General features: G+C 45.1%; 1 protein-coding gene and 2 long non-coding RNA genes across 4 annotated transcripts in view; 2 read left to right on the top strand and 1 right to left on the bottom strand.

Moving 5' to 3' along the window:
- LOC140850009 (uncharacterized) overlaps positions 1 to 587 on the top strand; it is a 4,252-nt gene extending 3,665 nt beyond the window's left edge. The window contains exon 3 of the long non-coding RNA XR_012132626.1: positions 1 to 587. This exon is cut by the window's left edge and continues 454 nt beyond it. This is a non-coding gene — a long non-coding RNA (uncharacterized lncRNA).
- Positions 588 to 18,709: 18,122 nt separating this feature from the next.
- Positions 18,710 to 20,794, top strand: LOC140850209 (lysine-specific demethylase 4D-like). Its single transcript, XM_073239964.1, has one exon. It carries the CDS (start codon positions 18,915 to 18,917, stop codon positions 20,472 to 20,474), a length of 1,560 nt encoding a protein of 519 aa, XP_073096065.1. The 5' UTR covers positions 18,710 to 18,914; the 3' UTR covers positions 20,475 to 20,794.
- A 5,151-nt stretch (positions 20,795 to 25,945) lies between these two features.
- LOC140850007 (uncharacterized) lies at positions 25,946 to 62,469 on the bottom strand. 2 transcript variants are annotated; one of them, XR_012132618.1, is made up of 3 exons: positions 62,451 to 62,469; positions 29,341 to 36,017; positions 25,946 to 29,088 (listed from the first exon to the last, which is right to left on the bottom strand). It is a non-coding gene; the product is annotated as an uncharacterized lncRNA (long non-coding RNA). The 2 variants fall into 2 exon arrangements; XR_012132617.1 differs by having other exon boundaries at positions 25,947 to 29,071.
- Positions 62,470 to 72,089: the final 9,620 nt, after the last annotated feature.

Below are 72,089 nucleotides of genomic sequence, written 5' to 3'. Positions count from 1 at the left end.
AGTTACCAGCCCACAAAATGTGACAATTTTGCTTGAGGCTTTTAGTAAGAAAATGGAGGAAAAAACTCAATGCTCACAAGTTAGAAATTACATTTAAAGTAGTATAAATGATAGCATCTGTTCTATTTTTAACCTAAAAATGATTAATTTTCTAATATAAAAAGCTGGTGCTTTAATCTGTTTTGATAAGTGAAAAGGATAGAAAAAGAAAGTAGCTTGCCTTCTCCCAACAAATCCTGATTTTAATTGAAGATACTTTGGGACCCAGAGAGGAGATTTCCTGGGAACACCCTCAAAATGAAATTTGCTGATGGTCCAGGCTACATTACTAGATAATATTATAATTTAACCACCTCTTATCCGATCCAAGCACATAGCTACCTATCACTTTCTGGCCACTCCATTATTACTAAGACAATTAAAAGCAAGCATATTAAAAAAAAACAGTTAAAATGAGAGAACTAAAATATAGAAAATAAAGGGATAGAAAAGGACGTACCAGGCAAATATTAAAAAACAACAAAAAACTGTGTAGCAAATTAATTATCAAAAGTATTCTTTGAGTAGCATTAACAAGGACATTTGTGGGGCATCTTTTACATTCCAAAGAAAAAGAAAACATTAAGTCATGAACATGTATGTAACTAATTGCATGGTCTGGAAATGTTGAGACAATAATAAAGAATTAAAAGATAAAACTGACAAATCTGTAATGATGGAAATTTTTTTAATGGCAATCTCTGCCAGATTAAACAAATTAGCAACATTGATGCATTGTGTGCACAGATACATATGCTTACTGTATTTATATTTGCATATATATTTATATGTCTCATTTATATATGTATATAAAATCCTTCAACTAAAACAAAAGAAATATATATTCTTTTCAAAAAATGTTGGACATTCATACAATTAACTGTAAAGCCCCCAAATAAATTCAATTAATGTCTATGTACTCATTTCTAAATGATATGTAGTCTTTCTAATTTTTGAACTTTATATAAATGTGAAAAATGTTTATATAAATGAATCATGTAAAATGTTCAAAATGTTTATGGAAATGAATTGTATGCTTTTATGTTTTGCTTTCATATAGCTGTTGTATACTTTATAGAATTTAATTGGGTAAAAGTACACAGTATACTGGGCTGTTTATACTCTGCACCCTGATTCCCAACCCCAAGCTACCCCCATGAGGACATCTGGGCCCAACAGCTTGGGAGGAAGAATGATTATTTATTAATTTAAAAAATTATTTCCAGTTTATTCCATAGTTGTTACTTTTTTCAATGATGTCAATTAAAATATTTTAAAATTATTTAGCTTCCTTTTAATATCATGTATTTACCTAAAGTATTATGTTACTGTACCTTTTTTCTTACTCCTACTTTTTCACTTATTCCTACCACATATGCTCTTTTTCCCTCTTGACTAGCTTTGCTTTTGCAGGCGTCTACCTTTTTGGATGTACTTACCATTCAGCTTTTACAAATACTAACCAATTCATTAATTTCTAATATTAATGTCACTTAGTCCTTCCACCAGGTTTTCTTAGATTTATAATATTTGTTCTTTCTAATTCTATAGTAAAGTGCTCAATTAAAAAAATACACAAGATAATTTATTCTAATAATTATGTTTCCAGTATGGTGATATTAGAAATAATGCCACGATGTACATTTTTGTAAATGTGTAGAGGTGCGTGGGTATACATTTCATTTATATACCCCATCAGCAGGTTGAGTTTTCCTTGTCTTATAATCTCACCACACTTGATATTGTCCAACTTTTCAATTCTAGGTAATCTGGTGGGTTTATAGTGATATCTTATGGAGCTCTTAATTTGCTTTTCCTTCATTGCTAATCACTTCATTTATGTTTATTGTTCACTTGAGTTTCTTCTTTTGTGGGATATCTGTTTAAGTCTACTGAATTATCTTCTTTTTATATTGATTTCTGTGAGTTCTTAATACATTGGGCACCAGTTCTCTGTCACTTATTTGAGCTACATATATGTTTTCCACTTCTTGGCTTTTCTTTTTGGTATATTTTGATGTACAAAACCATTGATATTAGGGTAATACAGTTTATCAGTCTTTTCCTTTTTGCTTAGTGCATGGTATTTCTAAAGAAATTCTTCCCTACTTTGAGGTTACATTGGTATTGTCAGATACTATCTTCTGAAGGGTTTATAGTCATGCCTTTCACAGACGCATCAGAAATCTGTCTATGGGTAGTGTGATAGAGGTTCTTGGAATAATCCTGTGAAGCAAGCCTGGCCTTGTCCATCTCTTCTGCGTGCTGGGCTCTTCTTGGCCCTTAGCACTTAAATATAAAATCTTAAATGTAATGTTTTACAAAATTACTTTTGGGATAACTGAATCTCAAGATGAGATTGACAGTTCTACAATATTGAGTCTAAATCTATTAACAGGTTATGTCTTTCCATTTATTTAGGTCTTCTTTAATTGCTTCTAAGTAAATTTATATTATTGTTTCCATAGAAATCTTGTAAATTTCTGTTAGCTTTAGCCTTAGGTGCTGCTCAATTTTTAATACTTTAATAAGTTGTCTCTTTCTTAATTTGATTGTCCAATTGTTTGTTTCTTGTATATGTAAGTATAATTGTTTTTTATATATTGTACTTTAAATGCAGAGACCTTGCTAAACCCTCTTAGTGAACTCATAACTCTTTGGGATTTTTTATGTAGACAGTCATATCTGTGAATAAGGATAGCTTCTCTCTCCTTCCCAGTCTTTTTCCCACTTCTTTTTTCCCCTTCCTGCCTTATGTCAGGTCGGACATCCAGTGAGATCATAGGCTTCCTTGTCTTCTCCCTGATCTTAACGGGAAAGCTTTCAAATTTTCATTGTTAAGTATGATTTTTACTGAAGGTTTTGGGTCAGTGCATTTTATTCAATTAAAATTTCCCCCCACAATTTTTAGTTTGCTAAATGGATACGGAATTTTATCAAACACTTGTTGGCATCTAATGAGATTGTCTTTTAGTCTGTGTGTGTTATTATATTAATTTATTTAACTGTCAACTAACCTTTCATTCCTGAAATAAACCCATCTTGATCATGATGAGTATATGGCAGGAATCTGTTTACTCAGATTCTATTTAGGACTTTTGCACCTATGTTCCTAAGAGAGATTGGCCCATTATTTTCCTTTTTCATAGTGTAATTATTTAAGACTTCTTTAATAAAGTTTATATTATAGAACATGTTGGAAAATACTTGATCTTCTATGGGAAAATTTGTCTAAGCTTGGAACTACCTCTTCCTTGAATGTTTGGTAAAATTTTCTGGGCCTAGATTTTCTTTGTTTAAAGTTTTGACTAGCACTTCAGTTTCCTTGATGGTTATAGTCAGTGTTCTATTTTTTCTTTTGTCAATTTTGCTGTTTTTTTTTCTAAGAATTTACTTATTTCACCTGAATTTTAAAATATAGTGGCTTAAACTTGTCACACTGTACTTACTAAATTTTTGTCTCCATGTGCAGCATCTGTAGTGATGATGCTTTATCTTTTCCGGTATGAGTGTGACTTTGATCTCTGGTCTTTCCCATTTTCACCAGAAATTTGTTAATTTTGACTTTTCAACAAGCCAACTTTTACTTTTGTTCCTCTCTATTTCATCAATCCTGGTATTCTTTTTATTATTTTCTTTCTTCTACTTTATTTGCTGTGTTCTTTTTCTAACTTCCAGACAAGTTAGATGCTTAGCTCTCTTTATCTTTTCTTAGATATTTATTTAAGCTTATAAATCTCCCTTTTACTATTGCTTACCAACATCTCACAGGTTTCAGCACATAATATTTGCTCTCATTTAAAGTATTTCTTAATTCCCATTTTTACTGCTTTGTAGTTAAAGTTTTAATTAGAACGCATTTTTAATTTTATAAAATTGGGGATTTTTCTAGTTATCTTTTTAAAAGTAATTCATAACTTTATTTTATGGTCAGAGAACCTGCTTTCTATCCTCTTACATTTGTTAAAACTTGTTTTATGGCCACAGCTTTATAATCAATTTTGTGAAATTTAAGAAGTACTTGAAAAAATTTTGATACTACAGTTTAGGACTACAGAAGTTCAATATATGCCCATCAGGTCAATTTTTAGATTGCCTTGCTCAAGTATTCTTTGTTGTTTTTCAACTACTTGATGAGTTAGTAGAGTCCTGATTGATGTCTGATTTCCCTTGGTCCCTGGTAGTCTTAAAAGTGTGTCTTAAGGTGATAAATGATAGGATGTAACTTAATGTTAAAGGTGAGAGCCACACTTGTTAAAGTCTGAAATGAGGGTATAATTTCTACTAAGTCAACATTCAACATTTTACTGGAGATTGTATCTAATTATATAAGACTGCCATTCCCACCCAGCTACAGAAAGAAAGAAAGAAAGAAAAAGAATAAGAGCTATGACTATTGGAAAAGAAGAGGTAATAATTTTTGCCTTTTTTCCAGAAAATATCATCTATATGAAAAACTTTAGAATCATGTCCAAGCTTACAAACTAATAGGAAATAAGTATAAGGTTTGAAAAGAGATATAAGATCAATAAATAATAAAAATTAATAGAAAAAGTATCCATTTACAAAGCACTCAAAAATTATAAAATCCCTAAGGATATATCTAAAGAAACATACATTATCATTATGGGTAAAATTCTGAAACTTTATAAACACATATAAGATCTGAATAAATGGAGGAATATACCAATTAATTGATGGGAATGCCCAATATGGGAGCTATGTCCACCACCAAATTTATTTTAACTGCATGCAATTTCAGTTCAGATCAGTAGGATTTTTATGGAACTTGACAAATTTATTCTAAAATAAATACTGACGTTTAGCTCTACTAATTTTAAAGATGAATAAAGACATGGGGACTTGCCTTACCGAGTATCAATACCAAGTGTAAAGCTACTTAATTAAATTAAAACTATAGTTTTGGCACAGAAATGGGCAAATAATGGACTTAAATGAAGAGTCTAGAAAGAGATCCATGCTCATATTTGAACTTGGCATACAAGAGTGGAGTATTCCAACTCGGTGGGGAAAATGGTGGTAGACAATTAGATTTATACCAAAAATCCTAACAATAACCACACAGATACCTACCTCCCAACAATAACACAATTCTAAATGGGTAAAACAAAGATGAAAAACAAAGAAAACAATGAAAATGAATCTTTGTGACTTCATGGAAGAATGGATTACTTAAACAGGAAGGGAACAAATCACAATGGAAAAGATGAATAAATGATTATGCTTAATTTTTCAAAATAATTAAGATCCATAAATCCAAGTGAAGTTGGTGGCATGGGATGATATATTTGCTACAATACAATAGATAGAGAATTAGTATCCCAAATATTTAGAAAATTTTATAAATCAGAAAAAAACAATTTAACTGAAAAAATGAACTATATAACCAGTAATTTACAAAACTAAAACCCAGAAAAGGCCATTAAATCTATGAAAATGCACATCACCAGGAAACAGGCAACATATTCATATAAAAGGTGATAAATTATTTTGCCAATCAAATCACCAACAACCAGAAATTTGACATCAAGTACATCTGGCGGTGTGGAGAAAGAAACTCCTTCTCTGCTAGTGAGTGTGTTAATTAGGAAAATCAGTAGGTAAAGCAACTTGACATTGCATAACAATATACAAAATGTAATTTGTATTATTTCTACACTACCTAAAAATATGGTGATATAATTTCTATACCACATAAAAATAACACTTAGGAAGATCTACCTTAGGTAAATTATCACATATAATTACAAGGACACATATAAAAGGTTTTGAATGCAGCATTGTTTATAGTAAAACACTGGAAACTAATCCAAATACTCCCCAATAGAGAAATACATCAATAAAATATATTCTTATGACAGACTATATATGTAGGTATGTATATATAGGTATATATAAATATATCTTGAATCTGTTAGTGTTGAATTTAAAAATTGCAGAAGTGTTAACATATTTAGTATGAAATCATTTATATAAAATAAAAATAGATGCACAATACAATACTCTGGATTAGTATATAATGCACATGCACACACAAAAACATCCACAGAAAGTGCACCTCATCCACGATGCTAAGGAGGAGAAAAAAATTAGGATTTGTGTTTGAATCTGAAAGGAACTTCTTCACTGGAAGTATTTATTTCTTCTATTTAAAAGTACTTGCTGCAGGGACAAGACCCTTCAGGATGTCTGTTCTCACTAGTTCTATTAAGCATTACACTGGTCTTCTAGTCAGGGCTGTTAGGCAACAAAAAGAAATAAAAGACATCCAAATTAGGAAGGATAAAACTATATTGATACATGAAATCATTTTATGTAGAGAAAATCTTAAGGAACCATGAACAAACTGCTAGACCTAATAAACAAGTTCAGTAAGATTGCAGGATACAAGATCATTATTCAAAAATCAATTGCTTTCTATACACAATGAAAATTCTGCAAAGTTAATTCCATTCACAATAGCATCAAAAACATAAATGTTTAGGAATAAACAAAAAAGTACATCACTTCTACTGTAGAAATTATGAAACACTCTTAAAGAAGAGCTAAATAAATGGAAAAGCATTCCATATTCATGGATCAGGTGATTTAATATTGTTAAGATGGCAATACTCACCAAATTGATCTATGGATTCAGTGTAATCTCTATTTTTCCTCTGACTCCCCACCCCTAACCTCCAGAAATTAAAAGCTGATCTTAAATTGATATGTAAACATAAAGGACCCAGAATAACCATAACAGTCTTGAAAAGGAATTTTAAAATGTGGATGACTCACACGTCTCCACTTCAAAACTTTAATATACAAAACTATACAAAACTATAATAAGACACTGGTATAAGGATAGCTATGTAGTTGAATGAAATAGAATTGAGAGTCTGAAATGAACCCTTATATTTGTGGTCAATTGATTTTAACAAATGTTTCAAGACAAAAGTGAAATAATAGTCTTCTCAATGAATGTTGCTGAATCAATGGATATCTACCTACAGAAGAATGAACACGGATCCCTACCTCATGCCATTCACAAAAATGAAGCCAAAATTGGCTATAGACCCAAATGTAAGCTAAAACCAGAAACTCTTAGAAGAAAACACAGGCATATATCTCCATGACCTTGAGCTAGGCAATAATTTATTACATAAAACACCAAAAGCACAAGCAATAAAGAAAATTGATAAATTGGACTTCATCAAAATTTAAAACTTGTGCACTTCAAAAGATATAAGAAAGTGAAAAGATTACCCACAGACTGAGAGAAAATATTTGCAAATCATACATTCAACAAAGGACTTGTAACCAGGACATATAAACACTTCTTGCAACTCAAAAAGACAAATAACTCAAAAAGATGAGCAAAGTATTGGAATAGAAATTTCTTCAAAAAATATATATGGCCAATAAACATAGGGAAAAATGCTCAGCATCGTTAGTCATTGAGGAAATGCAAATCAAAACCATGAGATAAGACTTCATGCTGACTAGAAATGGAATAAAAAAAAGACAAAAAGACAAGTGTTCATTAGGACATTGAGAAATTAGAACCCTCATATGTATTTGCTGGTGGAAATTTAAAATGTTGAAGGCACTTTGGGAAAATGCCTAACAGTTTCTCAAAACATTAAACATAGGGCTGCTATATAACACAATTCCATTCCTAGGTATTTACACAGGAAAAATTAATGTCCACTTAGAGATTTGTACATGAATTTCATAACAGCATTATTCATAATAGCCAAAAGATTAAAACAACCCAAATGTTATCAGCTGATGAGTGCATAAATAAAATGTGATCTATTCATAAAAGTGAAAAATTATTCAACCACAGAAAGAGACAAAATGCTCATATATGCTACAATATGGATGAACTCCAAAACATGCTGAGTGAAATAAATGGACACAAAAGACTGTATATCATATGACCCTTTTTATATGAACTGTCCAGAATAGGCAAATCAAGACAAAGTAGATTAATGGTTGTCTGGAGCTGAGGATGGAAATGGGCTGTGACTGCAAATGGCATGAGGCTTCTTTTTGGAATGATGAAAATGTTCTAAAATCAGGTAATGGTGATGGCTGCACAACTCTGTAAATATACCAAAAATTACTGAATTGTACACTTAGAGTGGGTGATATTTTTGTTATGTAAGTTACATTTCGATAAAGCTATTTTTAAAAACCATTTGAAGCAAACATGGCAATATAAAGATGTTAATTCTGGGCTGGTTGGAATGCAGGTTTTTGCTATATATTCTTTTTTCACTATTTTTAATGTGTCTGAAGAACAAAATATTAAGACAGAATAAATTCCTGGGCTCTATTTTCAAATGAGACAGATGCATACAATTAAAGTCTTTTTATTATACTCTTACCTCTAGATACTGACAGTTGCCCCCAGCTGCAAAAAATGACTGGCTCCTTGTCAGAGCACTCTCCGTGAAGCCGACCAGGTTTACATAGGAAACCAACTCTATAATGCTTGAGTCTTAAACATACACAAAGGATAACTAGACATATGAGGAAAACATTTAACATAAAAGAACCCAAAATATCCTGGAAGGGTGGATTCAGAGGAAATAGACAGATATAACATAGAGCACAAATGAATCTTTAAAAAAAAATCCCTAAAATTTACACTTCTAGAGAGAGAAAAGAAAAGCTGCAGCCATAGAAAAACATCAGAAATCTATAATAAAAGGAATATCCAGACAACAAAAGAATTTCTGGAAATGAACTGCTAGAAAGCTTGGAAAATAAAATATAATGAACAAAAAGATGGAAAATAGAGCAAAGATAACAAAATTAGATGATCAGTCTAAGAGGTTTAATATCCAAATGTATTTCCACAGAGCAAGAACTAAAAATAGTGGAAAGGAATATACAAAGAAATTATTTAAGAAAATTTCTCAGCCATGAAGGACATGAGTTTCTACATCAGAAGTTCTAGAACAATTGTTGAAAAATAAGACCAATCATCTTGATCGAATCTGAGAAAATTAAGAGCAAAAGAATATCCTAAAGCTATGCAGAGAGTAAAAGTGGGTTGCACAAAAAGGATCAGAAAACAAATTGGTTTTGGATTTCTAGAAGCTAGAATTCAGTGAAACAGTGTCATCAGAATCCCAAAAGAAAAGTATAAAATTAGAACAAAGACACTTCAGACATAGAAACTTTGCCAGACAGTGGTTATATTTGTGACCAGCCAATAACTCTGAATTCCCTTTTTATATTGGGAAATTCCCACATTATGACCCTTCCCTTTACAAGGTTGAAGCCAGAACTCAATTGTCCAGCATCTATTGCAGCAAATATGTAGGCACATGACCTGGGCTCCTCCAGTCAGACACTTCCATGGAGACCTCAATTTGAGGAAATGCGAGGAAATCGATTTTGTACAGGAACTGTTCCTGGAGAGGGTGGTGAGAGATTGGGCTTTCAGAGGCAATAGTGGCATAAGTTCTAGTCAGTAGTGTCTCTTGCTCAAGGTCTTTGGTGTCTTTGACCACAGGAGGTATAGGAATACCTTAATATAGATTGTTGGATAATTTGGATACTGTTTCTGGATGCAGACTCCAAACCCTATTCCCCCGTCCTCTTGGAGATTCTGTGAGCTCCTTCATAATCTCTGATGAAGCTTCCAAAGATGCTTCTGGTGGTGGATGTGCTCACTGACACAAGGGCATACACTAGGGAAGAAGAGAGATGGGTGGAATCAAGGGGTCTAACATAATATTGAGGGAAAGGGAATCCCCAGGATTATGGTTAACAAACCCCAGGATGCAGGCTCTGCAACAGTCCAAAGACTAGCCAATCCAGGTTTAAGAAAGCATATGAAAGCTCCAGGCAAAATATTTTAAAAAGAGAAATCTGATTTAGTACCTGATGTGGTTTATGTAGTTAGAAGAGGTGTACACTAGTGGAAATGAATTTGGGAATGAGTTAATGTGTATTAACCCAAGCAAATGAGATAATAAGAAAATTATTTACTATAGGATAGATACAATTTTGTACATGCAAGGCAGTGTAATCATAGCACACTACATGACTCAGCTGAGACTAATTTTACATGGTAAAAATTCAGACTTGATTTAACCAAAAAGTTTTTGTATCTACATGACAGGCTGAGGCAGGGGAAGTCTCTGTGTTAGGATGAAACAGAACTTAACCCATGCCTTTTGTGGTATGAGTGCCCACAATCTCTAAAACTGAAAAGTCTGCAAATACTAGGAAAACAAAAGAAACAGCTAAAATATGTAAGAGCAATTTAGGAATGGGAATGAGGGAGACAGTGTATTGGTCAGGATTCTTTAGTTGCATACCATAGAATTCACTACATTAAGGCGAAGAAGTGTTTTTTTTAAGCATTAAAGTAATTTACAGAATCTCTTGGAGAATTCAAGAATGAGGCTTATGTACTACTCAAGCAATGTCTTCAAAATGTATTGACAATTCAAAGAAGCATATATTAGATGTTTCCTCCAAAGTCAACAGCGTGGCTGTGTCTTGGCGATAAGGGGCTCAAGAAGGCTTCTGGCTCCTGCTGCTCTCTGCTCCGGGTACCACTGTGACTGCTAAGTGCCCCTGTAAGAGAGGAAAGCAAATAGAGAAGACTAATGAGGTTCATACTACCATGCTCAACTTACTTCATGTCACAATGAAGTCATAATGTGATATTTAAGTTGCTAATATGAAGGACATGTCTTCCCGGCAAGTAAAAATAAAGGTCAAGCTCCAATATTTGTCATGATTTCATCTGCACTCTTCCAACTATGTCACAATTACTCTATGGTGTTCATACCTCACACTTCCTGCCAGAAGTCTTTATATCTATATTCGTGGATGTTGCTAAGTAGGAAATCTACACCAAATATTGGACTTTGGAGCACAAAGTATACAGAAAAAGTCACCTTTTTATCTTAACTTTTCCATGTAGCTTATCAAGAAGGGAATGTTGAAGCTTGTGAGGCAGAAACATGAAAATATCTTGGAGAGAGAGAAGCAAGCACATCTCATGGAAGGAATTTATTACTTTAGATAAGTGCCCATTAGAGGTGAAAGGAATATGCTGGAGAGCTCCCACCTCAGCAATTTGTATCAAGCACCAAATAAATGGTCCAAGCAAATAGTACTCATGGAATGTGGAAGACAGAGTCCTCACTAAGGTCTAGGATTGCTAGGGAAGGGTCCCGCAAGTAGGACCTATATCAGGAAGGCAGGGGTTATAACTAAGAAAAGAGAAGTGAGGGGGAGATAACATGGAGTCAGAGACAATGGCTAGGAGCATTTGCAGCCAAGGGTTTGTGGAAGCAGCCATTGAAAGATACATCTGGGAAAACAAAGAGAAAAAGATGGTGACACAATCTTTTACTTTGCTCAATCCAAACTCCACTGAAGTGACAGTACTAGAATTTTTGTTTTAAGAAATGTTACAAAGAGAGCATACAGTAAAGGAAAGAAGATAGTAGTAAAATTTGAAAACAGATGGACACATAGAAACCAATTTCTCAAACCCGAGAAAGTTGAATCTTAAACTGACAGAAAAGCTAAGCAGGAACACAACTGTCCACAGACTCCAGAAGGCTTGGGATTTCACGGCACTGGCTTCCTCTGGATGCGGACGGAGGCTAAGGAAGATTTGCTGAAAGTCTATGAAGTAGCTGGAGCCTCAGACTCCCTCGCATTCTCTGGTAGCAGGATAAACTCCTCTCTCATCTTGATGGAAAACCAAGTTTCATTTTCCAGAGCAAGTGGAAAAGGTAGTCTCTGAACAGAGAACTTACAGAAACCATCGGCAGTATGCTTGTCATCGGGAAAACAAATTGATTTGGTGAGCTTCACAAGTTGGGTATTGGAAATTTCAGGATATTTTTCCATGTGGTGGGGAAGCAGGCCTGTCCCTCCCAGGAGGAAGATTGGAAGACCCTTCACTGTTGCATATGAGCAGCTCTTAGAGATGCGGGTGTCAGAGCTTCACCCAGACCCAACCCCGCCAGATCACCATTCAGGGAAGCACAATCACCAAACCTATCCATACACCCAGTTTTTCATCAGCTTTTTTTGGGCTATACTCATATATGAGCCAACTACTAAGGATCATCAGACATTTGAGGAAAGCCTTAACCTGAAAGATAGAGACAAAAATGAAAAAAAAAATGTAAAAAGAAATTTCAAAGAAACAAACCATGCAGGGGGAAAAAAACACTTCAAAGCCATTGACATTTTAGTATTTTCAGAGAGATTGAAGAAGTGCGCTTGTGAAATAAGAACAGGACAATAAGACTGAGAGGAAAAAGGGTGGGGGAAGGTACAAAAAAAGCTAAGGATCAGAAATGACCTGTTGGAAATTAAAATTTTGATAGGGGAAATGAAAAAGACACAATTGAAGGAGTTTGGGGAGGTAAAGATGAGGGGATTTTTCAAATGAGAGTACAGTAATAAAGGGATAGAAAAGTGGGAGAAGAAAAGATACAAAGATTAAGGTCCAATCCATGAGGTCCAATATCCAAAAAACAGGAATTAGAGTTAATGTGCATAGGAAAAATGTAGAGGAAGTCTTCAAAGAAGACCTTAAAAAATGTCTTAAAACCAAAACACCTGAATTTTAAGATTGAAAAAATTTAAGAACTCTGGGACAGCAAAAAGCTTCTGTAAACAGAGAAAATACACAGCAAATATGTCATATATAGAGGCCTGTGGACCAGTTTCATCTTCCTTATTCCTTACACCATACACACAAGACAATAAAACAAATTAATAAAATAAACCAGTTAGAATGAAAGGTATAATTAAAATCAGAATTACAGATAAAATTAATGTACAAAAAAGAAAAAAACCATGAAGGAATACTTACCTGCCTCTGGACAGGGAAGTAACTTACTGAATATAAAATACGTGAAAGACATTATAAAGGAAAAGACAAACAGCACCATAAGACATGGAAATGTATGTCAAAAACACTTTAAATGAAATAGAATTAAAGTTATAAACTAAATGGCAAACTGGGAAAAACCTATGAGCACATATTCATATGAGCAATATTTAAATTGTGAGGTCAGCGACCTTTTAGGAGCAAGAAGGTGTCTGTGAACCAAGGATGTACAGAGATAAAGTGTAACCCCTGCAGCGGCATTGGGGAGGGAACAGCTTGATCTGTAGCCATCAGTTTCAGCAGAGAAGTGGGGGCAGAACCAGAAGGTGGGAGAGGGGAGGAAATGCATTTGTGGATGCAAACTATTTTCATGTATGTTTTCAACATGTTTGGTAATGAAATGAAGGTGAGAGGGAAGACGGTAGCTTAAGTCAGGAAAGAGACTGATAACTGATAACTGATGATTTAAGAGAGACAAAGAGGACTGTGATATTCAATTGACTGTGTCCTGGAATAAGGGGGAGGTGTTGATTTAAGGAATTTAACAGAAGAGATAGCCATGGGGAGAACAGAAGAAGTTCTAGAGATGGAGACACAAGCTGTTGAATTAAATATACATTTTCCTACATTTCATTTTCTACTCCACTGATTAGGGGTAATAATAGTGCCGACTTCATAAACTAGCTGTGAGGTTTCAATGAGATATTATATAGAAAGTGCTTCATAAAGGGCCTGGCAGAGGGAAGTGCTAAGTATAGGTGTCTCTTGCTGTTCATATTATATAAGGTATAAATTATAAGTGCTAAACAAGAACTACAAGAGGTGGAGGAAGACATGGTGCTTTTTGGGTCAGTAAGGGAAGATATGAGATCAAGTTGATGTACTTGAGAAAGGATGGAATTTAAGGACAAAGATGGAAGGGAAATATGGGAGAAATAATGGTGGAAGAGGAGGGCAGTTTAAAGTTGAATAGCATGAAGTGAAAGGGAGAATTTGAAGACATCAGTAAGATAGTTAAGAAGTGTCCTGAGTTCAAAAATCTGTTTCAAGCATCCCATTCTCTTTCTAGCTTACATTTCCCAGTGTTTTAACAGAATTATTTGACCTAATGGAGAAATTCAGCCCACAAATCAAATACTCTTTCATTCTCCATCTCTACCCTCATGTTCTCATCTCCTTTTTACACAGGATAAATTTAATTATCCATGCTTATAATCACCATTTTGTCCCTCCATCCAGTCATCAGTACCCTTGTTTCTCTCTCCCTGAAATACACCTGCCTGGTAAAGCCCTAACCCTGCTGGAAGCTTATTATTTAAATGCTCCTCCTCTCTGGGGAATAATTCTGTCATTGGCCATTGTGGAGTTGCCAATAGTAGTGCAAAGTATGGGGATAAATGCTACAAAGTTATACAGTATGAGTTAAGGACTTGATACCCTTCTAAGTGTGTGTCAAAACAACGCACAGTCTTCCCATTTCTTCAGAATTCCACAGAGAGGAATCCTGGAGGAATCCTGGGCGTGTCTTGGGTTTTGTTCTAAGGGAGGGGCCCCTTCCCCCAATGCTCTTCCTTCATATAGAGCTTTGGTGACAGCAACTTTATCAGGAAAAGGATGTACAGACTTGGGGAATCAAGTAGCCTGGAAGTCATGCCACCATATACAGGAGCTGTCTGGGAAGGCCAGCAGCCCTCTGCTTTAGGAGGCAGCTGGGGACCTCAAGTTCCTTCAGACAGTACAGTTCCCCATGGGAAGGAAGCCACTGTTCCCACAGGAATCTGAACTTGAGCATGTTCCATCCATCTGGGGGAATATCAAGGGTCATTTTTGGACAAGCTGCTCTTTTATAACAACCTATCCCCAAACTCTGAGTTTTCATTAGGTATATCTGGAAAAGGGAGAGGGAGATGTTCTTTAGAGTCTAAATAAATTGCATTTTTCATACTCCCTAAGAATGAGCCAGATTGTCATCATCTCCCTCCACCTCCATTTAATTACAATATGTCCTACAAAGCCCTGGAGATAGTTTCACCAGCTGTGACCCTCCTTCCATCCTCTGATGTTCACGTTGAAAAAGGAGAAGAGTGTATTGATCCTCCTTATCCCACGTTTTGCAGATTCTTTGGTGCATGAGGGTCCAGCTCAGGCAGAGGTCACTTACTGCTCACTTCAAGGGTCCCTGCCACTAGTATTCATGTCTGCAGCAAACATTGGGTTGACACACTCTTACAAAGCCACCAGCAGTGGTCACAGAGAGCAAGTCCTTCCTTTGCTATTTTTGCCCCAAACCCTAGACCCAAAGGAAGAAGGGATTATATTTAGTCAGAGAAGCCATACCGGCAACACACCTGGGGGCAGTAGTAGTAGCAGAATGGGCCCCAGCCCCAGCTTCCTTTCATCTGAATGGACCTCCAATAAGGAAAGACAGATGCTTGGGGACCATAGGAGGTATAGGGGATGTTACTATTTTGCACTGTGGCAGGCAAGCTGATCTTTTGAAGTCTTATTGGGGAGACAACAGGGTGAGGAAAATTAAACGGCTGGACCTCTAAAGGGAATGGGGTTCCCTCCTCCTGGGAGCCCCCCCTCACCCCATTTTCTTGGCCTGACTTTCATCTCCCCGTGGCTCTGTGCAGACCGCAGCACCAACGGTGTTTTGTGCCCAGACCACCGTGCTCTTTACTCTACGACTTTCCCTCCCATCCCAGCAGCTTTCCCAGGGAAATCTTTCCATTCCTAAGAAGGCCCTGACATTTGTATCATCTTCAGACCCCACAAACCTGGATCTGCTCTAGGTTTCTGACACATTTTCAGAGAATTTGTCCAGAACCAGTAACTCACAAATTCCCAATAATTCTGTAAGTTGACTCCAAATGGATTCAGAATTTCTAGGAAGTCTCTGATTTCATACACCAACTTATGACAGGAGTAGGCATGTTTTGCCTCTTAACAGGTGTGTCTTTTATTCCGAGGTCTCTCATTCCTTTGGGGCTGCTTTCTGGGGCAAAGGACAGGCTTGCTCTCTCTGGCCCTTGCTAGTGGCTTTTGTACGACTGTATCAAACCAATGCTTGCTGCAGACCTGAACTCTAGTCTCTGTAACTCTGGCTGTGGAAGGAAGCCATTTGTTTGAGCTTACAAGTTTTTTTATTTTTAAAATATGATTTCAGATTTGTTGAGGGTTGGCAGTCCTCTTTTCCCTTTCTATTTTCTTATAAGAAATCTCAGAGAAAAAAATTCAGGCAAATCACCAATGTTTTGTGGGCTGATAACACTGAAAAGGATGCCACTTACTAGAACAAGGAAGGGTATTTCAATTGAAAGAGCTGGTTGGATAGCTGATTGGATTCAGTTGTGATTAGACTGGGGTTGATGGAATTGGGGTGCGGCTGATTTGATTAGAATTTTGAAGAGACTTATAAATCCTGATCAGCAGTATGTTTCATTTGGCGAGGTTTTCTTGAGAAGAGTGTATATGTTTTCTTGAGAGAAAATAATCACTTTATCCTAAACAACTACCAGAGGAGACCTCACTGAAAAGATCATATGTAAGCTCAGCCTTGAAGGGGTAGGAGAGCTGCCTATGTGTAAAGAGCATCCGGTAGGAGGAGGAGTGCAGGCTCCTCTGAGACCCAGCCAGGAATAGGAGAAAGCCCGGGGAAGGGCTGATGGCGGCCCAGATCATGCAGGGAACTTCAGAACAATTGGAGGATTCTAAGTAGGACGGAGTCAGCATGTCCAAAGTTTAAGGTGAAAACAGATTATTTGTAGAGGGGAAAAACTAGGAAATTATAAGAAAGGACCACTTGAGATCATGCTAATGGGAGAGTTTCCTGATGTATCTTGTTTTTCTACCTTAAACAAGAGAATGTTTCTCTTGTTTCACTGTTAAGGACACTTGCTATTTGTTTTTACATTGAAAAACATTATCTTACTGTAGAAATTTTTCTGAATGGTTTTCAAGTAAAGAGTTTTCAAATCATGAATGAATGTTCAATTTATGAAATCATTTTTTGTACCTATGAGCTGATGTTATTTTTCATTTCCTTCATTAATATCTGATTATATCATTACATCTTGGGATGCTGAATCATCATTGCATTCCTGAGATACAGTCTATTTGATCATGATATATTATTCTTTTAGCATTTTGCTTTATTGGTTAGATAATATTCTACTTAGCAAGCTTTCATTTATGCTTTATTTTCTGTTGTCCTTTTCCAGCTTGGTAATCAGATAAGTTAGCCTCATCTGAGTAGCTTTACAACCTTTTCTATAGCATGAAAGATTTGTATAATCAGTTGTTTTCTTAAAAATTTGCTAGGTTCACCTATAAATGTGTGTCTCAGGGTTTTTTAAGAGTCATGCTTTGATCCAGATTCTTATTTGGGATATTGGAGCTTTCTTGTTTTTCTTGGATTCATTTTGTGTATGTTTCCTCTCTAGAAAATCATCTTCTTATCTGTTTAAAATGTTGATGTCAGATGCTCATAAGATTCTCTTGAGATTTAGAAAAATTCTCTGCTATATTACTAGATCTGTGCACAGTTTAATTCCTAGTATTGTTTATTTCCACTTTCTATCCTTTCTTATCAGTTATGCTCATGGTTTGTTGCATTTCTTAGTCTCTTCAAATGACATTTTTGCCATCATCCTTCTGTTTTGTATGTATTATTTTCATTAATTTCATCTTTATTCTTTATTTCTTTACTCCTCCTTCTCCCATTTCCTAGCTTCTTCAATAAAAGGTTTAGTTCATTTATTTTCATTCTTCCTTTTTCTTTTAATACAATGAAATATGTCTCTTAGTCTTCAGTGCTTCTCACTCTAAACTCTGTTTTTAAATAAACATATGGAAATTTGTGAAAATCATAACTGCCAGATGAATGATAACAATTAGCTATTCTGATGGCTGTGTAACCAGCACCTAGATTCCAAACAAAATATTAATGTTTCTCCAGAGACCTCCTCACGTTCCCACTCACAACCTCTCTTTCTCAAAGGTAACCACTGCTCTAACTCCTAACATAGATTACTTTACCTCCTTCTTTATATATACTTATATAAAAAGATGAAATTTCATGTAAAATTGGAATAATGGATTTGATATTCTTTTAGGTCTGGATAATATTGCCCAGTATTACATTTGCAAAATTATCCCTATATGTTCATATAATCTGCAGTGCTCTATTGTATTCCACTGTAGAACTGTACCACAGTGTATGTCCATTCTACTGTTGATGGACTTTTGGGTTGTCTCCAGTATTTGCTCCTAGAAATAATATTGTTATGAGCATTAATGGAGGTGACTTTCCATGCACAGCTATACAGATTACCTAGACATGTGGTAACCGTTGAGTCATGGCACATGCGTATGTCCAGTCTTACACATGCATAAGTTCAATTTTAGTAGATACTGTCTAAATAGTTCCCCAAAGTGTGATTTCCATTCTTTCTATGAGGGTATGAGAATTCCCATTGTTCTACATCAACACCACATCCTACATTGTCAATCTTATAAAATTTTAGCCCTTCTTTGAGTGTGGGATAATATCCCATGGTGGGATCCCATGGTATTTTACTTGTAGCTCCTGAATAACTTCCTCCAAACATTAATGTTCAAGCTTTTGTATTCTTTCTTCTAGGTTTTGTTTTAAACACTGTCCTGAAGACAGTACATTTGGACACCGTGCACCCAGGACTGCTTGAGTCAGGAGGCGTCAGAGAACAAACCCCAGTGCCAGCTGAGGAACATCACAGAGTTGCACGTTCAGCTCCTGTATCAGCTTCTGCCCAGGGGGCCGTCTCCTGGTGAATCAGCAAGCCCCAAAACATCATCTCATTTACACCAAAGTCCACGGGTGTTTCCTGCTGACTCAGAGACACTCAAACCAATTTTGGAATAATAGCATTTTCCACCATGCTCCACTATCCAGACCACACCTGAAGACCTGAGAGTTTGTTTGTTCTTCATTACGGAAGCCAAGATGTCTCAGGCAAACTGTGCCCAGAACCCAAGTTGTAGAATCATGACCTTCTACCCAACTGAAGAAGAGTTTAATGATTTTGAGAAATATATTATTTATATGGAATCTCAAGGTGCACACCGAGCAGGTGTGGCCAAGATAATTCCCCCCAAGGGGTGGGAAGCCAGGAAGACCTACGATGACATCGGTGACATCCTAATCCCCTCTCCCCTCCAGCAGGACGTCCTGGGTAGGGCTGGTGTGTTCACTCAGTACTCCAAAAAGAAGAAGGCCATGACGGTCGGGGAGTATCGTGACCTGGCAAACAGTGCTAAATATAAGGCGCCCGCACACTCAGATATTGAAGATTTGGAGCGAAAATTCTGGAAAACCCGGCTCTACAGTTCACCAATCTATGGCGCTGACGTCAACGGCTCCTTATTTGCTAAAAACACCAAGCAGTGGAACCTCAGACACCTGGGAACCATTCAGGATCTGCTGGAGCAGGAGTGTGGGGTGGTCATCGAAGGCGTCAACACACCCTACCTGTACTTTGGGATGTGGAAGACCACGTTTGCATGGCACACAGAGGACATGGACTTGTACAGTATCAACTATGTGCACTTCGGGGAGCCCAAAACGTGGTATGCAGTGCCCCCGGAGCATGGCTGGCGCCTGGAACACCTGGCCAAGGAGCTCTTCCCGGCTAGTGCCCACAGCTGTGGGGCCTTCCTGCGGCACAAGGTAGCCCTCATCTCTCCCACTGTCCTCAGGGACAACAGGATCCCCTTCAGTCGGGTCACGCAGGAGGCTGGCGAGTTCATAGTGACATTTCCGTACGGGTACCACGCTGGCTTCAACCACGGCTTCAACTGCGCGGAGGCCATCAACTTTGCCATGCCGCGCTGGATTGATTACGGCAAAGCGGCCTCTCAGTGCAGCTGCGGGGAGGCCAGGGTCAGCTTTCCCATTGATATCTTCGTGCGCACCCTGCAGCCTGAGCGCTATGAGCTCTGGAAGCGCGGGCAGGACCAGAAGGCAGTGAACCATGTGGCACCTGCAGCAACGGGCAGCCAAGAGCTGGGCACCTGGAAGGAGTTGTGGGCAACCAGGAGAGCCGCACTGGGCCTCCGGGACCTGCCGCCACGCCGCTCACTGAGCCCTGCCAGGCATGTGGCTGTGGGGCGAGGGCGTCACCGCTGCGCCCCTAGGCTGCCCGCATCTCGGCGCCATGTGCAGGCCTCTGTTCCTCCCTCTGTGGCTCAGGGCAGGGACGCCACTTGTCGGCCCCTGGAGCATGACTCAGCCCTGCTGACAATCCAGGACCCATCTGACCTGGGTCTCCACCCAACTGGCAGGCGTGGTCCTGGCCGTCGTCCTCGGGAGCAGGGGACTCAGGAGCTGACTGACCACGCCCCGGCCAAGAAGCGCCTCTTGCTCAGCACAGCATGTGCAGCTCAGGATCCTGATGTTCAGGCCGTTTCTTCAGGTGGACCCTCACTGGATAACTCTGCACCACCGAGCCCTGCATCCCTGCATTCTGCTGAGGCTTCCGGGTGCTGCAGTTCCCCTGCACCCTAACCCAGGGGGACGTTTTGGTAGCCCGCTTATCTTACACGTGGAGGCTCCCTAAGTGTGGGCACGTGTACACCTCAGAGCCTTCACAACCTGCGGTGCTGCCACGGGACCTGCTGAGTCCACATTATTGATGACAAACAACGTATTCTTCCTCCCAGACACCATTATCTCTTTTGACACTGCTGCCAATGAGGTTTCATCCACTGGATGCTTGTCTTTGCAAGTGGTGGTAGAGCAGCTTCTTCAAGCAACTCTATTCCAGGTCTATTTTACTTCATGTCAACACCCTCAATTTGGACCACTCTTCTCAATAAAATTCCCCATATCCAGCTGTTTCTTCATGTCTGATGATTTTTTGCCATACTCAATCTTGGAAAAGCAAAGGACATTCATAATGAAAATTATATAAAGATAGAATGACCTTTGTTCTTACTGCCATGATCTTCCAGGCCTCATTTATTCTTCTTTTTCCGATTTCAATAATTGTGATGTTAGACTATTCATTTGGGGTTGTTCTTCCTTCTTTAATTATGCCTGGATTGCTATATACTTTCCTCTTAAGACTTGCTTTTGCTGCATGTCACAGAACTTTGGGCTTTGTGTTGTTGTTGTCATTTGTTTCCATATATTGCTTGATCTCTATTTTAATTTGGTCATTGATCCATTGATTATTTAGGAGCATGTTATTAAGCCTCCATGTGTTTGTGAGCCTTTTTGCTTTCTTTGTACAATCTATTTCTAGTTTTATACCTTTGTGTTCTGAAAAGTTGGTTGGTAGGATTTCAATCTTTTTGAATTTACTGAGGCTCTTTTTGTGGCCTGGTAGGTGGTCTATTCTGGAGAATGTTCCATGTGCACTTGAGAAGAATGTGTATCCTGTTGCTTTTGGATGTAGATTTCTATAGATGTCTATTAGGTCCATCTGTTCTAGTGTGCTATTCATGCCTCTGTGTCCTTACTTATTTTCTGTTTTGTGGATCTGTTTTGTGGATCCTTTGGAGTGAGTGTTATGTTGAAGTCTCCTAAAATGAATGCATTGCCTCCTTTAATTCTGTTAGTATTTGTTTCATATATGCTGCTGCTCCTGTTTTCAGTGCATATATATTCATAATGGATATATCCTCTTGTTGGACTGAGCCCTTTATCATTATATAATGTCTTTATCTCTTGTAACTTTCTTTGTTTTGAAGTCTATTTTGTCTGATACTAGTACTGTGACACCTGCTTTTTTCTCCGCATTGTTTGCATGAAATATCTTTTTCCATCCCTTGAGTTCAGTCTGTGCATGTCTTTGGGTTTGAGGTGAGACTCCTTTAAGCAGCATATAGATGGGTCTTGCTTTTTTTATCCATTCTATTACTCTGTGTCTTTTGATTGGTTCATTCAATTTATTAACATTTAGAGTGATTATTAAAAGATATGTAGTTATTGCCATTGGAGGCTTTAGGTTCGTGGTTACCAAAGGTTCAAGGTTAGCTTCTTTAGTATCTTACTGTCTAACTTAACTTGCTTATTAAGCTATTATAAACACTGTCTGGTGATTCTTTATTTCTCTCCCTTCTTATTTCTCCTCCTCCATTCTTCATATGTTGGGTGTTTTGTTCTGTGCTCTTTTGTGTTTCCTTTGACTGCTTTTGTGGGTAGTTGATTTTATTTTTCATCTTTAGTTAGTATTTGGTTGGTCTGCTTTCTTTGCTGTGATTTTATTTTCTCTGGTGACATTTCTCTGGGAGCCTTAGGAGTGCTCCCATCTAGAGCAGTCCCTCTAAAATATCCTGTAGAGGTGGTTTGTGGGAGGCAAACTCCCTCAACTTTTGCTTGTCTTGGAATTGTTTAATCCCTTCTTCATATTTAAATGATAATCCTGCTGGATACAGTATTCTTGGTTCAAGATCCTTCTGTTTCATTGCATTAAATATATCATGCCATTCTCTTCTGGCCTGTAAGGTTTCTGTTGAGACGTCTGATGATAGCCTGATGGGTTTTCCTTTGTAGGTGATCTTTTTCCTCTGTCTAGCTGCCTTTAATACTCTGTCCTTGTCCATGATCTTTGCCATTTTAATTATTATGTGTCTTGGTGGTGTCCTCTTTGGGTCCCTTCTGTTGGGACTTCTTTGTGCTTCTATGGTCTGAGCACATATTCCCTCCCCCAGTTTGTGGAAGTTTTCAGCAATTATTTCTTCAAAGTCACTTTCTTGCCCTTTTTTCTCTCTTCTTCTTGTACCCCTATAATGCAAATTTTGTTCCATTTTTATTGGTCACACAATTCTCTTAATATTCTTTCATTCCTGGAGATCCTTTTATCCCTCTCTGCATCAGCTTCTCTGTGTTCCTGTTCTATGGTTTCTATTTCATTAATGGCCTCTTGCACCTCATCCATTCTGCTTTTAAGTTCTTCCAGATATTGTTTTATTTCTGTATTCTCCCTCCCAACTTTATCCATTATCTCTTGCATTTTTCTCTGCAGCTCCATCAGCATGGTTAAGACCTCCATTTTGAATTCTTTTTCAGGAAAATTGGTTAAATCTATCTCCCCAGGTTCCCTCTCAGGGGATGTCTGTGTGATTCTGGTCTGGATCAAATTCTCCTGCCTTTTCATGGTGATATAAGTAGTCATGAGCAGTTGGCGCATGTATTAGCTGGGAGAAGAAAGTCCCTTCCCGCTTGCTCTTCACCTTCCTCTCCTGTGAGAAGGCAACCCCTAGTGGCTTGTGCTGGGCAGCTGCATGTCAATGGGGTCTCTGAGTCTGGCCTGGGCAGCTGTGGGGGGAGGCTCTGTGCAACTGCTGTGGGCCTGGCCGGTCTCAGGCTGCTGCCCTGCTATGGCGGGGCCGTACCAGAAGGGGAACAGGTGGAGGGCTGTTTATCGCCATGAGGGGCCTCAGAGCCTGCACTGCTGCGCATGGTGTTAGGGCACCTGGAGTTCCCTGGGATTCCCAGCTGCTGAGCTGAGTATGCTGAGATGCTTCCATCCAGCTGTGAGGCTCCTGTCCCTTTAAGACTTTCAAAGGGCACTCGCTTTTCTTTTGTCCCAGGAGTGTCAGCTGTGGGAACCCGTTCCCAGGTTTTACGGTTCCATTTCCCAAGTATCCAGCACACCACACACTGTGCGTCTGCGCTCTCAGTGCGGATGACTGGGATAAATAAGGGTATTTAGCAGTCCTGGGCTCCCACTCCTCCCCTGCTCCAACTCCTATCCTCCTGCTGGGGAGCTGGTGTGGGGGGTGTGCTCAGGTCCCACCAGGCCATGGCTGTCTTACCCCCTTCATGAGGCACTGGGTTTTTGCAGGTGTAGATGTAGCCTGGCTGTTGTATTATATCTTCTGGTCTCTCTTTAAGAATAGTTGTATTTGTTGTATTTTCAAAAATGTATATGGTTTTGGGAGGAGATTTCTGCTGCCCTATTCATGCCGCCATCTTGACTCCTCCCTCTTCTCAGCTAGTATTTTTATATTTTTAAATATTTTTCATGTCTATGCTCCTGATGGTTCCTTACAACATACCAGTGAAGTCAATGAATATGGGTATTCTTGTCCTTGTTGGACAGGTGAGAACAGAAAGTATAGAAGATTTGAGTGTCTGCCAAGTCACCCAGCCAGTTACCCACTAAGTCACCTGGCCAGTCACCCACTAAGTCAGCCATCCAGGTCACCCAGCCAAGTCACCCTGCCAAGTCACCTACTAAGTCACCCAGCTAAGCCACTCAGCTAAGATACCCACTAAGCCACACAGCTAAACCCCCCAGCTAAGTCATCCACTAAGTTGCCCACTAAACAACCCAGATAATCCACCCAGCCAGTCACCCAGCTAAGCCACTAAGCTGAGTTACCCATTAAGCCACCCAGATGAACCCCCCAACCAAGTATTTCACTGTCACCCCATAAGCCACCCAGCTAAGGCCCCCAGCTATCACTCAGCTGTCACCCAGGTAGGTTGGAAGGATGCTGGTGAGGGATGCAGGGATGATAACATGGCGACCAGCTTGGGGGGAACCTCAGGTGACACACCTCACGTGGCTTGTTCAGTCCTTCAAGGAGGAAAAGGGTGGTCTGCCTCCTGGGCTCTGTCCACTTTGCACCTCATCCACTGAGCTGACAAGAAACCTTCCTGAGTTGGTTGACTCCTGCTGACAGAAAGATCGTCATGTGTAACCCTTGTCTTACTGAGGGGAAACTGAGGTCCAGAAAAGTTAACTAACTTACTCAAGGCCACACAGTAGGTTAACAGGGAACCAACAGAACCAACTCCAGATGTAGGTGTTCTGACAAAGATTGTTGCCCACCTTCCAGAACCGTCTCTGGCCTTTCCCTTCTGGCAGTTAAATTGCCAGTGAAAGGAGCAAAGCTGTAACAATATTGAGACAACTCCATTCAAGTGGGGGTTTTGGACATGGGGTTTAGGAGGACTTCATGCTAATGCTGTCTGAGGCTAACAACCCCAGCATAAGTCTTGGGGCTCTCAGAGCTCCCATGGCACCCCCAAGTGCTGTCTCCTCCTAGCACCCACAAACTGCGCCTAAGCCCGCACAGCCTGTGGCAGGGGCCAGCCCCTACTCCCTCCGGGACAAGGAAGAGCCTGGGCTGAGGCAGCTGCAAGCACAGGGCAGAGAGAAGAGTGAGCAGGTCCCAGAGATGGAGCAGCGTTCCACTGGCCATCATCAGGAAGGAGGGGTCCTCCTGACAAGTTTGGGAAGCAGTTGCAAGCCACTGACTTGTTTTCCTTTATCTCCATGTGTTGATACTTATTACTTGGCTTGTTATCTGCTGGTTATTTAATCTATGTTTTGTAATTACTTTCCTTCTATCATTCCCTCAGATGGTCATTCTTTTTTATTTGCTTTGAGACACGGACCTACATTTTCACAGTTGCAGGTGTCAATTATGCTGCCAACTTTCCCATGGTGTTCAGTGAAATGGCTCAGTCAGGGTCTGGATGCCTTGTCCCCCAGCCCCATCCTGGTCAGGGAGCCCTCCCAGCCCTGAGCTTTCCCTACTCCTTGTCAGCTTGGACCCCAGAATGCTGGGAGGCCAAGGAAAGAGGAAAGGCTTCCCCAGGAGGCCCCTGGTTTCCTAGGAGAAAAGGGTCTGTTGTGGGCATGGGTGGTAGGGAAAAGGCAGGCAGCATGGCAGCAAGGGTGGATGGCAGTGGTTTCAGGGATGAGTCTTCATGGAGCTCAGTGTCTGAAGTACCTGATACACAACACGCATGTCAGCCTGGGCTGGGCCTTGGACAGGGGGAAACCATGTTCTCCAAGGGGGAACTGCACCAGGGCCTGATAAGTTCGAGGGCACTTGCAAGTATAATAGGGAAACCATTTAAAATCAGGGTTTACCAGAAAATTCAGGCCCTCCTGCTGCTGTTCTTAGACAATCTCAGGTTTCTGTAGAGGGCACAGAGGGAGCGAGCATCCTGGCTGAGGTCCAGGTCTAGTTTTACCATTCACATGCTGGGCGTGGTTTGGCAGAGCACTCAACATTTCTGAACCCAGAGGGCCATTTACCATGGGGATGTTAATACCTCAGAGGATTACTGCAGAGGTGAAATGCACTGAAGTGCAGGTGACACTTGCTCTCTTACTTACTAACTAGAAGATTAACAAAAGAGATCATTGATCCAGTTTATCACCTGCATTCTCAGTACTTGGTATCAACACAAGAAGTAGCAGATTCAGGTCATGCTGCCCTTGTTACCACTGTTCTCACTGTCTGAACCTAGGAATCAAACAGATCTGGATGGCGGGGGACATTTGTCTGTGAAAGTGATTTTCAGGCTAATGTGTTAATAAATATTAGTTTCTCCATTTGCTCATGTAGCCCATGTTCATGAAGCTTCTGCTGTCAGAGGAGCCCCACAGTAGAGTTGGGAGCCCAGCCATGCCATGTAAGGCTCTGCGGCTTGTAGGGCATGGGATGCAATGCCAAGACTCCCTGACCTGAGAGACAGGTCCTCCTTTGTACATGGCCAGGAAGAGGCACCCAATCCAGACTGGGTCAGGGAGAGCCTCCCAGAGAGGGTGACGTCTGTGCTGGAGAAGTAGGGGACGCAGAGGGAGGGCATGTGAAAGTACCCAGGGCACAGTCCTTCATTCACTCATTCATTCATTCACTCACTCATTCATTCTGCAAGTACTTATGAGAGCCTGCTGTGTGTTGGGTGCTGGATGGAGGGTGGCATAGAGCAAAGACTTGCCTCTACCCCCACGCAGCTGGCTTCCTGGTTGGAAGAATGTACTGAGCATTTGGAATTCAGACACTGTTAGGTGCTCTACAAATAAACTCCAAAATCTCAGTGCCTTAATGACTGATAAATTCTTTTCTAATTTCTAATTTGTAATGAAAATTTCAAAATGTGTCCATTGAGTTCATTGGCAGGAGGCTGGCAGTAAGGGGGCAGGATCATGGAGAATGGTATTTTGGGGGCACGACATCCATCACAAGGCATATAGGTTGAGCACATCTACTTACCAGGGGGCTGGGAGGTCAGTCTAACCAGGTCCAGGAGGAGGACAAAAGAGATTTGGTAAACATCTCTGCCTTATGAAGAGGGACAAAAATCAAGACAACTAACATAATTTCAGTTTAGTGACAATTGCTGTAAAGAAAAGAGTGATGTAACAGTAAATGAATATCTGTGTGCATCATGTGACTCTCCCTGTGAGCGTCTGCAGATGACCATGTGGCCGCGAGCCTATGTTCTTGCTCCTGAGTGTGTTTCTGTGTGTGACAGCATGACTGTGCATTAGGATGACTGTCACCTGCTTCTGTGTGAGTCAGGAGGCAAACCTCTGCTCTGGCAGGCCTGTCACACAGCTGGAGGGGACTGGATCCTGAAGGGTGACTGCCCAGAGGTGCAGGATGGGGCTGAGGGTTTGGGGATGTGTAGACTCTTTATTGAGTCCAATGGGTATTTGTCTCAATCAGGAATCTGGTCTCTACAACCCATGTCCCAAACTTGTGCCTTGGGGAAGCTGTCTACTTCCTTCTCCTAGGAAATCCCTGTTGCAGCCAGAGGGCACTGCCAGGTTCAGGGAGCTTGTCTGGGTGTACCTGGTGAGGGGCCAGGGGCCAGTGGGGTTAGCTCCCCTGCTCTTCCCCACAAGAATGCATAATCTGGGTGCCCAAACCCCAAGGTGCTTTTGTCAGTAATGTGATTTAATTGTGAGGGCCTCACTAAAACCACTCTGAACATAAATGAGAAGTAACCCTTGATAGAGTAGGGGTGGCAGTCACCCCACATTGAATCCAGTCAATTTGAACATTCAGAGAGCTGGAGGTGATTTCAGCTGAAGCTAAATAAAATAAGAGAAGCATGTTCCTGAGGCTGACTCACACAGCACTGTATATGAAGCCTTAATGATGACAAACCAGTGATGTAGAAAATACAGTCCCTTTCCTGTTAACCAGACACGGATATACACAATCTCCCCGGACTGTGGAAGGTAAGCTCCAAAGCTGTATTTCACATCCCACCACTTTATGAATACTTGGACTGGAGCAGAGCGCACAGACACACACACGAGCCCATGCCCCAGAGCCGACCTTGCAGAGACCCAGCATGGGCCACCTCCCAGCAGGTGAAATCTCTCCTGAAGCAGAGACCATGGGTGGCCGGTGAGCTCGGTGGGGTGCAGCCAAGCTGAAAGCCAGTGCCAAATGGAAAGCTCGCCTTTGTGCAGGGCCCAGAGTGGCAGATGCCCCAACACTCCCCAGTCATTGCTCGGGCCTCTGGGGACCCTGTGGGAGGTGGTCCGAGTCACATCAGAGATAAGCCCCCGGGGAAGGCTGTGTCTCTCCTCCTGAGATGCCATTTGCTATCCAGCCTCTGGGAGAGGGATGCGCAGTCACTGTCATTTTTGGTGGTGACACATGCTGGCAGGAAGGGTGTCAGGAGCACCTGACTTGGTGCCTGAAGACCTGAGCACCATCCCTCGCTCCACGACACCAGGAACGATTTCCTCCTCTCAGCCAAAAAAGCTCCAGGCTCCCAAATGCGCAGGGGTGTCTGTAACTCCAGGGAGAAAATTCTTTCCCAGCCTGGGGGAAAACACCTTTGAAACTGAAATCAGTCAAAGGGAGAAATTAAGTGGGAGAAACCTATTTATATAATTACAAGCAGTTGTCCATATCTGCTTGCCCATGTCTCTGGTGACACGTCTGCAAAAAGGGACCCCACCCAACCTTTCAGGTCCAGATATGCCCTCCTCCCCAATGTAATCACCTATTGATATGGAGATGAACCCAGAAACACTTATTTATATGGAGATGCACTAAGGACAGGCAAGAGATTCTGGAAATATTGCAATTTCACCCACAGTACATCCCTCCAGAAATCTCACCTCACAATCTACTCACTCCCCATTTTCTGCAATGGCCCTTGGGTGAGAAAACTGAAGCCCTGTAACCAGACTAATAATGCACAATAACAACAACAGTAACATCATAATAATCCTCAAGCTGAAGGATTCAGCTAGGTCCAAATTCATATCAGATTAAGTTCATAGCTCATCCATTCCACAGGTGGTCGGTGGTTGAACAGGTAGGGAGTCCAGAGCAATCACCAGGCAGCAGCTGCATCCAGGAGCCACGTCCAGGCCAGAGGAACTGTAGGAGAAAATAACCTTAAGGGCAATAAGATAGATGTTTTAATGACACCAGCATAGGCAAATCTTGTCCATCGGGTAGGATGCATGCAATTGAGTGCTCCTGTGATAGATAGCACAGTGGCAGGAATGGGTTCTCATCCTGGTCTAGTATTTTAGACTTTCACTCCCAGACCTGTGGGAGTTACAGATGTGTCCATATACAGATCTATGGGAGGTACATGCACTGGCTGTAAACATAAAACAAAACTTTCCCATAAATGCTCTTACCTTCCAGATGTTTTTGGTTCACTACTGTGATCTTTGGGGGCCACTCTGCTGTTACTGCAGGAATACACAGGAGGCCAGCTTCCAGGCCTTCTCCCCAATATGCCAGGAGGGCCAGCCATTGCTGGTCCATGTGTTTAAATGTCCAGGGCCACATCCAATCAACAGAGTCTCCAGGGTTTAATGCTTTTGGGGCTGGTAGCAGGATGTTGCTGTGCTGACCATATCCTGGCTTCAATAACTCCTCTTTGGTTTGCACGTATGTTTAGGAGAGGCAGCAAGGTGTGTGAGCATATCCACAGGGTCAAAGCTCCTTTATGTGGCTTCTCATTCAAATGCCACAGCACTGTCCATAGGCGAGCTGACCAGCCCTGTAGATTATTGTTGTCTCACTTCAGGCCAGATTTCAACAAACCATTGTACCTCTCTATCATGCTTGCCCCAGTATGGTTATATGGTATATGAAACTTCCACTTTATCTTAAATTGCTGTACTCATTCTTGTAATACATGTCCAGTAAAATGGGTGCCTTGATCACTGTCAATCACCTGAGGCTGGCTATAGGCTGCAAAGAGATGCTCTAGACCCCTTCTGGTGGTTTGCTGAGCTACATGATGTGCAGGGAAAGCAACCAACAGTCCAGTAGCTGTGTCCACACAAGCCGTGGCATACTGATATCCTTCTGATACGGGCAGTGGCCCAGTATGGTCTATCTGCCACCCGAGAAGGGGTATCAGTTCCTTTACTATTGTCCCGTGTTGCTGTGGGACTCAGTGCAAATCCCTCTTAGAGCTCACAAAGCACTCCTTCCAGGCTCTGCTGACTTCTTCAGAGGTCAACAGCAAGCCCTTCTGACAGGCTATAGCCAACAATGTCTTTTGCCCTGTGTGCAAAAAACCATTGGGTTTCATCAGAGGCAGGCTTTCCTTCTAGCCAACGCACCTGGGACAATGTGTCTGCTTCATCATTTCCTGGGGATGTCAAAAGCAACTGGCCAGTCACATGATATATGGTAACAGTCTTAGTCTGACCAGAGGCCCGTAGGTCTTGCCACAGCTCTTGCCACCAAAGGGGCCAGTGACCAACCATTCAGGTGGCATGGTACCATGTCAGTAGCCACAGAGTCAAGCGCCAATAGACGGCCCAGATGTCAGTGCAGACAACTATGGGGGAGAGCTCCTGGGTGATCACAAGCCATACAGCCCACAACTCAGCCCATTGGCTGCTTTTCCCCTCTCCATCCTCCATTCATATTCTCTCAGTCTTAGGATGGAAAGCCACAGTCCTCCACTTCGGGAGGCCATTTGCACAGATGTAAGCATCTTCAGGTATAGGGGCTTTTCCCTCCTGATAGGGACTCTTGGCTACCAGTGGTTCCAAAGCAAATTCTTTTCTGCTTTCCACTGGTATAGGTCACTGGCCCCAATAAGTGTTAGAGTTCTCCACTTAAAGGGCTATTGGAGAGGGCGCTATGCTGCTGTAAATATGTACCCCATATGACCAGTGTAGATGTCTGTCCATGCCACTCTGTGGCATTTGGGTCCAGTCTCTCACCCACCCCATGATGGGACAGGTGGTTATTATCTTGATTGGAGCTGTTCTGGTGATGGGCTCCATAGCCAGTAAGACATGATGCATAGCAGCCAGTTGCTTCTCTATCAGGGTATACCAGATCTCTGTGCCTTTCCATAGTTGTGACCAGAATCCAATAGGTTGGCATGTCCATTCAAGCTGCTGCCAAAGGCCCCACCCATGAACATCTTTGATTACATGAACATCTAGCTCACAGGGCCTTGGTGAGTCCATTACACTCAAGGCCTATGTGGCCTTGACTGCTGGTTTAGTAGTAGGAAAAGCTGCTGCACATATTTCATCCCAGTCCCACCTGATGCCCTTTCACACCAACTGATATAACAGCCTCAGAATTTGTGTCAAGTGTGCGATAAACATTCCCCAGTAGCCTAAAAGACCCAGAACTCTGGTAATACTGCCACAGTGGTTGGGGTAAGGAAAGCCTGGACCTTTTCTATGACTGCTTCAGGAAAAACTTTAGTTTTACCTGACTAGACGACCCCCAAGAACTTTACAGACAAGCCATGTCCCTGAACCTTGGTGCTGTTCACAGCCCATCCTTTCTCCTGTAGATGTTGCAGCAGTCTAGGAACTGCCCCTCACAAATCTGCAAGAGATTCAGATGTGAGCATACTATCATTAATGTAGTGATACAGCCTTACCATTTGTGGTTTCTTCCATGTGACCAAGTCCTGGGCTACAAGTCCGTGACAGATGGTGGGACTGTGGAGATACCCCTGTGGAAGGACAGTGAACGTCCACTGCCGGCCTTCCTACATGAAGGCAAACTGTTTCTGACTGACATGTGCTATGTCAATAGTGAAGAAAGCATTAGCAAGGTCCACAGCATAGTGATACGTCTCTAGTTCATGACTGAGTGTGTCCATAAGAGCTGCTATAGAGGGGACAGTAGCATGCAAAGGGAGTGTGATTTCATTCAATTCCCTGTAGGCCACAGTCATATGCCAGGAGACATCTGGCTTTCTCACTGGCCACACCAGGGCATTAAAAGGACTATGAGTGGGCTTTATGATGCCCACCTTCTCCAATTCCTATAGAGTTTCTCCAATTGCCTTGTGTCCCCCAGGCAATTTATACTGCTTAATACTTGTCACCCACCTGGGTTCGGGCAGAGCTACAGATGGGTGCTTTGCATGTATCCTCAGAACTGCCTTTACCACATGTACCCTTAGTCTGAACTCACCTGCAGTATTAACCACAGGCCCTGGAGGATATCTACCCCCAAAATACATTCAGGGATGGGAGAAGTGTACACAGTATACTCCTTTGAGGGTAACACCCTATCCCCAGTGGGATTTGGGCTTTCTTCACTCTAATTATCTTACCCGCATAGCCATCTCTCACACAGGGGTCCCAGGAAAATGCTCAGGGTTTCATAAATCAGGTAACACTCAGCCCTTGTGTCCAGCAGCACCAGGACACGTTGTACATACAGCAGGGACCAATAAATTACTAATTCAAGATGTGGCCTCTGGTTGCCAACACATCCCCCAAAGTGGGGGCCTTGACCCCCACCTCAGTCAAGCCACGACACCCAATCATCATCCTGTGGGGGGGGGCGGCCAGGCAAATCCTGCGTACTGCCCACCAGGAGTCTTGCAAGGACACAGGCCAGATATGGGGCTTTGCATGCTGCTTCCGAGTCCTGGGCCTCAGTGTCTGGAACTGCTGCTCTGGCTTTAATTGGTGCCACAGTTCTAACAAGATCCTATTGGGCTGGCCATCAAGTTTTTCTTTCACTACCTCGGCCTTTATCAAATTACCCCACATCTGTGTCCTCGAGACCTTCACAGGGCCCTTTGCACCTCTCCTTTCAGTTGTAGCCTGTACTTCCTTCTGTGCCCTTATTGTTTCAACCTCCCCCAGATCTTCTAAAGTACGAGTAGCCTCACTTACGGGATTGACCTGTGGTGGGAGGAAGAATAGTCACTAGGGACACAAAGAGAATTGGGGGAGCTGTATGCAGCACCAGGTTTCTCATTCCTACAGTGAACAGCTCTGCACTGGGGCCCTGGGGGTCCATGTTATAGATGATATTTTTCATGTCCAACTCCCGTAATACTTGCTGGAGTTCTACATATGTTTCCCAGCTGGTGTTTAAGTAGGGTATATCACCCTGATTAGGCCAAATTGCCCTGATGGCTGCTGTCAGCCAGTCCAGAAGGGCCTGATTCCCTGAGGTGTGAGGGGCACTTGGCCACTGCTGCTGGAGTGAAGGGTGAGTCGTTAGGGAAGGCAGTCCACCCATTTCAGAACCCAACATAACAAGGTTTTCCAACCCCATATTCCAGACATGCAAAAGCCGTGGAGGCAGAGGTTCCGAAAGCTTCTGCTGAAACTGGAAGCTCACGTCCACCAGCTCATCTTGGGTAGGAGCGGAGCATGGAGTGCCCTACAACCTGGGGATGGGCAGGCTCCTTCCCCTGAGGAGCCCATGGCTGATGAGTTTTTATTTTCTTAATTACAATCAGGTGGGCCTTTAATATGGGAGAGGCTGGTGCCTCTGGTGGTGGCCTTGGCAACAGACTGGCCCTCGGCCGCATCCCTCATGCTCCCTGGACAGCTCCTCTGCCATCTCCGGGGCTGAAGGGCTCTTTCCTCCCCCTCCCCCAAGGCCTCCTGCAACACGGATTCTGCTGCCTCCTCCCTTGCTGCTAATGCATCTCCCAGGAGCGCAACCTGTCTTCTCAATAACTGTCCCTCTCCCTTAAGGGCATCCCATAGGTCATTGCTCAGCTCCTCCAAGTGATGGGGAAGTGTGTCTCTCACCTGCCGAAGTCTCTCTCCTTGATAACCCTTTCCACTGTCTAGAGAAACAGATAAATATATTTCCTCCGGAGTTACGACTATAAGCTGACCAGCTGGGTGTGGGGTTCAGTGGGGCCAGAGAGGAGGAGTCTGGAGCATGCAGACAAGTAAGGCACAGTCCCTGGGGTCAGGAAGCTCACATTAGCAGAGCAGATGTGGACGGTAACGAGATGGAATTTTCAGGGTGGGATTTAATAAAGCAACTCTACTACATGGGGAGTCCATGATGTTCAGAGGGAGGTGAGGGAACTTTCTAGATCCAGTAGGAGTTTGTAAGCAAAGATGGGATTGGGGAGGGGAAGGCAATAAGGACAGAGGGACCAGCATGTGTGATGGCTGGTGTGTTGGGGTACAGCTGCCCCATACACATATGGGTGTCTGCTTCCCTAAATGATCTCCCCATCACTCCACAGGGGGCTGAAGAGGTCAGACATGTGCTCTTCCAGTTTGTTTTCCGACTAGTTCATGGGACTGTGACCCAATCTTATCCAAAAAGCTTGAGGCAAAGTCAGATGCAGAGTTTGGGACAAAGTTTTTCCTCCTTGGTGAACACTTGGAGGGAAGAAAATGCCCCACTTCTTTGTTTCATGACAAGGTCATGCCTACATTTCAGGCTGGGACCTGCTACTGCCATTCTGCAAACAGGAAGAGGGATGTCTGCAGTCTGTGAGGATGTGAGCTGGAAAGATGCCATGAGGGAAGTCCTTGATGTCATTGTCCCCCTGCTCTGCTGACTTGAGCGGGCACTGCTCTGCATCCAGACTTGTAGTTAGAACCTGAGGAAGTGACTGTCCTTACAGTGGTGTCCCAGCTAGTGGATATCTCCACACTTGCAGCTGGAAGCACACTCACAGGTGTGGGGGATGGACAGACATGATAGGGGGAGGCAGGCTGGCAAGGAGCCTAATCCTGCCCTGTCCACACTGGACTCGCAGGCAGGCTGTCTGTGTCTGTGGAGGCAGTTCTGTGCTATGGGGCGTGCTAGGAGCCGAAGTTCCTGGCCTCCTTGAAGGCCTCTTGTCCTCTCAGAGCCCATTAATGACCTGTTTTGGTGTGCAGACTCTGTTTACAGTGCACGGTGTTTGAGTCTGGGACAAGGAACCTCTGCTGTAGACCCCTACCACTGCCCCTCACACCAGGTCTGCTGGCCAAGAGCTGGCCTTCCTGGAGGCTTGGGTGACATGGATGTCTACCTACCATGCATGTAAGAGATGGAAAAGAGTTATCTAAGCAAACAGACACATGCGCACACACACCTAACTCAAGCATGTTCATGCACACACAGACTTAGACACACACATACCTACATGAACATATATATATACACATAGGCCTGCATGTACACATACACACATGCATACTTGAGGGCATTAGCTGGCCTTCATAATTATGTCCTTGGTTCCCCGAAATAATTAAGAACCAGAAAGACACATAATTTGAAATATGGTCTTGACAACAAGTGATTTGAAATTTGTTTTTTGCAAAGACTGAAGTTCACCTACAGAGTAATTTCAACCCAGGGCCACAGCACAAAGGCCAATCAAGGCTGTATTTTCTGCTCCCAGTCCCGCCCCCTTTGTGATTGTTACTTGAGGCATCATCAATAGGGGGGTGCCACATGAGTTTGGTGAGGCAGGCAGGGCTGAGGCTTCAGGTGACCACAGACTGGGAGAGGGTAAGGGTCCCCCACTCCTTACCAGTGCACTGGGGGGCAGGTGATAAGGGAAGAGTGTTTGGAGGCCTGAGATCTCTCCTTCCCCATTTCCAGCTTTGTTTCTTAAAAGGATCCTGGTGTAAACCAGGGAGAGTTGGCAACACGCCACAAGCAAGGGCTCTTAGTGTCTTGCTGAGTTCTCCTGATAAATAAAGCAATCTTCTCCTCTGAGCCCGCAGAATTCCTTCTCTATTGCCATATGTTTTTCTTTCTTTCTTGGATATGTTTCTTTACCTTTTCTTCTTTGCTGAGAAGAATGTTTCCCTGTGTAACCTGTGTCCCACACCTGGTGAAAGCTATTTCTGTCCAGTGGTGGTGGTTGGTTAGCACCAGTCAGCCTCCAGCAACTGCAGCCTGGTCCCAGCCTCTGCTGGAGGTCAGGCCTCTGGAGGCCCAGGGGGACCTTCCCTGCCATCCCGGAGACGGTCACATCCTCTAGGTCTGCAGCCTTGACAAAGCCGGCTTCGTAGTTCCGAGTTCATGCTTTGAATCTCACCGTCGCTCTCCCAGAGGACATCCTGTGCAGCACGGTTCTGTGTGCGCTGAGTGAGACGCACGGGATATCCTGCAACACACACAGCACAGGGCAAATGTTTGGTTTTACATCAGGAGGGAAAGAGCAGGAGGAATGGAGCTCGCCTGGCAACTTGGGAGGAGAAAGGAAGTCAGCCCCATCCCCATCTAGGTGAGGGAGGGTCAGGAGACCTTGTTACCTGTTAGGAAGAGGCTGAGGGGACGCCATTCCTGGTGGCCAGGACTCCCCCACTCCTCCTACAGTGTCCTGGTACGTGAACAATTCCCCTTGGTGCCCAAGGCTGAACCAGGCCCACACAGCAGGGCGTGGGCAGAGCTCTTCCGTGCTGGCCCCTTTGCTTCCCAGGCATCCATGTATCTAAGCCTCCTGAGAGGCTGTGGGCCACACGTCACATTTCCATTTTGCAGACACTAGAGCAGGGGCTACACTGCCCCCCAAGCTCCCGCAGCTAACAATCGGGAGGCCTGGGATGTGAGCCTAGGCCTTCTAACCCCAGAAGGCACCTTACCTACATAGGACGCTGCCTCCACACTAAGCTCATGGCCACTGGACATCTCATACTGGGTGACCACTGGTGCTTCAGCCCAGGGATGTGTGACTGCCGTCACTTTCTGTCAGCAGACGTGCACTTGCAGGAGAGGCTGTCTCACGGACGTGAGGAGAACCGAGGAGAACACGGCAAGTGGGTCCGAGGTGGGCCCCGGACTCCTAGCCTCTCAGGGCATGCCTTCAGGGACCAACCCAGCTGCTGGGCACCAGCCGGAGGGGCAACTCCCAGCTCCCACTCCCTCCTGGTTCTGTGGGAGGGGTCAGGGGTTAGGAGCTCAGCGATGGAGGGCAGCACTGGGTGGGTGGCTGGTGGGAGAGGAAGGTGGGTAAATGGGGAGAGCGGCTGGGAAGGGAGGAGGGTCATGCCGGTGAGGGGAATGGAGGAGGGGAGAGGGATGGGAACAGCAGTGGAGAAGAGAGAAAGAGTGTGGAGGGGCTGGAAGGGAAGGGGGCGAGGGAAGTGATGGAGACAGGGGTGCAGTGTGGTAGGTGAGGGCCCTGGGGCAGAGAGAGCATGCAGTCACCCTGGGAAAGCGGGGAGCAGGTCAGGGGGAGGGGCCCTGTGCACCGGCAGGGATGTCAGAGCTGCTGGGAGGAGAGCGCTGCTGTCTGAGGGCTGGCCGGCTGCCTGTCCAGCTGCACTGTGACTGCAGAGGAAGTGCTGAAGATGGGCTCTGCCGTTCCTGGTTGGGAGTAGTAGCTCGGCTGGCAGGAGCTTTGGAGGTTCATTAGGTGCAGAAGTTAGAGGAGCTCTATAGCTGTGGCCAGCTTCATACCATCCCTGAGATGCCGCCTGGGAACAGGGGACGCAGAGCGCGATTCTTGTGTCTTGGGGCTTTGCCCTGTCTGTGGCCCTGAGCTCTGACCAGCCATAATCTGTGGCTCGGATTTTGCTTCATGTGTCCATGTGGCTGGCCATGGTGCCCAGATGTCTGGTCAAACATTAATACAGATGATTTAATAATATGGGTTGAACCACTGTGTTGTATACTTGAAATCAATATACAATTGTATATCAACAATACTTTGGTAATTAAAAAAAAAACGTAAATCTGGATGTGTCTGTGAGGGTGTTTTTGAACGACATTAACACCTAAGTCAGTGGACTTTGAGTAAAGTAGATTGCTCTCCAGGAATGGGTGGGCCTCATCCGATCAGATGAAGGCCTGGTTAGAACAAAAGGCTGACATCCCCAGAGGAAGAGGGAATTCTCCAGTAGACAGGCTTCAGAGATAAACTGCAAATTTGGCTCTTTCCTTCTGGTCCACCCTGCAGATTTTGGAATGGCCAGCCTCCTTACAGGTATTTGTTCTATGCTTATTCATGTGAGATACTTCCTAAAATAAATTTCTGTCTCTATACCCATGCTGTTGGTTCTGTGTCTCTGGAGGACCCTGACGGACGCAGGGAGTAGCCCAGACCCCTTTCTCTGCGAGTCTGTCTCTAACGCGGTGGCTCGGGCTTCTCAGAAGGCACCGTCTGCCACAGGCGGATGAAGGAGCCCCTGGCTGATCTCACCCGTGCACAGTGAGACGTGATTCCCCGTGAGCGTCCCTTTGTTGGTCTCCGTGAGGCCTCCAGCTTCCTGACTCCCACAGCCTCCCGTCTACAGAGGGAGCGGGTGTGAAGGCCTCCGGCGTGTGCTGACTCTCCCCAGGCGTCAGTCACTGCAGCTGTTTGCCTTTTCCTCACCTGGAGAGCCCAGAACGTAGATCAAGGAACACATGTGCCTTGGCTCTTTGGGCGACACAGCAAGTACCGCAGCCCAGGTGCCCAGTAAGCAACAGAAATCTTTTCTGCCTACGTCTGGAGTCTGGAAGTCCAAGATCAGGGTGCCAGCCTGGCTGGGCTCTGGCGCGGGCTGCCTTCCAGGTGGCAGTCTGCAAACTTCGGACTGCGTCCTCATGTGGAAGGAAGGTCAGGGGAACCACAGGGGAGGCTCTTAAACAGCACTAATCCCATCCACGAGGGCTCCACCCTCATGACCTGATCACCTCCCAAAGCCCCACCTGCTAATGTCATCAAATTGGGACCTATGATTTCATAGATGGACTTTGGGGGACACAAATGTCAGATCCCAGCTACATGCTTCAGCCAACTCCCTAGTGGGGTGTTTTTCACATTCAGCTCATCAGAGCTCTAGTGATTCTAGAGGGGCCCCAAACTAGTCAGAGAGCGTGAGGTGCCTGGGTGCGTGTGTGGGTGTATGCGTGTGTGTATGGGGGCTTCAAACCGAGCAGCTCTGTGTCCTCAGCCTTACCCGAGGGGGCAGAGGCCTTGTTTGAATGACATCAAAAGCTCCTATTGCCCCTGGAGAGTCAGATACCAAGGAAAGAGCTGTGAATATTAACCACAGTCCTTGTCCTTCAGAGAGTCTGGGCCTGATGGGAAAACAGTTCCACGTGGCTGAAAGAGCATGAGACTGGCAGGCTGACATTCTAAGTGGGGGGACAGGTGAGAACTGGGAAGCAGCTGAATGGGGCAATTGTAGGCTGTGGATGAGCTGCAAAGAAAATACAAAGCATGACTAACAGAGTGGCAGGGCAAGGGGGTGTCCAGAGACCCCTGTGAAGGGGCATTTGAGCTGAGACTTGAAGGATGAGGGGCAGTGCAAAGGCCCAAAGGCAGCAACAGGTTTAGTTTTTTTGAGGCCCAAGATGGAGACTGATACGAATGGGCCCTGAGTAAAGGACAGAGAGTGGAAAGCGAGGTGGGAGGATCTATAGGGCCAGAGGATTTGGGACAGAGCAGGCTAGTGGGAGAAGGTGGGTTTGACCCCAGCAGAATCATCTCAATGCAGCACAATCCATGCCACAGCACGGGGCCAGGCCGGGCACAGAGAAGGAAACTGCATTCTGGGGACTATTCAGATAGGCTTTGATCTTTGAGTCGGATTTTGAGGACCTTGGAGGAGCTTGCTGGGGTGGGGAAGGCGTAAAGAAGGCCCTGCAGCCTGTGACAGCAGGAGGTGCTTCTGGTGGCAGTTTACAGTGGAGGCGGTGGGGGCTGCGGCCCAAGCGGAGGGCGCTCGTGTCTGACCCTGCACACAGCCCAAAGGGGTTTAGACTTAATACTGGCAGGATGGGGAACACTGGAAGGCTTTTCCTGGGCCAGGGTTCCCCTGAAACCAGAGGTGCTCTGTGTAGGCTCTTATCCCTACAGGCTGCTGGGGAGGGCAGGCTGCCAAGACTCTGGGCAGAATACTTTGGAGTGTGGAGGCATGCTGCCCTTTGAGTGGTAGGGGCACAGCCCATAACAGGGTGGGCATGGGTCTTGTGGAGTCCTGCCCACGTGCATCTCAGAGGGTCTAAGGACAGGCAAGGGCAAGTCAAGCATGCAAATGGGTACTGTGAGGTCGTGGGGGGCCATCGTGCTGACCCTGGCCTGGGAGTGACACACCTGTGTGTGGCTGTGTGCATCTGAGTTCACACACTTGGGCCAGGAAGGTATACACCTCTGTTTGTCCAGATGGGTCAAAGACTCTTCTCACACTGTGCACATGTGTGAGTACACATGAGGTGGTGTTGACAACCCAGTGTGCCTTTGCATGGCCTGTGTATTCTTGTGTGTACTTGTGTATATGCAGTCATAATGCAGGTTAGCAATTATTTAGCATGTGCCAGGCTATATTCGATTTGAAGTGACAAAAGCTGCCAGAGCTTGTCCCAGTGCCTTGTCTTTGACGAGCATGCTGTGTGTGTGCATTTTCATGCACACACATCAGTGGACACAGTGGGGTATGTGCTCATTCAATAAGGGAAGAGAGATGAAGAAAGAGCTATATTTAATTTTGTACAGTACTTCTCAAACAGCTTTGTCTGAATTCGACCTGGGAACCTTGAATTTGCAGCAGACTGTAGTCTGTATGCAAACACAACTGGCCCTGATGGTGCCTCATTTCAACTCCAGACAGAGAATCCTCATTAAACGAATACCCCCTTTGCCTGGAGTGGTGCAGAGCCCCATAAACATGCCCTCCTTTGAAAATGGAGCAACCTGTCCTCAGTGCCTCTGACCCTCCAGAGCTGGTTACTTCATCAAGAGGAGTTATTCCCTGGTTGAGAGACTTTTTGGAACAACTCATCTCTGCACTTGTGATAATTCTGCCTGACCCGACCAGAGGAAAGTCTGGCTTGGGAATTGAATTGTGGATCTGTTCATTGAGAGCTGAAGCTGGAGGCTTTAAAATGTACCCTTGAGGTGAGGAAGCACTTTCCACTTCTCTTTAAACCTTTTAAATGTGTCCTCATCCCTTCATTTCATATATCTCTCAATAAATAACAGGATTTCTTGTCATCCAGTGATGGTCCTCCGTATGTCATACTGGTAGGGAAAGTCCTCACTGGCTGGAATGGGCCAGAAAGTGGTGTTTCCAAGGAAGATAACATACACTTTGCAAAAGAAGTGAGAATAAATGGGTTGTTCCATTTTCTCCAGAAAACAAAGACAGAACAAATTCAACATAATACTCTGATGTATACACATGTTGCCAGAATTTGTGTTTCAGAATCTATAATGATAAGTTGGTGTCTTTGAAGTCAAGCAGGTAGATCTGAGAACAGTGAAGACAGCACTTGGAAGCCAGAGTGGGACTTAAGGCCTTTACCTGGCACGTGGATTAAGGTAATTAAACAAAAATTCAGTATCTCCTAAATCCATACTGAGTTACCTCACGTCTGGAAAGAGAATCATGATTTTAAATAAATGAGAGTCTAGTGTCTACATCTGGTGGTCAGACTCACCTGACACCCGCCTCAGGGACGTGACTGCCAGCCCCAGCCCCACCCTGCTGGCCTGTGCTCCCCGCCTGGCGCCCAGCACACTCGCCCTCGGGGTGCTGCCTTCAGACACCCCCACCCACTGGCCAAGGCTGGTGCTCTAACGCAAAGGGCTTTACACGGAGCTCTACCCGTATTTGCGCAGGCAGGAGGAAATCTGTTTCAGGGAGCCCTGCTCAGGAAAGACCGCTTTACATCGCCTCCTTCAGCTTCAAAAAGAGGACGGCTGTGTGTTCTGTGACTACACCCGCTTTCCCTCACTGGGATCTCTGTGAATACAGGGCTGGTTATTTTGCTCTGCTCCAGTACACGACCGTGCTTCCCTCAGAACAACTGCTTGCGCTTTACTTTACTTCTGTATTCAGTTGCTGTCAGTGCTGTTTAATCAGTTTTATTAACACATAATTTACATTCAATAAGAGTTATCAACTTTAAGTATACAATTTGATGCATTTTGACAAGTATGCATAGTAGAATATCTATCACCACAATGAGTTACAGAAGATTTTCCTTATGTCCATTTTAGTGCAGCCCCCATGACCCCTGGGAATTGGCACCCATATTTCCTTTTCTGTAACTGTGTCTCTGCTTTTCTAGAATTCATTGCAGACTTTTGCATCCATTTTCTTTCACTCAGCATATGGCTTTCGATATTCATTCACGATGTTGTGTGCATTGGCTGGTCATTCGTTTTCATTGTTGTGCAGTATGTCGTTGTACTGATATGTGACAGCTGATTCTGTTTTTCGCAGTTAGAGACTATTATAAATAAAGCTGCATGCACCCTCCCCCAGGTCCTGCAGGCCTGGGGGCTTTCCTTGTGGGCCCTGCCTTGTGCTCCCTCTGCTGGACAGGCCCCACCAGTAGGCAGAACACCACTGGCACGGCGGGGGTAGAGAGGCGGGGGTCGGTTTCCCTCTGTCCTGTGGGGTCACCGAGGGCTGGCTGCTTAGGGGGCTCTCTCCCCACAGCTTCTCCTTCCAGACTCCAGTCCTGTCTGCTGACAACCCCTGCAAGAATCTGGCGGGGGATGGGGGCGCTGCTGTTGCTGCTCTTGGGAACTTGATCATTTTTAGTGTTTTCTCTGCATTCTGTCCTTCCCTGAATCAGCAGTTGCTCAGTGACCAATCTGAGTGTGCCTCGATGTACTTCTGCCTGATGTAATCTGTACCCCACAGAAGCCTGGCCTTTTTTGAGAGCTGGTGGGTGGATGGTGCAGCAGAAGGCCACTGTGACTGGGGGCTTCTGGGGTACAGCTGGGATAGGGAAAGGAGAGGACGTGCAGTATGTACCTCCAAATAGGGAAACCTTGGGTGTAGCACCGTTCCTTTCCCTCCTCCCAGCTACCCCAAGTGAAATCTGGAGGAATTATAATTAGGGGTGGCCTTAATTATAATCAGAAAGAAAAGTGGCCCTCCAAGTCCTGCCTGGAGCATGGGGGCTGGAGGGAGAGGCGCCATGCTTCTCGGGTCCAGGTGGAGGTGTGCGGCCCTGGGGTGGTCCTTCCTGCTTCAAGGCTCATCTGGAGGAGCTGTGGCCTTGAGAGTGCAGCTCTAGAGTCAGGCTCCAGGCCCGCAGGCCAGCGCCACCACTTGTGCCCTTAGTCCCTGGCTCTAGAGTCAGGCCCCAGGCTCACAGGCCAGCGCCACCACTTGTGCCCTTAGGCTCTGACTCTAGAGTCAGTCTCCAGGCTCACAGGCCAGCGCCACCACTTGTGCCCTTAGGCCCTGACTCTAGACTCAGGCCCCAGGCTCACAGGCCAGTGCCACCACTTGTGCCCTTAGGCCCTGACTCTAGACTCAGGCCCCAGGCTCACAGGCCAGTGCCACCACTTGTGCCCTTAGGCCTGGCTCTAGAGTCAGGCCCCAGGCTCACAGGCCAGTGCCTCCACTTGTGCTCTGAGGCCTTGGCACAGACTGGCTGACTCCTCTGTGTCTCAGTCCCATCATCTTTAAGAAAGTTATGATTCCGGTACCAACCCATAGGACTGAGGGTTAAATGTGTCAACGACGCACAGTGCTTAGAATAATCCCAGCACAGTCTGGGCTCCATAAGTGCTCGGACCCCTGCTCCTGCTCCCTCTCCTAACCGCCTCCCCCTCCCCTCCCCCTTCCTCCCCCTCCCCCCTCTCCTCTTCTTCCTCCCTCATTCCTCCCTCCTTCCTTTACCCTACCAGGGTTCCCCAGGACTCCCAGGTGCAGCTGAGGCCCCAGGCAATGGTGGGGGTTCCCTGATGAGCACCTCCCAATCCAGGATTCCTCCTGGGATTTTACATCCCCTCCAGGACAGGAGCTGCATTTTCCCTGCTACCACTTCACAGCTCACCGTCTCCTTGAAAGGGCAAAGTGTGGGGCAGCGAGGAAGGCAGGTAGGACTCCCCTGAATATTTGGACATGTAGGAAGGTGTCTCGGCGTCTGAGAACACTTCTGCTTTGTCCTGTGTTCCTTGCTGCTCTTATAGGTTCAGAGGAAACCCTGCTTCCAGGTGGTGATATTTACTGGTAAGTCCTCGTGCTTTATTCAGTAGCTTAACAGAAAACAAGTCCCCTTTTAATGCCGATGTACCTTAAGCATCCCAAGCAAGCTCCCATCCCTGGGCACTTGCTCTCTCTGCTCCTGAATTGGCCTCCCAGTCAAGCCTATGCTCCCAAGGCGTTTCTCAGAACCTCTACTAGATGAACCCCTGGGGGCGTCAGCACCCCGCTTCCACCCCTTCCCCTCCTCTCCCCCGGCTTTTCTTCCTACTGAACTTTAAACTGTATGCTTGCTTTTTGTCTCCCTTCTCCACTAGAAAATCAACTCCTTGGGGTCGGGGACCTCTGCTGCTTGCTCCCCTGTGTCAGGGCAGATGGAGATCACCCACTGTGCCCTGCATCCTCCTGGCGCACTGTGGCAGCCATGGCACCTGACCCTGGCCTGCAGTCCACTCCAGGGGCTCTGGAAGAGTGGGGCGTCCTAGTTCCCTGGGTCCTGGAAGAGCCCCCTCGCCTCACGGCCTTATGCTCCCCCCACACTGCTAGCCCTTGGAGATGGCACTCTCCCTGGGTGATTTTCCTAACCTCGCCCTCACCTCGGTGAAGGTCGCCTTCAGTGACATCTCCTCATATCACTGCTCAGAATGCCCATTGTTCCAGGCCTCAAGCCTGACTGACCATGACTACTGCTCCGGCATCTATCAAGGGCTCAAGAACACTGGCTGCATGTTTTCAAACAGCAGATAACTTGTTCCAAAAGGAATACTTTCTTAAAGGGAGAGAGATTACCATAGTGTCTACTCCCCAGTACATGGAACCTGTTTCCCCAAAGTATTTCAGAATTTAGAAAAAAGTGGTTTTTAACTAATTATATTCCTTGTATTTCTAATCAGTCAGAATGGAGAATACATTTATAGATAAGGCCTATTCAAATCTCTGAGTTATAGGTCCTTCTGGGGGCTTTTGAAGCTACTTTTTCTCATTCTCATTTATCTTCTCTAACCCTAGAAGCCCCAAACATAGGACCTTATCCAAGTCCTCAGGGACCTGAATCCACACCTGTTTTCCACCACTAACTTGGCCCTCTGGCACCTGGGAGCCCACATCCTCGTCCTAAGTCTCTCTGCCGTCGACTTACTCCTGACCGACAGTGCACCATGGTGGGCAGCGTGTCAGTTCTCGTTCTGGAACGAGTCCGGATTGACAAGGCATAATCCGCAGACTCTTCTGCAAGCGCTTCTCCAAGCCGGCTTCCCCAGGCCCCGTGTGAGGGAGGCAGCTGGACATTTGAATGGAGAAGGGAGACAGCAGCCATAAAGCCAAGCTCTTCCTCTCCACCCCACTTGGCATGGGCCAAATTCTAAAATGCTAGGGACATGAAAACAGACCCTACTGAAAGAATGCTGTGAAAATTCTTCAGCAGCTACAGCTTAGATTTTTAATCCTTCTGAAACCATTCATAACATCATAGAGGATAGGAAATCCAGAAAAATAAGATAGTAGATACAACAAAGTCATCCCGTAGAACCCCGAGTGTGAACAAGTAGGGAATGCCTCAGCTGTTCTATGTGCTGCATGTTGTCAGCATGAGGGAAACAAGAGACTGTGTGATGATCTAAGAGCAGAATCCATCAGCATCCCGGTGAGGACACTGGTAGGCACAGCTGGGGGCCAGTCTGAGAGGAGCAGCTGAAACTGACACGGGCTCTTCTTTCTCCAGTTCCCCAGTGAATGCAAGGTCCTCTGTCATGTTTTGAGGGCTTGAGCAAGCTGAGCCTTGTGAGCTGTGAAAAACAGCCATCTGAAGATCCCTTACAAGACAGAGCTGTATGCAGGGAGGAAATCTGCTGGGAAGAGAAGCCGAGCTGAACAGGACAGGGCCAGTGGGCCAGTGAAATGGGAGGCCCAGATAAGGTGGAGAGGGGACAGAGCCGGGTGGTCACGAAAGCACCCAGTCATGCTGTTGCCCATTTTACTTATGCAGCAGAAAGAGCGACAGAGGTGAACTAGCAAAGCTCTACTGATCTCTCCTTTCTAAAGTCTAGGAAAACCAATTTCATATAAAAATGAGCAACAGGAAAGGATTCTAGCTGAATCCCATATGATGTTTGTAGACCAATGAGAGTAAGGAACAGAATAGAATCCTTACAGCAAAGAATGTCAGAAAGACATGCTCACAGAACAGATGAAACTACAACCTAACCAGCTCCAGATACTTAAGAATAATCAGCATAAGAAAATAATTAAGGAAGCTCAGAAAGGAGGCAATGTAACTGAGGAAAGAAGTGGATTTAAAAATGAAGCAGAAGCTGGAAGGACCGAAGAGCACACAACCCACAGATCATGCCTTCAGAGCAACAGAGGGCAAATAGAAGGGGAGGTGACCTTAACCTTCAATTCACCCAATAAACAAAAAATGATTTCCATGATGATAGACTGAAATGTGAGAAGTAAAGCTTCGGGTGTGTAACATGGGAGAATATCTTCCTGAGCTCAGGAGGGAAGGCATGAAACATGGAGAAAAGGGCTGATAACTTGTGCTACATTCGAGTGAAGGCTTTCTGTCCATTGACAGAGACCATTATGGGAAGGAACAGGCTGCCCAAGGAATGGGAGGTGCCCACATTACTACACTGAACAAAGAAAGGGCCTCTATCCAGAATGTAGAGAACTTTCAAAGCAGTAGGATTTTTAAAAATGGCAAAGTAGTTGAATGGGCATCCCACAAAACAGGATGTCCAAACTGATAAATACATACATGAAAAAGACACTCAAATTAGTTGGTCATCAGGGAAATGCAAATTCAAATCACAAGTAAGTAACACTATATACCCCCCAGGACGGTTTAAATAGGAAATACAAACAGAAATGCTGGGATGGAGAGCAAAGGAACTACTGGAATTTTCATTCTGAGGGCTGGAATATTGACTGGTAAAGCCATTCGAAGAGCTGGCTTTTAATATTGACTAAAGTGTAACATATGCATGCACAAAGGTGAGCCAGAAATTTCACCTCTAGGTATATGCCCAACAGAAACACAGTGCATCAAAACTCAGCCATCTACAGGATTGAATGTGTCAGCTGTCATTAATAGTGCCAAGTGAGAAACGACACAGATATCTGTCAACAGTGGGGAAAAACTGTAGTATATTCATATAATGCAGTAGTATAGAACAATGATAAACTGCTGCTAGACCCTACAACAGGTTGCATGTTATGAATAAAATGCTGAGCAAAAGAAGTGAAACAGAAGTATATATACTTCTCTTCTTCCAGATCAAAAGCAGCCAAAGTGAATTTATGGTATTAGCAGTTAGGACCGAATTCCCTTTGGAGAGGATGTGAATAGTGGCTGAATCAGGACAGGGGTTCTATTTATTCCCTTGGTGGTGGTGGTTACATGGCTATGTTCACTTTTTAAAACGCAGAGTATACACATATTTGTGTACTTTTATGTAGACATATTGTTTATCAACTTAAAAGTTTATGTAAAAACCATGAGTATTAAAATATACCTGTATCTCTGTGAAAATTCTATAATCATAGACTATATTATGGGTAAAGTACATAGCAGAATATACTAACCAGAACGGTATCATGAAAAATGTTTTTGCTGATGATTTGCTTTTTCTCCCATGCACAATTACACTTACTTATTTAAAATTAGTTTCTTCCTCATACTCTGATTATCTACAGCCCAGTGTAGACTAGCAAATGGGTAAAAAAAAAAAGAAAACCCAAAGAACCCTACTAGGATTCTATTTATCAGCCTAGAATTTAAGCATGTGTTAGTCAGGTATCCAATAAAAAAGCTTTTAGAAGAAAATTTCAAGGTGTTAATTGGTCCCTCAGGGGCACTTGAAGTTTCTTTTCTTCTGTAGTTTCTTTGAAGCTTTGATTGGCTTCAATAAAGATGCATCCACTGATGTGAGTCCCTGATCTAATTGTCTGAATGCATAAAAGATGTTAGTCAATAGGCTCAAGATGAGATTGACCTGCATTTCACGCATTTTACAAAGTTTGCTTCTTTATAAGATTTATAAATCCCCCTTACTCTAAGGAATATTTCACCAAGTCTGTGCAGTACACTGAATCATACACTATTAGAGGCCTTAAGCGCCCTTGGAAGCTGGCACTCCACCACAGACTTAGTAAATTCAGATAATGTACAGTATGTAACGTCAGGCTGGAGGTAGGAGAATTCACTGCTGTGCTGAGACCACAGTGCTGGCTAAGTGTCATAGGTAGTTTCCCAAGGCCTGTCAGTATAATGCCTAAAAGGAAGCTAACTCTATATTCCCATCTCAGAAGTAAGATAAGTAAGCTACACATATTCGAGAGTGGCAAACACTTCCAATGCCCTTTTATAAGCCACTTCTTTGCCAGGTGCTGGGGATACCAAAGTGATCAGATCATATCCACAAAATTAATTCCTAATCCTGCAGGCAGGACAGACAATTAAACTTTCAATTAGAGTTCACAGGGTGCGGCGGGGCTGGTACAGGGTAATTGCTGGCCGCTCAACATCCTTCAACAGATCAGCAACACATTTCCCACCTTTTTCTGGGTAGGGATGGGGGAAAGGTGGGCTGCACGACTGGAAGCCCTCTCATCTGTCCCTGGCCACTTGGAAATTTGCCAGCCTGAATCCTGGACCAGATACTGCGCTCTCAGAACTGACCCATGGCCCTTTATGGAAAATAATTCAACAAACCGGTATTGAGTGTTGACGATGCCGGATCCAAGTTAGATAAGGGCACGGGCAGTGTGTGTGTGTATGTGAATTTTTACAACAAAACTCATTGATTCCAAAAATTGTTACATGAATTCTTCTGGTTCTATGTTCACAATTATGCTGTTTATAGGTACAGTTTATTTCCTTCTCTCCATTACTCATGTGTATCATTTCTTTTTTTCAGACACGGACTAGGACCTCCAGTACAATCCTGAATAGCAGCAATTACAGTAGGCATTCTTTTCTTGCTCTTTCAGTAATTCACTGTAAATATGGTATTTGTTTTGGGGGTCTGATCTACAAGAATGGTAATTTCATATGATTTAACTTAATAGATACCATTTGTAAGATTAATAGTGTTAAGATATTTTTCATCATGAATAAAATTCATCAAATGTTATTTAAAAAATTATCAAGGGCCCAGGGTGGAGCCAAGATGGCGGCGTGAGTAGAGCAGAGGAACTCTCCTCCCAAAACCACATAGAATTATGAAAATATAACAAAGACAATTTTCTAAAATAGAGACCAGAGGACACAGGACAACATCCAGACCACATCCACACCTGCGAGAACCCAGCATCTCGTGAAGGGGGTAAGATACAAGCCCCGGCCCGGCGGGAACCGAGCGCCCCTCCCTCCGGCTCCCAGTGGGTGGAAAGAAACCAGAGCAGTTTTTTTTTTCTTTTTTGGCGAGTGCTTTTTGGAAGCCTTAAAGGGACAGGGACCCAAATAGCAGGGAAACAGGGCAGTACGGCTGGTGAACAGGTGGCTGAGACTGGCGCCTGTGGAGAAAGAATATCACGCATTTTTCCCTTTTTTTTTTGGCGAGTGCTTTTTGGAAGCCTTAAGGGGACAGGGACCCCAATAGTAGGGAAACAGGGCAGCACGACCGGTGAGCGGGTGCCTGAGACTGGTGCCTGAGGACAAAGAAAATCGTGCGTTTTTCCCTTTTTTTTTTTTTTTTTGGTGAGTGCTTTTTGGAAGCCTTAAAGGGACAGGGAACCCAATACTAGGGAAACAGGGCATCAAGACCGGTGAGCGGGTGCCTGAGACCGACGCCTGAGCACAAAGAAAATCGCGTGTTTTTTTCCTTTTTTTTTCTTTTTCCTCTTTTGTTGTTCCTGTTGTTGTTTTGGTTTGGAGAGTGCTTTTTGGAAGTCTTAAAGGGGCAGGACAGAACACTTAGCCCAGAGGCAGGAAATCTGGGGATCTCTGGGCACTCTAACCCCCTGGGCAACAGGGAGCACAGACGCCCATTACAGAGATAAATAGCCTCCCGGCCGCTCCCCATCCAACGGGGCTCCACCATTTTGGAGGAGCATCCCTAACCAGGCCACGCCCACAGCAACAGTGGATATAAACTCCGTAGCAAATGGGCAGGTAGCAGAAGCCCTGTCTGCACACAGCTGCTAAGCATAAGCCACTAGAGGTCGCTATTCTCCCAGGAGAGGAAGGCCACAAACCAACAAGAAGGAAAGCTCTTCCAGCGGTCACTCGTACCAGCTCTGCAAACTATCTCTATCACCATGAAAAGGCAAAACTATAGGCAGACAAAGATCACAGAGACAACACCTGAGAAGGAGACAGACCTAACCAGTCCTCCTGAAAAAGAATTCAAAATAAAAATCATGAACATGCTGACAGAGATGCAGAGAAAAATGCAAGAGCAATGGGATGAAGTCCAGAGGGAGATCACAGATGTCAGGAAGGAGATCACAGAAGTGAAACAATCCCTGGAAGGATTTATAAGCAGAATGGATAAGATGCAAGAGGCCATTGAAGGAATAGAAACCAGAGAACAGGAATATACAGAAGCTGACATAGAGAGAGATAGAAGGATCTCCAGGAACGAAACAACACTAAGAGAACTATGTGACCAATCCAAAAGGAATAATATTCGTATTACAGGGGTACCAGAAGAAGAAGAAAGAGGAAAAGGGATAGAAAGTCTCTTTGAAGAAATAATTGCTGAAAACTTCCCCAAACTGGGGGAGGAAATAATCGAACAGACCACGGAAATACACAGAACCCCAAACAGAAAGGATCCAAGGAGGACAACACCAAGACACATAATAATTAAAATGGCAAGGATCAAGGACAAGGAAAGAGTTTTAAAGGCAGCTAGAGAGAAAAAGGTCACCTATAAAGGAAAACCCATCAGGCTAACATCAGACTTCTCAACAGAAACCCTACAGGCCAGAAGAGAATGGCATGATATATTTAATGCAATGAAACAGAAGGGCCTTGAACCAAGGATACTGTATCCAGCATGACTATCATTTAAATATGATGGCGGGATTAAACAATTCCCAGACAAGCAAAAGCTAAGGGAATTTGCTTCCCACAAACCACCTCTACAAGGCATCTTACAGGGACTGCTCTAGATGGGAGCACTCCTAAAAAGAGCACAGAACAAAACATACAACATATGAAGAATGGAGGAGGAGGAATAAGAAGGGAGAGAAGAAAAGAATCTCCAGACAGTGTATATAACAGCTCAATAAGCGAGCTAAGTTAGGCAGTAAGATACTAAAGAAGCTAACCTTGAACCTTTGGTAACCATGAATCTAAAGCCTGCAATGGCAATAAGTACATATCTCTCAATAGTCACCCTAAATGTAAATGGACTTAATGCACCAATCAAAAGACACAGAGTAATAGAATGGATAAAAAAGCAAGACCCATCTATATGCTGCTTACAAGAAACTCACCTCAAACCCAAAGACAAGCACAGACTAAAAGTCAAAGGATGGAAAAACATATTTCAGGCAAACAACAGTGAGAAGAAAGCAGGGGTTGCAGTACTAATATCAGACAAAATAGACTTCCAAACAAAGAAAGTAACAAGAGATAAAGAAGGACACTACATAATGATAAAGGGCTCAGTCCAACAGGAGGATATAACCATTCTAAATATATATGCACCCAACACAGGAGCACCAGCATTTGTGAAACAAATACTAACAGAACTAAAGAGGGAAATAGACTGCAATGCATTCATCTTAGGAGACTTCAACACACCACTCACCCCAAAGGATAGGTCCACTGGGCAGAAAATAAGTAAGGACACACAGGCATTGAACAACACACTAGAACAGATGGACCTAACAGACATCTATAGAACTCTACATCCAAAAGCAACAGGATATACATTCTTCTCAAGTGCACATGGAACATTCTCCAGAATAGACCACATACTAGCTCACAAAAAGAGCCTCAGGAAACTCCAAAATATTGAAATTCTACCAACCAACTTTTCAGACCACAAAGGTATAAAACTAGAAATAAATTCTACAAAGAAAACAACAAGGCTCACAAACACATGGAGGCTTAACAACATGCTTCTAAATAATCAATGGATCAATGAACAAATCAAAATAGAGATCAAGGAATATATAGAAACAAATGACAACAACAACACAAAGCTCCAACTTCTGTGGGATGCAGCGAAAGCAGTCTTAAAAGGAAAGTATATAGCTATCCAGGCACACCTGAAGAAGGAAGAACAATCCCAAATGAATAGTCTAACATCACAACTATTGAAACTGGAAAAAGAAGAACAAATGAGGCCTAAAGTCGGCAGAAGGAGGGACATAATAAAGATCAGAGAAGAAATAAACAAAATTGAGAAGAATAAAACAATAGCAAAAATCAACGAAACCAAGAGCTGGTTCTTTGAGAAAATAAACAAAATAGATAAGCCTCTAGCCAAACTTACTAAGAGAAAAAGAGAATCAACACAAATCAAAATAATCAGAAATGAGAATGGAAAAATCACGACAGACCCCACAGAAAAACAAAGAATTATTAAAGACTACTATGAAAACCTATATGCCAACAAGCTGGAAAACCTAGAAGAAATGGACAACTTCCTAGAAAAATACAACCTCCCAAGACTGACCAAGGAAGAAACACAAACCAATTACGAGCAAAGAAATTGAAACGGTAATCAAAAAACTACCCAAGAACAAAACCCCAGGGCCAGATGGATTTTCCTCGGAATTTTATCAGACAAACAGAGAAGACATAATACCCATTCTCCTTAAAGTGTTCCAAAAAATAGAAGAGGAGGGAATACTCCCAAACTTATTCTATGAAGCCAACATCACCCTAATACCAAAACCAGGCAAAGACCCCACCAAAAAAGAAAATTACAGACCAATATCCCTGATGAATGTAGATGCAAAAATACTCAATAAAATATTAGCAAACAGAATTCAACAGTATATCAAAAGGATCATACACCATGACCAAGTGGGATTCATCCCAGGGATGCAAGGATGGTACAACATTCAAAAATCCATCAACATCATCCACCACATCAACAAAAAGAAAGACAAAAACCACATGATCATCTCCATAAATGCTGAAAAAGCATTTGACAAAATTGAACATCCATTCATGATAAAAACTCTCAGCAAAATGGGAATAGAGGGCAAGTACCTCAACATAATAAAGGCCATATATTGTAAACCCACAGCCAGCATTATACTGAACAGCGAGAAGCTGAAAGCATTTCCTCTGAGATCGGGAACCAGACAGGGATGCCCACTCTCCCCACTGTTATTTAACATAGTACTGGGGGTCCTAGCCACGGCAATCAGACTAAACAAAGAAATACAAGGAATCCAGATTGGTAAAGAAGAAGTTAAACTTTCAGTATTTGCAGATGATATGATACTGTACATAAAAAACCCTAAAGACTCCACTCCAAAACTACTAGAACTGATATCGGAATACAGCAAAGTTGCAGGATACAAAATTAACACACAGAAATCTGTAGCTTTCCTATACACTAACAATGAACCAATAGAAAGAGAAATCAGGAAAACAATTCCATTCACCATTGCATCAAAAAGAATAAAATACCTAGGAATAAACCTAACCAAAGAAGTGAAAGACTTATACTCTGAAAACTACAAGTCATTCTTAAGAGAAATTAAGGGGGACACTAACAAATGGAAACTCATCCCATGCTCATGGCTAGGAAGAATTAATATCATCAAAATGGCCATCCTGGTAAAGCAATATACAGATCTGATGCAATCCCTATCAAATTACCAGCAACATTCTTCAATGAATTGGAACAAATAATTCAAAAATTCACATGGAAACACCAAAGACCCCAAATAGCCAAAGCAATCCTGAGAAAGAAGAATAAAGGAGGGGGGATCTCACTCCCCAACTTCAAGCTCTACTACAAAGCCATAGTAATCAAGACAATTTGGTACTTGCACAAGAACAGAGCCACAGACCAGTGGAACAGATTAGAGACTCCAGAAATTAACCCAAACATATATGGTCAATTAATATTTGATAAAGGAGCCATGGACATACAATGGCAAAATGACAATCTCTTCAACAGATGGTGCTGGCAAAACTGGACAGCTACATGTAGGAGAATGAAACTGGACCTTTGTCTAACCCCATATACAAAGGTAAACTCAAAATGGATCAAAGACCTGAACGTAAGTCATGAAACCATTAAACTCTTGGAAAAAAACATAGGCAAAAACCTCTTAGACATAAACATGAGTGACCTCTTCTTGAACATATCTCCCCGGGCAAGGAAAACAACAGCAAAAATGAGCAAGTGGGACTACATTAAGCTGCAATGTTTATGTACAGCAAAAGACACCATCAATAGAACAAAAAGGAACCCTACAGTATGGGAGAATATATTTGAAAATGACAGATCCGATAAAGGCTTGATGTCCAGAATATATAAAGAGCTCACATGCCTCAACAAACAAAAAACAAATAACCCAATGAAAAAATGGGCAGAGGAACTGAACAGACAGTTCTCTAAAAAAGAACTACAGATGGCCAACAGACACATGAAAAGATGCTCCACATCACTAATTATCAGAGAAATGCAAATTAAAACTACAATGAGGTATCACCTCACACCAGTAAGGATAGCTGCCATCCAAAAGACAAACAACAACAAATGTTGGCGAGGCTGTGGAGAAAGGGGAACCCTCCTCCACTGCTGGTGGGAATGTAAATTAGTTCAACCATTGTGGAAAGCAGTATGGAGGTTCATCAAAATGCTCAAAACAGACCTACATTTGACCCAGGAATTCCACTCCTAGGAATTTACCCTAAGAACGCAGCAATCAAGTTTGAGAAAGACAGATGCACCCCTATGTTTATCGCAGCACTATTTACAATAGCCAAGAATTGGAAGCAACCTAAATGTCCATCGGTAGATGAATGGATAAAGAAGATGTGGTACATATACACAATGGAATACTACTCAGCCATAAGAAGTGGAAAAATCCAACCATTTGCAGCAACATGGATGGTGCTGGAGAGTATTATGCTCAGTGAAATAAGCCAAGCAAAGAAAGAGAAACAGCAAATGATTTCACTCATCTGAGGAGTATAGGAACAAAGGAAAAACTGAAGGAACAAAACAGCAGTGGAATTACAGAACCCAAAAATGGACTAACAGGTACCAAAGGGAAAGGAACTGGGGAGGATAGGTGGGCATGGGGGATGGGGGGGGGGAGAAGAAGGGGGATATTAAGATTAGCATGCATAGTGGGGGGAGGGAGAAAGGGGATGGAGGGCTGTACAACACAGAGAGGACAAGTAGGGATTCTACATTTTGCTATGCTGATGGACAGTGACCGTAAGGTGGTTTTTAGGGGGGACCTGGTATAGGGGAGAGCATAGTAAACATAGTATTCTTCATGTAAGTGTAGATTAAAGATTTAAAAAAAATCAGTTCCTGTGTGCTGACCTCCAATGAGTTCCGCACAGTGGTATAGAGGGCATGCAAAGTGTGGGCAAAGGGTCTGTTTGTTCCTATGCAGAAGATCAAGGCCTAGCTTGGCTACCCAGAAAATGAACTAAGATACGATATGAGGAGGAGCTTTCAGCATCAGCACTCTCTGGAGGACTCGTGCCGGGGGATGATCATCAAAAAGCCTCCACAGGGATCCGTGTGATGCTGCAGGTGTGGCTGCGTCCATCCCACCGTTTCCTGGACTTGCCATTGGAATGAGGAGGGAGATGTCTAGGCTGGCATGTGCATACAGTGAGACAACGAATTTCACCAGATCTGTACTGTTGGAACTCAATCAGGAGTTGGGAGGGGTGCAAGTTGTAGCGCTCCAAAATCTTATGACTATAGACTATCTACGGTTAAAAGAACATATGGGATGTGAACAGATCCCAGAAATGGGTTGCTTTAGTTTGTCTGACTTCTCTCAGACTGTTCAAGTACAGTTGGACAATATCCATCATATCATAGACTAATTTTCACAAATGCCTAGGGTGCCTAAATGGTTTTCTTGGCTTCACTGGAGATGGCTGGTAATTATAGATTTGCTTTGTTTATGTCACCCTATTCCTATTATGTTAATATGTGTGCGCAAGTTAGTTAGTAGTTTAAAACCTATACATGCTTAAGGTCCTCTACAAGAAGATATGTCAAAGAAATAATCAACCCTCCCATGTTTTCTTCCATATGCTACCTCTATAGCTTTTCTTCCTCCTTCCTAATTACAACCCTTAAATAGAATTCGTGCCTCATATCGAATTTACTGAGTATCATAATTCCTCCAGGTGGTAAAGATGCCTCGAGACAAGTGCTGGGCATAGAAGCCACAGGGCATAAATGTGCAAAGAAGTAAAAAGCTAAGCTTTTCAAACAATATGGCTTCTCTCTTACTAACCAACTTCACATTTCCCTGTATGGCCCCGGAAGATGACTGGTTAGCCAGAGACGGGTAAGATTCCTCAAGGGAGGAACAACCTAAGACAGGCACAGTCACAGGGGGGCTATCAGGTGAGAACTTGGGGAACAACAGTGGTGAAGCTTAGAACCTCACCCCCCCTGTGTTGAGAGAAAGCTTCTGCATCCATGGATGTTTTATTGCCTTGTCTAGCTCGGAGTAGCACATAGTCTACAGGCACACACCTGATCATCTACAATTGCTCTCTTACAACACTAAACTATGTTTTCTACCTTTATCTTGCATCTACCTACCACTCCAGCAGTTTATTAAAAATAAAAATAATAAAGGGAGAAATGTGGGATCCACATATAAATCAAGTATAAAAATCAAACGAATATTCATATTTGACCTGATTGATTATAGTTCATAATGCGTGATCAAAACCGAAAGTTTCTGTGATGACTGCCCTTGTACTGTTCACTATGTAAGAACTTATTCACTATGTAAGAATTTGTTCACCATGTAAGAACTTGTTCGTTATGCTTCAGAAGATTGGAGACTGAAGAGAACTAGGCTTGAGATGGACTAATGACTGTGCATTGAGCATTGACCCCCCTATACAGAATTTTATTGTTGTTAACAACCATTTGATCAATAAATATGAGAGATGCCCTCTCAAAAAATAAAAATAAAAAAAAATAAAAAATAAAATTATCAAAATGTCATTGAGTTTTTCTCCCTTTTTAGTTAATGCCCTGAATTATATTGACACCATCCTACCTAGAAATGATGTCTGGCTACAGAGGTCTTAAAATTGTGTTTTATCATGTTTTTTCAGTAATAGACTTGAATTTTTACAGCAGTTTTAGGTTTACAGAAAACCTGAGCAGGAAGTACAGAGTTCCCGTACACCCTAAGCATCCCTCATTATTAACATCTTGCATCGTGATTAGCATGCTATAGTACATTGGTTACAATTAATACATCAACATTGATACATTATTAACCAAAGTCCATAGTTTACATTAGGGTTCACTCTTTTGTTGTCCATTCTATGGGTTTTCACAAACACATAATGTCGTGGGTCCTCCATTCTATTATTATCATACAGAGTAGTTTCCCCTGCCCTATAATTTCTATGTGCTCTGCTGTTTCTCCCCTCTTCCAGCCTCCTGAACCCCAGCAACCACCAATCATTTCACTGTCTCTATAGTTTTGCCTTTTCCAAAATGTCATATAATTGAAATCATACAGTAGGTGGCATTTCAAGTTGGTATCTTTCACTTAGCAACACACATTGAAATCTCTTCCATCATTGCGTGGATTGAAAGTTCATCTCACTGAATGTAGTATCCCCTCCTATTGATGTGCAATTGTTTGCTTATGCATTCACTGATTGAATGACATGGCGGTTGTTCCCAAGTTTTGGCAATTTTGACTAAAACTGCTCCACACACCCATGTGCAAGCTTTTGGGTGGACATAAGTTTTCAACTCATGTGGGTAAATACAAAGGAGCACTGTTGCTTTTATGATAAGAGTATGTTTAACTTAGTAATAAAGTACCGAGCTGTCTTCCAGAGTAGCTGCACCATTTTGCATCCGTACAGCAACGAACGAGTTCCTGTTGCCGCATCCTCATCGGCATTTGGTGTTGTCAGTGTTTTGGATTCTGGCCATTCTCATAGGTCTGTGGTGGTACCACATTGTTTCAATTTGCGATTCTCTGATGACATATGATGAGAAGCATCACTTCATATGTTTATTTGCCACCTGAATTTTTTCTTTAGTGAAATGTCTGTTGAGATCTTTTGTTCATTTTTTAGTTGGGATGTTTGTTCTCTTACTGTTCAATTTTAAGAGTTCTTTGCATATTTTGGGTACCAGTGCTTTATCAGATGTGTGTTTTGCAAATATTTTCTCACAGTCTGTGGCTTGTCTTCTTTCTTTGACGGAGCAGTGTTTCATTTTAATAGTATTCAACTTACCAATTTTTCTTTTCATGGATTGTGCCTTTGATATTTTATCTAATAGGTAATCACCAAAACCAAGGTCACCTAGATGTTTCATAGTTTGTTTGCATTTTACATTTAAGTCTTTGATCTGTTTTGAGTTAGTTTTTGTGAGTTGTTAAGTTCTTTGCCTAAATTTCTTTTTTTTTTTTTGCATGTGGATGTCCAATCGTTCCATCACCATTTGTTGAAAAGACCCCCCTGTCTTCATTAAACTGCCTTTGCTACTGGTGAAAGATCAGCTGGCTGTGTCTCAGGCTAGTCCACATCAAGCCTCCAGCAATCCATCAACTGCAGTTAAGTGTCCCTACTGGGCTCCAGCACCAGTTTCTGCTCCTGCAAAGCAGTGATTCTCTGCATTTATCTCCTCTCCAGTTATTAGATCAGCCTTTGGCCTATGACCCCAATACTCTGATATATGTAAGAAGAATTTTTTGGTTTATTTAGCTTTTTTTCTTGTTAGAAGTCCATGAGTGATGGCTTCCAAGCTCTTCACATGTTGACCTGGCAATGGAAATTTGCATCTGTCTTCTCTTTTTTTCAATACATTCCTGTTCCACATTTCTCTTAGCTTGGGGAAAGTGATGATTTTCTCACTTAGAGGAGAAAGAAGTTGTCATTAAGCAGGAGCACAGCTATGTTCCAACTTCATCTTTCGTTGCTCAGCAATGGCCCTTCCCACTTTGTGAGTGCGGGTGGTTCTAAGGAGGGTGTGTGGGGCTGCAGGCGGGTTTTGTTCTTCTCTGAGGGCTTCCTCACATTTGTGTGGAGTATTTCTAACTTTCTAAGCAAACGCACCTTGTTGTCTTGCAATTAGCAAGAATGAAAGATTTTCTGCTGAATCTCTTCTTGTTCTGTCCTCTCACCCACATGCACTCTCAATCCTTCTATTTAAGGAAATTTCAGAAGCCTGCCCCTCACCCCTCAGCTGCCCTGGCAGTTTGGGGGTTTGGATTCCGATGCTGAGAATGCTCAGCTTGAACTACAAGCAGGCCCTGCAGACCTTGGCTACCAGCAAAGCAACATTCAGCACGCCTGGAGGGAAGAACTGAAGGAGCAAAAGGCATACCTGTTTGCCATGACCTTGAAGGTGTCCTTCCCTCAGCACCTGCGATCCAGTGCCACCTCCTCGTGACTCGGCCTCCGCCCTGGCCCTGGCCACTATTCCTGCCTGATCCTCCTGGGGCCGACCCTTCCTGCTGGCCAGCTGGTATCAGTCAGACTGTCTGTTCTGTGGTCATCACTGAGACCCTGGTTATCACTGGCTTATCCATCTCTCAGATATAAGAACTGATGCATCTCCTGCTTAAGCGAAGAGGACTGTTACTTACAGGCAGGTTATGCAGTTGATGCTCCCAAATATCACCTGGTTGTGCATCACCAATAATAACATAGCTGCATTTCTTAACCCTCGCTGTGTCCCAGGCTGTTCTGAGCAACTGATACCTCGTCTACTTAAATCATAACAACAACCTTACGGAGGAGGTACTACCTGTATGTTATGTACTAAAACAATAACACGATAGCAAAAACAACAATAACCTGAAGCAGAACCCAAGAATGGACTAACAGTTACCAAAGGGAAAGGGACTGGGGAGGATGGGTGGGCAGGGAGAGATAAGGGCAGGGAAAAAGAAGAAAAAGAAGGGGGGCATTACAATTAACATGTATAATGTGGGGGGGGGCATGGGGAGGGCTGTGCAATACAGAGAAGACAAGTAGTGACTGTACAGCATCTTACTACCCTGATGGACAGTGACTGTGAGGGGGTTTGTGGGGGGGACTTGGTGAAGGGGGGAGCCTGGTAAACATAATGTTCTTCATGTAATTGTAGATTAATGATATAAAAAAATATAACCTGAAGCGTAGAGACATTGAGTGGAGTCTGGCTTTTCATCAACTACCCTGACTCTGAGGAGTGCTGGGCCACTCCCGTCTCAGGCACGTCTCCTTCCCTCCAGGGTCCCATGCAGGGTGACAGCCGCTCAGGAGACCTCACCTCTCCACCAGCTCCGCCTCCTTGGTGCACCTACTGGTTCTGCCTGGTCCTGGCTTAACTCCTTTGATGGCTTCCTGTGCCACTTAAAATAAAACCCAAATTCCATGCCACAACCCCCAGCTCTGTGGCCTGGGCCCCCCTGATCCACTGGCCACCCCCGCGTTCCCCCGTCCACCTGGCCCCGCCGCACCAGCATGCCCTCGGGACTGTGATTGCCTGATGGTCTCTTTCATTGCAATGCCTGTTCTCCGGTGCAGAATTTCTCTCCTGACAGCTGCGTGCCGACTGCGCATCCTCAGGCTCAGACATCTCTACAGAGGGAGAGCAACAACCCCCAGGCTCCTCTCACTCCGTACCTTGGCTGGATTTTGTTCTTCCTTGTAGCAGTCAGAGCTATCATATGAAATGATCCTAGCCCATATAGCAGTTTGCTTGCTTATTTTCCTCTCTCTGTATGGAAGGTGACTCCCACAGGGTAGGGACCTCGGCTGCCCAGCAACAAAAGTAACCATCCACTCTGTGGCCTCTGACTGGGATGGCAGGGACCCGTTGTGGTCCAGAGCTTGAAACTGGGGCCAGTGGAGCAGTAAGCCAAGCGCAGGGCCCTCTAAGCTCAGGGCCCAGTGACTGCACAGGGCGCACACTGAGGGGCCAGCCACTGGGGTTATTTCTTCCCTGGCGGTGTTCCTGGGCCACTCCTCTCACACAGAATGGCCCTCACATGTGGTTTCTGCATATCTGTGACAGCGAATTCTGCTCATGGACGGGATCCGTCTGCCAGACCCTCCTGCCATCTGGTGCTCAGAATGAGAGGCTCCACTCCTGCGTGTTTGTCCTCGAACTGACTTGGGTGGTAACCTGCCCACCAGCCTTGGATGTAACAACCGAACTTCCCATCAACACAGACTCCCGTGCATTTCTGGAAATTATACCACAGCTTAGCTGTGGTCAACCTGCCCCTAAGCACAACCTCTCATTCACACTTGAAGTCAGGTTGATCAGGACATCCTATAGCTGACAAGGTGCTAGAGCTTAGTGCAGAACATTACCACAAGGAAAGCAAGTCATTTCTATTAATTTTTATACGTCAAAGCCTTTCTGAATTCTATGGCGCTGCTGGCAGGCCATCTGGAGGACTCCACCAAGTTAGTAAAATTTACTTTGATACTTCACCCAAATCATAAATACAAACATGGAATATCAAGAGATAGATTCCTTGGAGTATAAAAGTTTTGCTTTTTAACCTTTAAGAGATCTTTGGGAAGCAGAAGCCAGTGTCTATCCTTAAATGCCTACTAAGTTCCAGGAAGCAGGAAGGTGAAACCCCTGCTCATGAGAGACCTGTGAGTCAACCAGAGAGACGCCTGGGGGAGGGCACCGCAGGCCTCGGGTAGGTGTGGTGGGTGATGCTGGCAGGGGGGGCAGACCTCTCTGGTCTGCTGGTGGGGAAGCCTGGCCGGAGCGGGTGAGTGCTGAGGAGACCTCTGAAGGACTCAGAGGAGGGGAGCAGAGGGCTTTCAAGCTAAGAGGTGAGAAGACAGGGAAGCACAGGGTGTGTTTGGGAGAGACTGACGCCGAGGTCGCAGAAATGGGAGCGACACAGATGGCTGATGAATTTAACACTGGGCAGCCCTGGGGGTCACCAGGAGGCTGTGTCCACGGCAGTGACTCTGTGACAGTGCCATAGAATCTCTGCGATACCTCAGGCATGTGGAGGGGCAGGAGGGTAGACTCAGGGGCCAGAGGGGTCCTCCTGTGTGTCAAAGACAGACGTTCCCCTTCTACACACTGCAAGACTTTTGTCCCTGGGGCATGCTGCTCTGTACTTCCTGCCCCATTTTCTATGCCTCTGCAGCCTTTTCCAGATTCAGCACCTCTCTAAGAAGCAAGTGGAAGGAGCATGTTCCTGAGAGGTGGTGGCAGGACCCATGGCTCCAGCACCACCTGTGGCCCACTCATGGGTGGTGCTGGTGAAGAACACCAGGCTGGCTTGGGGAACACAGTGTGAAGTCGCGCTGCACCTTTTCCTGCATGTAAGCATCCTGCCTGCGCTCCTGTAGCTGCTCCCAGCTGCTCCCAGCACGCAGCCTGGATGCCAGAGAGGCCAACCGCAGTTCAGAGGAACACAACTCAGCTCCCGGGGACTGCGGCTTCACCCATGGCCGTACGGGCTGGTTGGCAGGTTCCCAGGCTCTCCTTTCAGAGCATTTTCTCTTACTGCAGACTTACCTCAGCCTGCCCGTGCCTGACTAGGGAGCTTGCTCTGGCCCTCTCCTCCTTCCAGGGAAGCTTGTGCCCCTCAGGGATGCATGGCTTCCTCACACGGCCATGCCCACTCCCGTGTCCTTGTGTCTCACAGCTGTGGGATAAAAGCAGAGGGCTAGGGCCACTCTGGGTCCTGGGGGCCTGGAGCAGCAGCTCTGATGTGCTTCCTGCAAATGCAGATTTGTGAGCTAAGTAGCCCCAGAGTGCTGCAGTCTCATGCGTGTCTTTCGGAGATTTGGTGTTGGAGGGAGGAAGACCAGTAACCCTTGTGTTCTCACTAGCTGCCTGGAGGCATGTTGCGCATGGAGCCACATTTAAACCCCCAGACATGTTCCTACAGGAACTTCAGTCCAGCATTTTTTTGAATCATGTGACCCAGGGTTTCCATTTATGGAGAAACTGATGGTCCCAGATCCTTGCAGGTATTTTCTCAGCATTCCTTTGTAAACACTTCCACAGGCCTGTCCCTGTGCCTTCCCATCACCTACCTGTACCCCCCCCACTGTACCACTGTACTGAAACCACCCCCAGGCTGTGCCTGACCCAGAATAGGTTATTAATAAACCATTGCGTATACTGAATCTTTACAACTCTGAGTCATAAGTGATGTCAAAGTTCTTGTTCTCAAACACTCAATGTAGGAGAGCGAGGCAGAGGCTTTCATTTAGAGATAAAGCAAGAGGACAGAGCTCCTGCTCAGGCCAGGAGGGCACAGGAGTCCGGGGTGGTGCCCTGTCTAGGGGTTTTATAGGCAGTTGAGAGACAAAGGGCTAGGGATGTACATCTGCCAAGTGGCCCCAAAATGTTTATCTTTGAAGAGACATTAAGTTTCTTATTAGTCTTCTGGGTTATTTACAAGAAATGTACTGCTCTGATTTCCTCCCAGGATAGCAGCTTCCTGGTCTGGGAGCCTGTCACTCAAGGCTGCCTGCTTTGCTCCCAAGGTGGGCTGAGTTATTGTCTGTTGTTAAAGAGGATGTTAAGATAGTTATTTTTAACAAAGTCGGTTTTAAAATACAATCTTATTTTCAAGATGGAATCCTTCCTGTTTGTTTTGGGCTTGCTTGTTAAATTGCCCACGTGGCAAATCACTTGACTAGGGCTGGAGGAAGAGAAGCAGCACCTGGGTAGAGTCAGAAAACAAAGCTGGGCCCCCCAGCAGGCCAAAGCAAATCCCAGAATATCTTGCTTTGTTGTTTCCTGAGGCCCTCACCCTACTCTGTCTAAACCCATGGTCCCTGCCTCATAAGCATGATTAGCCCTATTCTGAGGGGCTTTTTTTCTTTGTTTTGGAAGATTCAGGGTGGAGACTTATGTGTGTCTGACTCAGAAGTGCAGGCATTTTCATTGGCTCTGTGGTGCCCTGTCATGAGAAGAGGGCAGAGAGCATCTGGTCGTTGTACTTCCAGGAGGGGATGCCATGCTGTGCTGCCTGGTTCCTGACTGACACACTCAAACCCCTGCTTTCAGAAGCATTGCCTGTTGACATTTTGCAACAATCCTCCCTGAAGGCTGGTGGCCCACCCAACACGATCCCTCTTCCTACTGGCAGCAGCATTCAATGACTGGTGAGTTCAGCATTACAAATGCCAATGTTGTAGCTCCAGTGGAAATGACTCTGAAGGGTCATCCAGCTCCTGAGCAGCTGGTAGGATGGGCTGGCATCTCTCCTGCAGTTACATCGCAGTTTAACTTCCGCTTCAGCTCCCCTCAGTCCTGGGGTGCCGTTTCAAGAGCACTTCTCAAGAAACGCCCTGCGTGTAAATCTCAGAATCTTGTGGGGTTTGTTTCCCTGGGAACTCAGCCTACATCAGTTGGTATGGGATGTGGTCTTAGGATGCAGACTCTAAAATGGGATTTTGGAAATGTGTCATCCATTGGAAGCCAGCCATGAGAGCCCATCACTAGTGGTAGATGAAGCATGTGGCTTTGGTGAAATTGTTAAAACCTTTTCACAGGGGATGATCTGGGCTGAAACACTGGTGGGAGAGAATGCCTTAGTGGGTATACCTGTACCTCCTAGAAATAGCCATTTCAGCAGCTGGAGGAATTTGCAGGACATGTTAATTATTTTGGATTATGGAATAGGATGGCTCTTGTTGGAAGTATTCAGTGCATAATGTAAAGATGCTAAAAGGCCATGGTGATGATGGCACAAACATGTCCTCCAGGACCAGGTGAGCAGGGGGAAAGGAGGTACCCAGGCAGGGGAACCTCCCCATCACCGTCCATGGTACACCAATTCTCACTTCAGGTTGCAGCTGTGGCTCTGTGGGCAGCCCCTACTAGCAGCTGGTAGAGTCTCAGAAAGACAGTCTCGGTTCACAGAAGCTTGATGGGTGCAAGACAATACCAAAGGGCTGTGACCCGCTGTAAGCCCGTGGGGTGACCTTGAAGACAGTGGTGGTAGGAGGGCCTCCCGCTGGGAAGAACTGTACATGGTGCACCTGATCATCCACCTGTGCAGAAAGGAGAGTGGCTGGAGAATTTGCACATGGTCAGCCATGAGTAGCATGGCTGGTTGCTCAGGGCCAGAAAGAGAAAGCCGCCCTAGTACCTGCTGAGGCCTCTGCTGGCTCTGAGTTACTGCTCAGTATTCCCTGCTCCCCTTGCCCCCACAGATGCCACTACATCTTGCAAATCAGGGAGTCTTATTTTAGAGTTCTGCAGACCCCAACCTCTGCCACCAAAAGGGGCAGAGGAAGATGGCAGGTAGCTCCATGTGCCAGGCATGGATTGGACAGTATCTTCGAGGGTCTCATGGGGAAGTGTCTTCACCTCATATGAAGGAAGGGGGACTTGATGTTCAGTCTAATAAGGTCAATAATGGTCACCAGCTATGCAGGTTCTGGGAGGAAATGCCTCAATCTCTGTCGTGGCTACTAGCAGAGGTAGGGAGACAGGAGGCATGGAAGACGAATCTTAGAAACCCTAGAGCAGCCACTTCCCCCGCCCCCCACGCCACCGCAACCAGAGTCACTTATGAAGCTGTGTGCCTCCCAGACCCACATAAAAACATACGACTTCACAGTGGTATGCACCCAGGACATCCCCACCCAATCCCCTTTTCAAAAGTGCAGGCCCCACAACCCAAGCTCAGGGTCCCAAGGACTCTCCACCCAGGCTGGTACCTAGGTAGGTAGGGCTGCGCCACCAAAACAGGGCTAGCAATTATTGGCAAGGGCTGCTTTCAGAGTCCTGTGAACTAGACATCCCCGAGTCCCTCAGCTCCTGCTTCTGCAAGAATCCATCCAAATAGTGCACGGCTGAGAGTAGGCCTGGAAGGGTGGAGGAAGGATAAGGCGGCGCTAATCAAGGCCTTGTTCATTTATCTGTTAGTGTGTGTTGGGGAGGGAGGTGTCTCTTGACCTTAGCAGCTTGGTGTCAGGCTGTCACCTCCTTTCACTGGCACCGTGAGACCCTGTGGTCTCTTCCTTCCTTCTTTCGTCTGGCTCCTCTCAGCTGCCTTTGGGAAGGAGCATGTTCTGACTTTGGAGGGATCAGGACCTCAGGCCTAAGCCCAGGGGCAGAAGGGTGGGTTGGCCATGACTCCTTGCTCTTGGCTACAATGAAGGTCCCAAGTTCCCTTTGCCACCTTTGCTACCTCTCAGCACCTCAGCCTCCCCTGCAGAGGTGCAGAGCTGGGGTCCCCTGAAGAGCATTAACTTGTCAGTGCCTGGAGGCTCCGAGTGGGTGGGGATGATTGCTGGGATGCAGGGGTGCGGTCAGGGTACTGGCCCCTGAGCCCTCCAGGCCACCAGGAATCACCTGCTGAGGTGGAAAGGGACTCTGGAGCCCAGAGCCTGGGCCAGTTGTTAAGGCTGCTGAGAACCAGCTCTCCCCCTTACTGCCGGCAGAGAGCAGGCATCCCCCAGGTTTTGTCTCACAGCCCCTCAGAGGCAGCGCCTCCCAGTCCGGCCCTGTTCCCGATCCCCCTTCCAGCTGCCCACTGCACGCAAAACCAAGACCGCGCGCGCGCGGACACACACACACACACACACACACACAAGCTCTCACCAGGAGGACATGGCATGGGTACTGATGGGGACGCATAAAGGGGCTCTGTGCGCGGCGGCAGCGCCTGCGGGGGGCGCGGGGCTCGGAGCTCGGGGGCACTGTCCTGCGGCGGCGAGTCCGGATCGTCCCTGGCGTCCATCGCGGGCGGCGGTCCCTTCGCTCCGGCCCCGTTGCCCCCCTGTCCCGGTGGGTGTCCCGGGTCGCGAGCGACTCCCTCCCTGGGGGCAATCTGGGTCCGGGCCCCTGGGGGCCACTTCATGGCCGCGGGTCCGCGCGCCCGCCTGCCCCGGCCCGGCTCCTCCCGGCTTAGCGGAACTGCGGCCGCTGGCGGAGGGCGAGTTGGAGGCGGCAGGGAGGAGCGGGCGCGCGGCCGGGGCTGAGCAGACCCGGCCGGCACGGAGTCCCCTCGGCGGCGATGCGCCGGTGCCGCCGCTGCTGACAGCGCCTCCGCCCCGCCCCCGCCCCCACGCGGCCCCGCACCGCAGCGGAGCTGCCGGCGGGACCGTGCAGCCACTGGTCGGTACCAACCTCAGCAGCTGCGGCGGGGGCGCGAGGAGGAGGCCGCCAGCCCCCGGGATTAGAATCACCCCCTTGCACACTTGCGCACCGTCCCTTTGTGGCGGGGGCGGCCCCGGCTCCGGGCGCCGCGGCGGGGGCTGCTGGCCGGGCTGGCACCCCCGGACTCGGCTCTCGAGGGTTAAAGCTCTGCCGGCCAGCCGCCTGCACCCCCATCCTACCCCGCCTCCATCCTGGCTGTTCCTGGTGCCCAGCTTGGCAGCCTTTCTCAAACGGTGATTGTTTCCTGGCCGGGCAGTTGGGGTGGGGGGCGTTTCTCCCGGACCGCTAGGCAGAGCTGGGGAGCGGGGAGGGTGCGGCTCCCTCCTTGGCTTCAGGCACCCAGAGTGCGGGATGGCTGTTGGGGGCAGATGGTACGTGCCTCGGTGGGATGGAGATGGGGATCTTCAGGCACGGGGCAATAAAGCAGTCTCACCTGCGGGTCTACTGCCTCCTGGAAGTGTACGTCGAGCTGCTGAGTGTCAGCACCGCTCACAGTGCCCCCTGACGGTCCAAAGGAAAGGCCAGAGGCGATTCTTGGGGTGGAGCAGGACTTAGAATAGGACAAGGGTTGGAGCACAGGAGCCAGCAGGCTATCCAGGAGTTTCCCAGGGCTGCCTGGGCAAAGAAGCCGCTTCTCCGTCCTGGGCTGGCTGTGTGGGGTGGACTGGGGGACGTGTGACCAGTGAGTCCGTGCCTATGCACGTGTGTGTGCACGCATGTATGGGGAGTGCAGACCTAGCCATGACAGGTAGCCATCTATAGAGATACTTCTAGATGTTTTCGTGTCAACTTCCCAGACTTAGAAGCTGTCCTTATATACGCTTTAAAGGTTTGTATCCCAGGCTATTCCTCTTCCTGGACACCTGTGGTCAGGGCCATCTGTGCCTTCTCCATAGCGCCAGATGGAGACTAGCGCCTGTCGCTGGGGTTCTGGCCCCAGCAGGGCCAGAGTGTGTCAGAGATTTTAAGTAGCAGAATCTTCCACAAGGTCTGACACCTTCTTCCCTTTCCTGGTAACCAGCTCTAGACCCACTGTCGGGCACTGTTGAATCAGAATTGTACCACACCTGCCACCTTCTCTGTCCTGGTCAGTACTGAGCTAGGTCCTGCTTCTCCCAAGTATGTACAGGGGCTGGAGGGTGGGGTAGCAGTAGGGCAGTGGGCTTCAGAATCAGCCACATTGGTCAAGACCTTAAGGTGAGGAAGGGACTCTATGGTCCACATCATCTCACAGACATTTGAAAAAATAACTGATTACTGCCTCTAGGGGCAGCTGTCCCTCCCTCTCACTCCCTCTTCTGTTCCTGTGCTTAACAGCCCTCATTGCCAGCAAGGAAATTCTTTCAGATATAACCTGAGTACCTCCTGCTGCACTGCAGGATCATTTCCTTAGTCTCTTAATAAGGCATAAATTATAGTGAACTCTACTCTGCATTTTCCTTCCCCAATTGGAATAACCTTGCTGCTTCAGACTATCAGCTGAGAGAACCTGTGCAGAGACCATGTTCTCCTTGCCTACACATGACCATGTTCTTCTTCCCCCTTCGCACCATCTAGAGGGAGGGAAGGGCAGGTGCAGGAGCAGGAAAGGGCAGCACAGGAGAGTACAAGGAGGGGCCTGGCCATCAGTTTGCATGGCCTATAAACTGCCTCTTTCCCCAGCTGAGCCAGCCAGTCCCAGTCACAAGATCACCAAATGGCAAGGCAGAAATGACCTTAGAGAGTTTCAAGCTCTAACACCTCATTTTACAAACAGGGAAACTGAGACCAACAGAGGGGATCAGCAGCAGCATGTAGGGAATGTGCGTGAGACCTTGGTGGGGATCACGACTATTTCTCCCTTAATTCCTCTGGGACAGGCACAGCCTCTCGTGGTGGGACTCACACGGTAAGGAGGCCTGGGTTCAGACTAATTTGGGAGACTGCCTTCCCTCACAGCCAGTCTCCGCAGTGATGAAACCAGGGGTTGGACTAACTGGTCTGAGTCCAGCTGGTCCTGACAGGCTGTGGTCAGTTGGACCCCCTCTACAGGTGTCCTGGGGGCTCTCCCTTTTGCTAACCGGAGCTAATCACTGGGAACAGGGAGGGTGACAAGCTTTACCTTCAGCATTCATATAAGAACAATAGTGATATTAAAACCCTTCCTAGGGACCTGTCTTGCAATTTAGCCCCAGGCTCTGTTTACAGAGATTTTTAATATTAATTTTTAGAGCCAACTTAAAACAATAATATGGGATTAAAATTAGCACGATAAGGCTCAGTGAAGAGAGAACGACCTGCTATTAGTTTCCGTGGGAAGTTTTGGCAACACCCCAAGTGCATGAACACACACAAATACACAAACAGCTATGTAGACACACAGCAGGCACACAGGGACAGACACACACGCAGCACACTAAACTCTCTTATACCTCAAGTGCACACATGTGTGCATGCACATCTGCATACCTGCATCCACCACTACATAAAGACATGCATGTGCATACACACACAAGCACATTCATTTACACTAGTCCCACAGGTGTTGGGTTCATAACTACCACCATCCTACCCTTTTTCTTTCTTCCTGCTTGGCCTCTACAGGTAAGTGGAGATCCTTCCCTTCCACATCTAGCTTTAGTGCATCTCCATCACTTAGCCCTTGCTGGAAACATCTGCGTGGCCCCTGGATCTCCCTGAATGACTTCATCTTCTCCTCCTCCTCCTTACACTACCAGGAGGAAGCCCCTCTTCTCAGGGCCCCCCAAACCTAGCACCAAAATATTTAGTATGCAAAGCCCGAGTCTGTCCTGTGGGACAAGCTATTACGTGTTTATTGTGTAGTTAAGCAGGACAGGAGCCCTGCCTCTGCTGTGGTCCTGGCCCAGCCCTACAGTCTGACTCCCAGAAGTGTCCCATAAAACCATCATCTGCAATGCAAAACCGGTAGAACATCTGGGAGGGTCTGTAGGTTTTCTCCAAATCACCTGTGCCCTAATTTAATATGAATAACAATTAGCTTACTCTTATCAGTTAGTTGTTCCTCTTGTGGGTCCCCTCTGCCTCTGCTGGCCTCTCTTTCAGCAGGAGCTTTGGTCGGCTCCTAATTTGTAATGATGCTTCCTTTTCTGACCTGCCCTTCCCTCTCAGCTTACCACCCCAGAGAGGGGCTGGAGAAGCAGCTGAGCTGCTCCCTGCCCATCTGGGACCCAGTGTTGGGCTAGCTGTCTAAGTTTCTAGGCAGCCATCCCCCTGGAGCCTGCCACAGAGGTTTGGGCTGATGTGAGTGTCAGGGTGCAAGAATCCCTCACTGTCCCCTGTATGTGCCTGCCCATCACTGCAGCCCTTTCCTCCCCAGGGAGTGACAGAGCCAGAGGCACCGGCCCCACTCTGCTGTGAATCCCCCAGGGCCTAGGAAGGCCTGCAGTAACTGGCAGACACACACAAAATGCCCCCACAGTGCCTGGTTCTGGATGAGCATGCTGGATGTGTGTGCCTGTGTTGTTTTGGGCAGTTGAGCTCATGGCTCAGAGCGAGAAAGCAGGGTGGCATTTTAAGTCTCCTTAAGCAGGAGGTTGCTGAATCTGGACTGTTCTTGTTCCCATGACAAATTGGAAAAGACCCTTTGGTTACCAGGACTTTCAGCTGCCCTGTCTTCTTTCCTTTCCACAGGGTGAGAGTTCTTCCTAAGCTGCAGCAGCAAGGCCGCCCCTTCCAATCTCAGATCTCTGCATCTGTAAGAAGGGAGCAGTGGCATGGCTTCAGGCTGTCAAAATGGCTTAATTTTTGTTTTGCTTTGTTTTTCCTGTGGCTGAATAAGGCATGAGAGGCCATGAACAGAGCCCTGTGACTCAGGGAAGTGTGTCTCTGAGGCACACTTGGGCCCATTCCCTGTTCTCTGGGGGGAATGAAAACAGCCGCCATTGCCCCTTGATGTCCCCAATTACTCCCAGAACCCACTCCCTCCAAGTCCCTTGCAACCTGGGTCAGCCACAGAGCAAGTGCAAGGGCTCTTTCAGTTCCTCCAAGACTCTACTCTGGCCCACTGCCCTCTTCCTGCCATCCCTCTGATTCAGGTGTGTCACGAGGTACCAGCCTTCCTGTCAATCCCATGGAACTTTCTCTGCACTTCTCTGGAGGGTCTTGTTCAGGCATGCATACTTTCACTTGTTCAGTTAATATTATATGCCTGTTATATATGCCAGGCACTGTGCTGGGCACCAGGATGATAAGAATCACAGTAAAACAAATACAGCAATAAACAACAGCAATTTAAAAAGTTAACTTTGATTAGGCACTTTATATAGACCAGATCATGTTCTAAGTCTTCATGTATGTTAACTAATTTCATGATGTTTATTTATGAGATACTGTATATGATAAGTTTCTATTATAAATTCTGTTGCACAGGTCAGGAATTTGGGCACAGTATTTAGGAATTTAATCAAGGTCACATGTTTAGTAAGTGACAAAGTTAGCATTTGATGCTGGCAGTCTAGTTCTAGAACTCATGCTGTTCGTCATCTGAGTACACCTTAGGAGTTTATATGCTAGTGAATGTAATAGGCAAGCAAATAAACAGAATAAACAAAGATGTTGAATGAGACACAGGAAAGAAATCAACCTTAGGAAGAGCTGGGAGAATCACTGGAGGAGCTAACTACAGGGGAAGACCGAGGAAAGCCTCTGTCAGGAGGTCACAGTTGAGCTGTGCCTTAGGGGATGAGAAGGTCCAGCTGCATGCAGAGCTGGAGAACAGAGGCCCAAGCCTGGAGGTAGGAAAAGGTGTGTGTTTGTGAAACAAAACCAGGCAGGAAGGCTGGAGCATGGAGGGCAAGGACAGAGCAGTATGAAGTAAGGACATTCCCTTTCAGAGTTTGGGGATTTGAGTGCATGACTGCACTCCTGTACAAGTGTCTTCTAGAAGGAGCTGTTCACTAAATATGATGGATGTAGTCACTTATTTCTTTCTTCGACTGGCCTCTACAACCAGGGTGGAGGGCAGGCTTCTCAGGCCTTTGGGTGTTAACAGAGCTTCTGCAGAAGTGA

Source organism: Manis javanica, chromosome 6, assembly GCF_040802235.1.
Source record: "Manis javanica isolate MJ-LG chromosome 6, MJ_LKY, whole genome shotgun sequence".
NCBI lineage: Eukaryota > Metazoa > Chordata > Mammalia > Pholidota > Manidae > Manis > Manis javanica.
This window is presented reverse-complemented; position numbering and strand designations above follow the sequence as displayed.

Coding starts and splice junctions, on each gene's coding strand:
- LOC140850209 (XM_073239964.1), top strand. CDS start 18,915: ATGTCTCAGGCAAACTGTGCCCAGAACCCAAGTTGTAGAATCATGACC.